General features: G+C 48.6%; 1 protein-coding gene across 1 annotated transcript; it reads left to right on the top strand.

The window, feature by feature from the left end:
* Nucleotides 1-16,292: 16,292 nt before the first annotated feature.
* HAP1 (huntingtin associated protein 1) lies at nucleotides 16,293-49,618 on the top strand (the record flags this gene model as incomplete). The annotated part of the gene is made up of 16 exons (XM_038754254.1): nucleotides 16,293-16,437; nucleotides 16,936-17,124; nucleotides 32,143-32,219; nucleotides 32,410-32,526; nucleotides 34,239-34,339; nucleotides 34,480-34,588; nucleotides 34,666-34,744; nucleotides 36,089-36,219; nucleotides 36,437-36,511; nucleotides 38,277-38,414; nucleotides 38,500-38,567; nucleotides 38,735-38,899; nucleotides 39,060-39,310; nucleotides 41,987-42,169; nucleotides 45,783-45,885; nucleotides 48,847-49,618. Coding segments are annotated over 16 exons (2,349 nt in total), but the record flags the coding sequence as incomplete, so codon positions are not given.
* Nucleotides 49,619-72,089: the final 22,471 nt, after the last annotated feature.

The following is a 72,089-nucleotide window of genomic DNA, read 5'->3' as shown; positions in this document are numbered from 1 at the left end:
ATGGCATTTTTTAAGTGCTTACTATGTGCAAAGCACGGTTTTAAGTGCTTAACAAATACAATAAAAAAGAGATAAATTGGCCCGCTGTCAAAACCTACCCCACTACAGCAACCCAATCCTTAATCACCTCTAAAACTCCTTGCAACCATTCAATTTCTAATTACCTTGTTTTAACCACATCACTTAGAACAGTGCTTGACACACGGTAGGTGCTTAACAAATAATCAAATTTATTGAGCATTTACTATGTGCAGAGCAGCGTGGCTCAGTGGAAAAAGCACGGGCTTTGGAGTTGGAGATCATGGGTTCAAATCCCGGCTCTGCCAACTGTCAGCTGTGTGACTTTGGGCAAGTCACTTCACTTCTCTGTGCCTCAGTTACCTCATCTGTGAAATGGGGATTAAAACTGTGAGCCCCCTGTGGGACAATTTCATCACCTTGTAACCTCCCCCAGCGCTTAGAACAGTGCTTTGCACATAGTAAGTGCTTAACAAATGCCATCATCATCATCATTGTACTAAGCACTTGGGAGAGTACAATTCAACAAAGTTGGTAGACACAGTCCTTGCTCACAGTCTAGAGGGGGAGATAGAGATTAATATAAATAAGTTAAGGGTATTTACATAAGGGCTGCGGGCTTGCAAGAGGAGTAAATAAAGGGAGCAAGTCAGGGTGATGCAGAAGGGAATGGAAAAAGAGGAAAGGGGGTCTTAGCTAGGGGAGGTCTCTTGGAGAAAATGTACCTTCAATAAGGCTTTGAAGAGGGGGGAGAGTAATTGTCTATTGGGAGGATGTTCCAGACCAGAGGTCAGTGGCGAGATAGATGAGTTCAAGGTGCAGTGAGTAGGTTGGCATTAGATAGGGAAGAGAGTGGGCTGGGTTGTAGTAGGAGAGCAGTGAGGTGAGGTAGGAGGGGGCAAGGTGATTGAGTGCTTTAAAGCCATGGTGAGGACTTCCTGTTTGATGCAGAGGTGGATGGGCAAACACTGGAGGTTCCTGAGGAGTGGAGAAACGTGGGCTGAATGTTTTTTGGAAAAGTGATCCAGGCAGCAGAGTGAAGTATGGACTGGAGTCGGGAGAGACAGGAGCAGGGAGGTCAACAAGGAGGCTGATAGAATAATCAAAGTGGAAGGGAATAAGTGCTTGGATTAACGTGGTAGCAGTTTGAATGGAGAGGAAAGGGTTGATTTTAGTGATGTTGTGAAGAGTGAATTGACAGGATTTAGTGATTTAGTGAATACGTGGGTTGAATGAGAGAGATGAGTCGAGGACAACACCAAGATTACAGAGTTGCGAGACAAGAAGGATTGCGGTGCTGCCTACAGTGATGGGACAATCAGGTGGAGGACAGGGTTTGGGTGGGAAGATAAGAGGAGTTCTGTTTTGGACATGTTAAATTTGAGGAGTCGGAGGGGCCTCCAAGTAGACATGTCTTGAAGGCAGGAGGAAATATGGGACTGCAGAGCGGGGGAGAGATCAGGGCTGGAGAGGTAGATTTAGAAATCGTCCACATAGAGGTGGTAGTTGAAGCCCTGGGAGTGAATGAGTTCTCCAAGGGAGTTGGGGTAGATGGAGAGTAGAAGTGAACCCAGAACTGAGCCTTGAGGGACTTCCACAGTTAGAGGATGGGAGGCAAAGGAGGAGCCAGCAAAAGAGACTTAGAATGAGCAGCCAGGCAGATAGGAGAACAAGGAGAGGACAGTGGGAGTGAAGCTGAGGATGGACAGTGTTTCCAGGAGAAAGGGGCGGTTGACAGTGTCGAAGGCAGCTGAGAGGTCAAAGAGGATTAGGATGGAGTAGAGGCAATTGGATTCGGCAAGAAGGAGATCATTTGTGACCTTTGAGAGGGTGGTTCCCGTGGAGCAAAGGGGAAGGAAGCCAGATTGGAGGGTGTCAAGGAGAGAATTGGAGGAGAGGAACTTGAGACAGGGGGTGTAAGCACATTATTCCCTCCCTGACTGCCATCTTCAGCTGCTCACTCTGTTGGCTCCTCCCCTCGGCCTTCAAACATGCCCACATCTCTCCTGTCTTAAAAAAAACAACAAAAAAAATCCCTTCTCTGGACCTCTCAGCACCATCCAGCTAGTAATCTTATTTTTGTTGTATTTGTCAGATATTTGCCAAGCACTGTTCTAATTGCTGGGGTAGATACAAATTAAACGTGTTGCACACTGTCCCTGTCCCACACGTGGCTTCCAGTCTGAGCTATTGGCCCATCTCCCTCCTTCCATTCCTGTCCAAACTCCCCTAGCTGCTTGGACTTTCTGCCTCTACTTTCCCTTCTCTAACTCTCTTCCTGGCTCTCTTCAGTCCAGTTTCCGCCCTCTTCACTCCACTGAGACCACTCTCTCCAAGGTCATTAATGACGTCCTGCTTTCCCGATGTAACAGACTCTATCTCAATCATCCTCAACCTCTTGGCTGCCTTCAACGTGCCCTCAATAATGATAATAATAGCAATGTGGCTTAGACGTAAGAACTGGCCTGGGAGGGGTCTTGGCTCTGCTACTTGCCTGCTATTTCAGCTTGGGCAAATCCCTTTTTTATGGTATTCGTTAAAAACTTACTATGTTCCAAGCATTCTACTAAGTGCTGGGGTACAAACTAACCAGGTTGGATACAGTCCCTGTCCCACATGGGGCTTGCGGTTTTAATCCCCAATTCAGAGAGAAGGTAACTGAGGCATTCCCCTCTCAGGATCGCAGCTGGAGAGTTTCTGGTACTCTACCAATCTCACCTAAGGGAGGGAGAGTCATCATCATCATCAATCATATTTATTGAGTGCTTACTGTGTGCAGAGCACTGTACTAAGCGCTTGGGAAGTACAAGTTGGCAACATATAGAGACAGTCCCTACCCAACAGTGGGCTCACAGTCTAAAAGGGGGAGACAGAGAACAAAACCAAACATACTAACAAAATAAAATAGAATAGATACGTACAAGTAAAATAAATAGAGTAACAAATATGTACAAGCATATATACATATATACAGGTCAAGTAGAGGCCTATCCATTCCATTCCTAGCTTGGGAAGTGGCTAGCGAGCTGAAGGCAATCTGCTACAAGTCGAAACTCAACTGTGCTGGGCAGCAGTGGAATGGGAAAGAGTCGAGGGCAGAGACTCAAGTTTACTGCGTATAAGAAGGCAGTGGTAAACCACTTTCATATTTTCATCAAGAAAACCCTTCGGATACACTACCAGAGCGACTGCAGATGGAGATGGGATGTTCTGGGAGAGATGTATCTATGGGTCGGAAATGACTCGACAGCGTAAGACAAGACAATTGAGGCACAGAGAAGTGATTTGTCGAAGGTCACACAGGTGCTTCATTTATCTGGGCTTCAGTTTCCTCACATGTCAAATGGCATTAGATATCTGTTCTACCTACCTTGTATCCTCTCCAGCGCTTAGAACAGTGCTTTGCACATAGTAAGTGCTTAACAAATGCCATTATATTATTATTATTATTACCTACCGTTTAGCCTTTTGAATGTCACATTTGCTTCAAGAGGTCTTCTTCAATGAAGCTTTCTTTTCCCAACTCCCTCTCCCTTCTGCGTTGTCTGTGCATTTGGATTCATTCATTCAATCATATTTATTGAGCGCTTACTGTGTGCAAAGCACTGTACTAAGTGCTTGGGAAGTACAATTCGGCAACAAATAGAGACGGTCCCTACCCAACAACGGGCTCGCGGTCCAGAAGGGGGAGATGGACAATGAAACAAAACAAGTAGGGACTGTCTCTATATGTTGCCAGTTTGTACTTCCCAAGCGCTTAGTACAGTGCTCTGCACATAGTAAGCGCTCAATAAATACGATTGATGATGATGATGATAAGTAGACAGATGCCCACAGTAGGTGCTCAACAACTATCATTGATTGATTAATTGACTTAGTCTGTGAGCCCCATGTGGGGCAGGGACTGTATCTGATCTGATTAACTTATATCCACCCCAAAAGTTTAGTACAGGGTTTGACACAAAGGATTTAACCGCAATTATGATTTCTTATTATGCTGTCAGCAGGACACTCTGATTAGTGACAATCCTCCATACTTTAGTTTGATAGGCAGTTGTCCCAAATGGGTTTCAGGAAAGTTTAGTTGCCAGCTAGTGAAAAGCACATTAAGCGCGTAGTACAGTGCTCTGCGCACAGTAAACGCTCAATAAATATGATTGATTGATTGATTTTTAATGCCCATTCAGTCTTGTGTCATTCAAAGACTCAGGAGAGGCACTTTGTATCTTTGCCCTTTTTGGACCCAGACCTTTACCCTGTGACCCTGCTCCTGGGGAATGAATCAGTGGTATTTATTGAGCGTTTACTATGTCCAGAACACTGAACTAGGCACTTGAGAAAGTACAACACAGTTGGTAAACAGTCCAAAGACGTGTAGAAACAGCGTGGTGTAATGGACGGGCCTGCAAGTCAGAAAGTCATGGGTTCCAGTCCCTGCTCTGCCGCTTGTCAGCTGTGTGATCTTGGGCAAGTCACTTAACTTCTCTGTGCCTCAGTTATCTCATCTGTTGAATGGGGATTGAGACTGTGAGCCCCATGTGGGACAAGGGACTGTGGCCAACCCGATTTGCTTACCACTTAGTACAGTGCCTGGCGCATAGTAAGTGCTTAACAAATACCATAGTTAATTAGTTAATTAGGGATGGACAGTCCTGAGTCTTTCTCCAGAACTTGAGGGAAGGGGGCTCTCTGCCTGCAGCCGGGTCTTAGAGAGATAATTGCGTCCTTAGTTTCCTAATGGTTCCCAGCTCTTGGCTGCTTCTTTTAGTAATGGGGTATTTAAGTGCTTACAATATCATCATCATCATCATCAATCGTATTTATTGAGCGCTTACTATGTGCAGAGCACTGTACTAAGCGCTTGGGAAGTACAAATTGGCAACATATAGACACAGTCCCTACCCAACAGTGGTCTTACAGTCTAAAAGGGGGAGACAGAGAACAAAACCAAACATACTAACAAAATAAAATAAATAGAATAGATATGTACAAGTAAAATAAATAAATAAATAAATAGGGTAATAAATATGTACAAACATATATACATATATGTATATATATATATACATATACTATATGCCAAGCACTGGGACAGATTCAAGTTAATCAGGTCTGACAAAGTCCCTATCCTTCACTGTGCTCTCAGTCTAAGTAGGAGGGAGAACACGTATTGAATTCCCATTTTCCATGTGAGGAAAATGTTAAATGACTTGCCCAAGGTCACACAGCAGACAAGTAGAGAAGCACTGTTCTAAGTGCTGGGGAGGTTACAAGGTGATCAGGTTGTCCCACGGGGGGCTCACAGTCTTAATCCCCATTTTCCAGATGAGGTAACTGAGGCCCAGAGAAGTTAAGTGGAGAAGCAGTGTGGCTCAGTGGAAAGAGCACGGGCTTTGGAGCCAGAGGTCATGGGTTCAAATCCCGGCTCTGCCAATTGTCAGCTGTGTGACTTTGGGCAAGTCACTTAACTTCCCTGTGCCGCAGTTACCTTATCTGTAAAATGGGGATGAAGACTGTGGGCCCCACGTGGGACAACCTGATTACCTTGTATCCCCCAGCGCTTAGAACAGTGCTTGGCACATAGTAAGGGCTTAACAAATACCATTATTGTTATTATTATTTAGGAGCCGGCCAGGCTGAAGGCCAGGGCTGTCCAGGCCAGACGGGGCTCAAGCGCTTAGTCCAGTGCTCTGCACACAGTAATAGCTCAATAAATACGATTGATTGATTGATTGATTGATTGAGTGAGGATGGCACACTGACCCCTCTGCCCTACTTTAGGCCCGGGCCTCCGGTCGTCGCCAATACGACTATGGGGCGCCAGTGCCTCCTGCTGGTGTCGTGGAGCATGACACCCTCCCGTCCTGGTGTTGGGGATACACCCCTCCCACCCCTCTCATTCATTCATTCATTCATTCATTCATTCATTCATTCATTCATTCATTCAATCGTATTTATTGAGCGCTTACTGTGTGCAGAGCACTGCACTAAGCGCTTGGGAAGTCCAAGTTGGCAACATATAGAGCCGGTCCCCACCCAACAGTGGGCTCACAGTCTAAAAGGGGGAGACGGAGAACAAAACCAAACATACTAACAAAATAAAATAGAATCGAATAGGTATGAGATGATGATGATGATGGCATTCGTTAAGCACTTACCATGTGCAAAGCACCGCTCTAAGCGCTGGGGCAGATACAGGGGGACCAGGTTGTCCCACAGGGGGCTTACGGTCTTCATCCCCATTTTACAGACGAGGTGGACATCCAAGCAGAGATGTCCTGAATCAATCAATCAATCGTATTTATTGAGCGCTTACTATGTGCAGAGCACTGTACTAAGCGCTTGGGAAGTACAAATTGGCAACACATAGAGACAGTACCTACCCAACAGTGGGCTCACAGTCTAAAAGGGGGAGACAGAGAACAAAACCAAACATACCAACAAAATAAAATAAATAGGATAGAAATGTACAAGTAAAATAAATAAATAGAGTAATAAATATGTACAACCATATATACATATATGCAGGTGCCGTGGGGAAGGGAAGGAGGTAAGATGGGGGGATGGAGAGGGGGACGAGGGGGAGAGGAAGGAAGGGGCTCAGTCTGGGAAGGCCTCCTGGAGGCAGGAGGATCCGCAAGACCGCAAAGAGGGAGGGAGATCAGGGCTGGATGCGTAGGTTTGGGTGGCATCAGCCTAGGGGGGATAGTTGAAGCTGTGGGAGTGAATGAATTTTCCAAGGGAGTGGGTGTAGACAGAGAAAAGAAGGGGACCCTTGAGGGACGCCCCCCCCCCCCCCACACTCTCGTTCTTTTTTTTTTTGATGGCATTTATTAAGCGCTTACTATGTGCAAAGCACTTTTCTAAGCACTGGGGGAGGTTACAGGGTGATCAGGTTGTCCCACAGGGGGCTCACAGTCTTCATCCCCATTTTACAGATGAGGGAACTGAGGCCCAGAGAAGTTAAGTGACTTGCCCAAAGTCACCCAGCTGACATTTGGTGGAGCCAGGGTTTGAACCCATGACCTCTGACTCCAAAGCCCGGGCTCTTTTCCACTGAGCCACGCTGCTTCTCATTTTTCCGGCCCCTCCTGTTCCCTGAGACCCCCCCACCCACTCGCCCTGCTCCCCACCCCTCGTTTCCTCACTCCTAGCTCCCCAGAGGCCCCAAATGGCGACCATTAGGCGCTTAGTACAGTGCTCTGCACACAGTGAGCGCTTAATAATAATAATAATAATAATAATGGCATTTATTAAGCACTTACTATGTGCAAAGCACTATTCTAAGCGCTGGGGAGGTTACAAGGTGATCAGGTTGCCCCATGTGGGGCTCACAGTCTTCCTCCCCATTTTACAGATGAGGTAACTGAGGCCCAGAGAAGTGAAGTGACTTGCCCAAAGTCACCCAGCTGACAATTGGCGGAGTCGGGATTTGAACCCATGACCTCTGACTCCACAGCTCTTTCCATTGAGCCACACTGCTTAATAAATACGATTAAACGAACAGTCTAGGCTAGACCACCACCCAAGGTGGCTGGGGGGTAGGGGGAGGAATGAGAGAAGCAGCGTGGCTTAGTGGAAAGAACACGGGCTTCGGAGGCAGAGGTTGTGGGTTCTAATCCCGACTCAGCTACTTGTCAGCTGTGTGACTTTGGGCAAGTCGCTTAACTTCTCTGTGCCTCAGTTTCCTCATCTGTAAAACTGGGATGAAGACTGTGAGCCCCACGTGGGACAACCTGATCACCTTGTATCTACCCCAGCGCTTAGAACAGTGCTTGCATTTAGCTTCAGTTCTATTTGTTCTGACCACTTGACATCTGTCCACATGTTTTGTTTTGTTGTCTGTCTCCCCCTTCTAGACTGTGAGCCCCTTGTTGGGTGGGGACCGTCTCTATATGTTGCCAACTTGGACTTCCCAAGTGCTTAGTACAGTGCTCTGCACACAGTAAGTGCTCAATAAATACGATTGAATGAATATAGCAAGTGCTTCACAAATGCCATAATAATAATAATAATAGTAATGAGGGTATTTGTTAAGTGCCCTACTATGTGCAAAGCACTGTTCTAAACGCTGGGGGGGGGGTACAAGGTGATCAGGTTGTCCAACGTGGGGCTCACAGTCTTAATCCCTATTTTACAGATGAGGGAACTGAGGCTCAGAGAAGTGAAGTGACTTGCCCAAAGTCACCCAGCTGACAAGTGGTGGAGCTGGGATTTGAACCCATGACCTCTGACTCCAAAGCCCGGGCTCTTATTATTGTCCATTTTGTGGGGGGGGGGACGGACCAGAAGCCCGAGCAGCAGAAGGACCCCCCCTCGTCCCCCTCTCCATCCTCCCCATCTTACCTCCTTCCCTTCCCCACAGCACCTGTATATATGCATAGATGTTTGTACATATTTATTACTCTATTTTATTTGTGCATATCTACTCTATTCATTTTATTTTGTTAGTATGTTTGGTTTTGTTCTCTGTCTCCCCCTTTTAGACTGTGAGCCCACTGTTGGGTAGGGACTGTCTCTATATGTTGCCAACTTGTACTTCCCAAGCGCTTAGTACAGTGTTCTGCACACAGTAAGGGCTCAATAAATACTATTGATTGATTGATTGACCACCTCCCCCCACCCCACGCTATAGAGTTGGGGTCCTAGAACGAACTCCGGTAAAATCTGCTTCGTGGGAGGGAGAATCACTTCACTTCTCTGGGCCTCAGTTGCCTCATCTGTAAAATGAGGATTAAGACTGTGAGCCCCAAATGGGACAGGGACTGTGTCCGACCTGATTATCTTGTATCTACCCCAGTGCTGGCACATAGTAAGCTCTTAACAGCACAATCTGAGCCCCCTCCTTCCTCTCCTCCTCCTCCCCCTCCCAATCCCCCCGCCTTACCTCCTTCCCCTCCCCACAACACCTGTATATATGTTTGTACATATTTATTACTCTATTTTACTTGTACATATTTATTCTATTTATTTTATTTTGTTAATATGTTTTGTTTTCTTCTCTGTCTCCCCCTTTTTGACTGTGAGCCCACTGTTGGGTAGGGACCGTCTCTATATGTTGCCAACTTGGACTTCCCAAGCGCTTAGGACAGTGCTCTGCACACAGTAAGCACTCAATAAATACGATTGATTGATTGATTGACCGTCTGTATATGTTGCCAACTTGTACATCCCAAGCGCTTAGAGAAGCGGCGTGGCTCAGTGGGAAGAGCCCGGGCTTTGGAGTCAGAGGTCATGGGTTCGAATCCCAGCTCGGCCAACTGTCAGCTGTGTGACTTTGGGCAAGTCACTTCACTTCTCTGGGCCTCAGTTACCTCATCTGTAAAATGGGGATTAAGACTGTGAGCCCCACGTGGGACAACCTGATCCCCTTGTATCCCCCCCAGCGCTTAGAACAGTTGCTTTGCACATAGTAAGCGCTCAATAAATACGATTGAATGAATGAATGAATGCTCTGCACACAGTAAGCGCTCAATAAATACGATTGATTGACCGATTGAGAAGGGAGGAGAGGTAAGGGAAGTAGGGGGGGCACAGGAGGGGTAAGAGAGGTGGTGGGAAGCTGGAGAGGGGGAAGAGGGGAAGGGAGAGAGTAAATTGGGGAGGGGGGTTGCAGTGGAGGGGTAAGAGTGGCAGTAACTCACCTGGTAGAGCGGAGGAGTGTAAATGGTGATGTAATGGTGGTGATCCTTAGGTTTCTGGCTCGAAGGAAGGGCTTTTTGTCTGTCTCCCCCTTTTAGACTGTGAGCCCACTGTTGGGTAGGGACTGTCTCTATATGTTGCCAATTTGTACTTCCCAAGCGCTTAGTACAGTGCTCTGCACATAGTAAGCGCTCAATAAATACGATTGATTGATTGATTGAGCGCTTACTGTGTGCAGAGCACTGTACTAAGCGCTTGGGAAGTACAAGTTGGCAACGTATAGAGACAGTCCCTACCCAACAGTGGGCTCACAGGCTGAAAGCGCTCAATAAATATGACTGATTGATTGATTGACAGTGGGAGGGAAGGGGGGCAGTGGGAGAGTCAGGCTGGGGAGGAGAGGGAGGTGCTGAGAGCCTGGTTCTACGCCCCGGGGTGCGGCGGGTTAATCATTGCGGGAGGGAGGGAGAGGGGAGGAGGGAAGGAAGGGGAGAGGGTACCAGGAGGGGAAGTCGAGTCCGGGCTTCCAGTCTGCGGTGGAGCCGGAGCAGAATCAGAGAGTGAGTCCCCCACCCCCCCCATCATCTTGTCCCCCACCTTCCAGGACCCCAAGTAACAGGGTCTGCCCTTCCCGGGCCTAGGGGAGGGGAAGGGGCGGCCCTATCCGGGCCTGGGAGGGTTAATGTACGCTGCAGGTTTGGGGGGGAGGGGGCAAGAAGGGGACACCGGTTTGGGGACCGGAATTCAGAGTCCCTGAGGAAGGATGCGACTTCTGTCCTGGAATGGGGGGGGATTCAGTCCAGCTGTTCGGTGGAGGAGAGGGGAGGGGCGAGGGAGAGTCCCTGAAGCCTGGACCACTCTGCGGGGGGGTTCTGCGGCCTGGGACCCTGTATTCATTCATTCAATCGTATTTGTTTTTATTTATTTTTTTTAAATAGCATTTATGAAGCGTTTACTATGTGCTAAGCACTTTTCTAATTTATTGAGCGCTTACTGTGTGCAGAGCACCGTACTAAGCGCTTGGTGAGTCCAAGTTGGCAACATATAGAGGCGGTCCCTACCCAACAGTGGGCTCACAGCCTGTAGGGTCTCTCCAGCTGGGTGGGGCATTGGCATGTCTTCCCCACTTGCCCACTCAGTTTACCTCCTGGGGGCCGGTCCCCAGGTATGTGGGCCGGGTCTTCTCTCAGAACTGCTCTGAGATAGGGCTGGGGGAGGGGAAAGGAGATGGTCACCCCGAAACCCCCCGTGCACCCCGATACCCTCCAGGCCCTGGATCACCATGAACCCCTGGCCTGCTGTAACCACCACCAACCCTGAGAAGATGGCTAGTTCTCTGAGTTCCCTCAACCCTATACCCCCAGGCCGCCCTATACCCCGTCAGTGGTTGGAGGGTCAAAGAGCCTCTAGACTGTGAGCCCACTGTTGGGTAGGGACTGTCTCTATATGTTGCCAACTTGGACTTCCCAAGCGCTTAGTACAGTGCTCTGCACACAGTAGCGCTCAATAAATATGATTGATTGATTGATTGAGTTAGGATTGCTCACTTCCAGGTGCCCAGATTGGATGCCTGCCGGGCACTGCCCTGTCCTCTGAAAGTACTTGCTGCTGTGCCCGGCCCGGCCCCTCCCACCTCTGCAGGGTGTGCCAGCCAGCTGGGGCCCGAAGCCCCAACTTCAGCCGTGCCCAAGGCCCTGGCCCATTCACTTCCTGCAGAGCTCGGGCAGCAGGGACGTTGTACCCCAGAGCCCAGGGCACAGCACTCTGCCCGCCCCAGCCTGCCCGGGCACGGCTCCTCCACCGCCGCTCTGCTCTCTCCAGCAACCACATGGTGGGTGGCAGCCCAGAACAGGGAGCGGCCCTTACCCCCCTCCTTCTCAACCCTGGCCCTAGGCCTGGGGCCCATCTCCTCCTCCTGTCCGCCCCATCCCTCCTGTTGGAGTCTGAGCTGGAAGGGGGAGGGCCAAAGTTGAGGCTGGGGTGCAGCACCCCTCTAACCCCTCTCTTGGCGGGTCTCACGGGTCTTCTGTTTGGCTCCCATGCCCGGTTCCCCACCGGCTGAGCCGAGGCTGCAGCCCAGAATCATCATCAATCGTATTTATTGAGCACTTACTGTGTGCAGAGCACTGTACTAAGCGCTTGGGATGTACAAGTTGGCAACATATAGAGACAGTCCCTACCCAACAGTGGGCTCACAGTCGAAAAGGGAATCCTGGGCAGGGAGCGGGTCTGAGTCGAGCTGGTCACCCGGCTGCCACACAGCGGGCTCTGTGGCTGGGATGGGAACGGTGTTGGGGGGTCCCAGCTGCAGGGCCCCCCAGAAGGAGAGGGAGTGGGATGGGTGGAGGGGTACGAGAGGTGAACGGTCCATAGCTATCCTGTGCCCAGCCATGGAAAGAGAAGCTGCACTGAAGAGCTGGGGGGCAGAGAGCGTGCCCTATTGGAAAGAAGATAGGCCTGGGAGTTAGAGGATCCTACTTTGACCACTTGTAATAATAACAATACTAATACTTGTTAAGTGCCTACTATGTGCCAAGCACTCTTCTAAACACTGGGGTAGATTCAAGTCAATCAGCTTGGACGCAGTCTGCTGTGCGACCTTGGGCAAGCCACTTAACTTCTCTGGGTCTCAGTTACCCATTATCGCCAGGACTTCCCCTGCCTCCTGGCAGAAGGAGAAAGTCCAAGCCCAATTTATTTTATTTTGTTAGTATGTTTGGTTTTGTTCTCTGTCTCCCCCTTTTAGACTGTGAGCCCACTGTTGGGTAGGGACTGTCTCTATATGTTGCCAATTTGTACTTCCCAAGCGCTTAGTACAGTGCTCTGCACACAGTAAGAGCTCAGTAAATACGATTGATGATGATGATGATGATCTGTAAAATGGGGATTAAGACTGTGAGCCCCCGTGGGACAACCTGATCACCTTCTAACCTCCCCAGCGCTTAGAACATGTGCTTTGCACATAGTAAGCGCGTAATAAATGCCATCATCATCATCATCACTTAATTTTTCTGGGTCCCAGTTACCTCGTCTGTAAAATGGGGATTAAGACTGTGACCCCCATGTGGGACATGGACTGTGTCCAACCTGATTAGCTTGTATCCACCCCAGCACTCAGGACAGTGCCTGGCACATAGTAAGTGTTTAACAAACACCACGGAAAAAAAAATGGGGGGTGGGTGGGCATCGGGAAGCCCGTCACCAGGTTCTGGGGAAGGGTGGGTAGCCCACCCTGGCCAGAAATGTAGCAAGTCCATGGATGCCTCTGTTCTCAGGCCTGGGGGTAGGTGGGAGACAGGGTGGGAGGTGAGGGGGGCCACCTCTCTAAAATGGGGATGAAGACTGCGAGCCCCCCGTGGGACAACCTGATCACCTTGTAACCTCCCCAGCGCTTAGAACAGTGCTTTGCACATAGTAAGCACTTAATAAATGCCATTATTATTATTATTAATAATAAAGAGAGGAGATTGACTGGGGGCCAGGTTTCCTACCCCTGCTCTCTCCCTCCCAGCCCCTTCTCCCCCCGCTTTCCCCACCCCACCCAGCTGCTGCTCCCCAAGCCCGGGTTCTGCCCCTCCGCCCAGCACCCCGAGGTGCCCTCCCGGACGGCTGGCTTTATGGGCACCTGTGATGGCAGGTGTACCCGGCAACACGGGAGTCCTGCAGCCGTCCGGCTGGTGGCCCGGCTTCGTGGTGCCCCTGCCCGACAGGCCTGGAGGGGCAAAGGTCAAGGAGGCCTGAGCAAGAGCAGGGTGCGGCCACTATACTCTTTCCCTGGCCGTGACCTGCTTCAGGTAGTCCCTTGGGGGATAGGCAGGATGGGGGGCGGTAGGGCGTGAGTTTGAAATGTAATTTCTTTATATTAAAGTCTGTCTCCCTCTCTGTATTGTAAGCTTGTTGCGGGCAGGGAAGTTGTCTGTTCATTGTTGTACTGTACTCTCCTAAATGCTCAGTACAGTGCTCTGCACACTGTAAGTGCTCAATAAATACATTTGACTGACTGCCTAGAACCAAGGCGTAGAGGAGTAGATAGGGGAATATTGGACTAACACTTTTCTTGTCTCTGGCCTGGACACAGGTGCCCTCTATCCTGGGCTACGGACATAATAGAGACTCCTTCCTTCCCTTCTTTCCCTTCCTTCCCTTCCCTTCCTTCCCTTCCCTTCCTTCCCTTCCTCCCTTCCTTCCCTTCCTCCCTTCCCTCTCTCCTTCCCTTCCCTCCCTCCTTCCCTTCCTCCCTTCCTCCCTATCTCCCTTCCTTCCCTCTCTGAAAGCCATGGGTTTTAATCCCGGCTCTGCCACTAGCCTGCTGTGTGACCTTAGGCAAGTCACTTCACTTCTCTGTGCCTCAGTTACCTCATCTGGAAAATGGGGATTGAGACTGTGAGCCCCATGTGGGACAGGGATTGTGTCTAATCCGGTTGGCTTGTACCCACCCCAGCGCTTAGTACAGTGCGTGGCGCATAGTAAGCGCTTAACAAATACCACAATTATTATTATTATTATTACTCATCTGCTGTGATCCTGGGCAAGTCACTTCACGTCTCTGTGTCTCAGTTACCTCGTCTGAAATATGGGGGACAGGGACAGTGTCCAACCTGATTATCTAAGCGCTTGGAAAGAACAATTCGACAACAGAGAGAGACAATTTCTACCCAACAACAGGCTTACAGTCTAGAAGGGGGAGACAGACAACAAAACAAAACAAGTAGATAGTCATAGTCCAGTTTTTAAAATGGCATCTGTTAAGCGCTTACTACGTGCCAGGGACTGTACTAAGCGCTGGGGTGGATCCGAGCTAATCAGGTTGTCCCACATAGGGCTCTCAGTCTTAATCCCCGTTTTGCAGATGAGGCCAGAGATGTGAAGCGACCAGCCCCAGGTCACACAGCGGGGAAGGGGCAGAGGTGGAATTAGAACTCGGGTCCTTCTGACTCCCGGGCCTGGGCTTGATCCACTAGGCCACGCTGTTTCCAATGGAAGTCAAATTTTTTTCTACTTGCAAAGCCCTCTAACCCTGAAGGGGCTCCGCAGCCTCTGCCTGCTTGCCAGTGACGGGGTTCCCCTGGCACCTCTCCTGTGGTTCTAGTTACCTTGAGTAGCTGAGATTCCCCCATCACCATGGGCACAGCCTGGCATTGCTCCCTGGTAGTCAATCAATCAATCAATTGTATTTATTGAGCGCTTACTGTGTGCAGAGCACTGTACTAAGCGCTTGGAAAGTACAAGTCGGCAACACATAGAGACAGTCCCTACCCAACAGCGGGCTCCTTCAGGTCCAAGGGCGCGAGTGGGGGCCACAGCTGGCTATCTCCTTGGTAGTGCCAATCAATCAATCCTATTTAACGATCCTCTCAGTGCCCCCGGCCGCCACCCAAGCTCACATCTCAGTTTCCCACCAGCCATCGGGTCCAGGAACCGGGGGCAGATAAAGCTAAATCCTTGATACTAGATAATCAGGTCAGACACAGTCCCCATTTCACCCGGAGCTCACAGTCTAAATAGGAGGGTGAACAGGTGCTTTTTTATGGTATTTGTTACGCGCTTACTATGTGCCAGGCACTGGACTAAGTTGTAGCCCCATTTCTGCCACTTGGGAAGCAGCACGGCGTAGTGGATAGAGCACGGGCCTGGGACTCTGAAAGCCATGGGTTTTAATCCCGGCTCTGCCACTAGCCCGCTGTGTGACCTTAGGCAAGTCACTTCACTTCTCTGTGCCTCAGTTACCTCATCTGGAAAGTGGGGATTGAGACTGTGAGCCCCACGTGGGACAGGGACTGTGTCTAATCTGGTTTGCTTGTACCCACCCCAGCGCTTAGTATAGTGCGTGGCGCATAGTAAGCACTTAACAAATACCACAATTATTATTATTATTATTATTATTACTCATCTGCTGTGATCCTGGGCAAGTCACTTCACTTCTCTGTGTCTCAGTTACCTCATCTGAAATATGGGGGACAGAGACTGTGTCCAACCTGATTATCTTATATCAACCCCAGCACTTAGAACAGTGTCTGACATATAGTAAGCACTTTAATAATAATAATAATTTTGGTATTTGTTAAGCGCTTACTATGTGCCAAGCACTGTTCTAAGTGCTGAATTACAAATACCACAGTCATCAACATCATCATCATCATCAGGGACAGATGGCATGATGACCCAGTGCTTAGAACAGTGCTTGGCACATAGTAAGCGCTTAACAGATACCATTATTATTATTTTTATCTGGTCCAGTCCCTCACCATCCTGGGCCAGTAGAGCGTGGCTCAGTGGAAAGAGCCCGGGCTTGGGAGTCAGAGGTCATGGGTTCTAATCCTGGCTCCGCCACTTGTCTGCTGTGTGACTTTGGGCAAGTCACTTAACTTCCCTGTGCCTGTTACCTCATCTGGAAAATGGGGATGAAGACTGTGAGCCCCACGTGGGACAACCTGATCACCTTGTATCCGCCTCAGCGCTTAGAACAGTGCTGTGCACATAGTAAGTGCTTAACAAATACCATCACCGTTATTATTATTATTATAGGACAGAGCCCTCGGGTTGCCCCTCTGCCCTCTACTCCTCTGGCCACAGGGAACAGAACCCCGGCACTTGCCAGCTTTGTGCCCGCCTTGGCACCGTGACCCTTCTCCACTCATGGCCACCAGCTGCAAACTCTGATCACAGCCACACTGGACTCTAAGAACCTCTGTGAGGGACGCTCCGGCCCGACCCTTGACATCCCGGCCTTGTCTGGAGCTGCTGCTTCTGCCCTCCAAGATGCCACCACCATCACGGGTGGGTGAAGCCGAAGGCTGGGCATGGGGAAGGCTTGGGACTGCGGTCGGGGAAAGGGGCAGGGGCTCGGGAACTGGGAGGGGAGATGGGGAAAGGAGCACCAGGAGAGAAGGGCAGTGGCTGGGGACTTGGGAAAGAGGGGAATTGTTGGGGCATTGGGAGGGAGAGAAAGGGGCAGAGGCAAGACACTGGAGTGGGAAAGTTTGGGACCGGTATCACTGGGGGAGAAGGGAAGGGGCCCAAACTGTGGGGAGAGGGAGAAGGGCAGGGGCCTGGGCACTGAGAGAGAGGGGCAGGGACTGGAGGGAGAGGGACATAGGGCTGGGCACTGAGAGAGATGGGCAGGATCTGGGGGATTGGAGGGAGAGGGGCCAGGGGGAAGCTGTGAAACAGCAGGAAGTGCTGGATGCCCCATGGGCTTCCCTCCCTCCCTGCCAGCATGGGCCCTCCCCTCCCCACCCCTGCCGGCCCGGGCCCACCCCTCCCCTGCCCCACCAGAGCTGTGCGCCAACCTGCCCGAGGTGGAGATCATCAGCCTGCTGGAAGAGCAGCTGCCCCGCTACACGCTGCGTGCGGACTCCGTCTTCGGCTACGGGCACGGGGACTGGCTGCAGACGCCCCTGCTCCCTGCCGGGGCTGCTGAGCGCCTGACGCCCATCCAGGTGCGGGAGACACTGCACTATTTCCGTGAGTGCCCAGGGATCTGGGCTGGGGCTGGGAGCGTGGGGTACTCTAGTCAGTCCCTCACCTGCCTGGCACCTTCTGGGCAGAGCCCTAGATGGGACATTGAGAGAAACTCCTTGTGGAGTCATGGACCTGGGACTCAGAAGAACCGGGGCTCTCATCCCAGCTCCACCACTTGTCTGCTGCATGATTTAGGGCATGGCACTTAATTTTTCCGTGTCTCAGTTACTTAATCTGGAAAATGGGGATTAAGGCTGTGAGCCCCATTTGGGAGATGTGTTCAATCTGATTAGTTTGTATCTACCCTTTGTATCTACGCTGCTTTGAGAAGCAGCGTGGCTCAGCGGAAAGAGCACAGGCTTTGGAGTCAGAGGTCATGGGTTCAAATGCCGGCTCTGCCACTTGTCAGCTGGGTGACTTTGGGCGAGTTGCTTGACTTCTCTGTGCCTCAGTTCCCTCATCTGTAAAATGGGGATTAAGTCTGTGAGCCCCATGTGGGACAACCTAATCACTTTGTATCCTCCCCAGTGCTTAGAACAGTGATTTGCACATAGTAAGTGCTTAATAAATGCCATCATTATTACCCCAGCGCACAGTACAGTGCCTAACAAATACTACCTCTCCATATTTATATATGCATAAAAGAATAGTGAGAGAAGGTGGAAAGTAAGAAGAGGATGAGGAGGAGAAGAGGAGGATACAAGGCCCCTGTCCTCAAGAAGCTGCCAGTCTGAAGGGTGGGCAGATTAGGGCAGATAAGATGCCCCAAGAACTGAGTCAGATACCATCAAAGAAGCCAGCAGAGGCAAGCACACGCACGCACACACGCACACACACACGCTGCAAAGAACTGGAGTGGCTGGAAACAAATGCGATCGATCACAATCAAATGTGAGAAGCAGTGTGACCTAGTGGGTAGAGAACAGGCCTGGTTCTAATCCTGGCTCTGCAACTTGTCTGCCGCGTGATGTTGAGCACTTCACTGCTCTGTGCTTCAATGATCTCATCTGTAAAATGGGGATTGACTGTGGGCCCATGTGAGACGTGGACCGTGTCCGACCGAATTAGCTTATGTCCTACCCCAGGCTTAGTACAGTGCTGGCTCATAGTAAGTACTTAACAAATCCCATTTTAAAAATCTGGGAAGGCTTCCTGGAGGGATGGGTTTCAATAGAGCTGTGGAGGGTCAAGATTTGATGAGAAAGAGGAAGAGCGTTGTAGGTGTGGGGATTGGCCTAGAGATAGACAGGTTGTGGACAGGGCCAGGGAGCGGTGAGGGTCAGGAGGCTATGAGGGTTTTGGGAAGGAAATGAAAGACTCCAAAGGCCATTGCAGGAATCCAGGAATGGAAACAGTTGAGCTGGGGCAGCAGAAAGGAATGTTCCTTTCTTTTCCTCCTCTCTCCATGGGCTAGTGAAACTACCCTGTGGGCTGGCAGAGTTCTAACCTTATTGGCAAAGCTTCTTCCTCCTGGACTCCCAGCCTTGTGACTGAGGACAAATATTCAACACCTTTTACCTTCCCCTTTCCATCCCTGACTCTCTGGGGAATCTTTGGCTAAACCCCTCTCTCGCCCCAGTTTGGGCTGCAGTAGCCAGGATTTCCTGACCTGACTGGCCACCTGAGATCTCAGGGTCCCCCGCCTCCCCAGTGGGGACTTTTCCTAGCTGAACCCCCTTAATTTGCTCACCTCAGTCACGATGCTGTCACCCTTCTCAGCCACAAAGCTGTCACTCACCCCAGCCACCATGCTGTCATTCACCCTAGTCACTGAAGCAGCATAGCATAGTAGATACAGCACAGGCTTGGGACTCAGAAGGTCATGGGTTCTAATCCCCGCTCTGCCACTTGTCTGCTGTGTGGCCTCGAGCAAGTCATTTCCCTTCTCTGTGCCTCAGTTCCCTCATCTGTAAAATAGGGATTGAAACTGTGAGCCCCATGTGGGACAGGGACTGTGTCCAGCCTAATACGCTTTTACCCCGATGCTTAGTACAGTGCCTGGTATATAGTAAGCACTTAACAAATACCATACTTACTATCAATCGTATTTATTGAGCGCTTACTGTGTGCAGAGCACTGCACTAAGCGCTTGGGAATTACAAGTTGGCAACATATAGAGACGGTCCCTACCCAACAGTGGGCTCTCAGTCTAGAAGGGGGAGACAGAGAACAAAACAAAACATATTAACAAAATAAAATAAATAGAATAGATATGGACAATTAAAATAAATAAATAGAGTAATAAATGCGTACAAACATATATACAGGTGCTGTGGGGAAGGGAAGGAGGTAAGGCGAGGGGATGGAGGGGGAGAGGAAGGAGGGGGCTCAGTCTGGGAAGGCCTCCTAAGGTTATTCTATTATAACCACCGGATTACCACTTAAGAAGGGTGAAGGATTATTTGGATTTTGCCATCAGGTTTTGCTGGCTGGGCTCCCTGCCCCACGCTGGCTATGCCCCTGCCCCGGGATGATGGCAGAAGTGGGCAGAAGGGGGATGGGGAGAGCTGAGGTCTGACCCTCCCTGATCATGAGTGCCTAGAGAGATGGATGAGTGGGCCGGGATGAAGTATACACACAGACTTTCCACTGCTTGTGGGGAAAAGATCAAACTGGATTCACTACTGCAAGAGAAACAGCACGGCATAGTGGATACAGCACAATCCTGGGAGTCATGGGTTCTAATCCTACCCGTGCCACTTTTCTGCTGAGTGCTTGGGCAAACCACTTCACTTCTCTGGGCCTTGGTTACCTCATCTGTAAAATGGGGATGGAGACTGTGAGCCCCACAGGGGACGGGGTCGGTGTCCAACTCAGTTTGCTTGTATCCACCCCAGCACTTGGTTCAGTGCCTGGCACATAGTAAGTGCTTAACAAACTTTATTATTATTATCGTTATTATTATGCTTGGGAGTCAGAGGCCGTGGGTCCTAATCCCGGCTCTGTCACTCTGCTGTGTGACTTTGGGCGGGTCACTTGGCTTCTCTGTGCCTCAGTTGCCTCATCTGCAAAATGGAGATTGAGACTGTGAGCCCCACGTGGGACAACTTGATTACCTTGTATCTACCCCAGCAGTTACAACAGTGCTTGGCACATAGTAAGCACTTAATACCATTACTATTATTATTTTTATGGCATCCCTTAAGCTCCCCATAGCACTGATATGAATGTTGGTTTGTTCATGTATTCGCTTCCTCTTTGCTTCTCCTGCCAGGAGTCATGTCTGTCTTCGTTCTTGTTCCCTCCGTATGTTTCCAGTACATTACTCTATTTATTTATTATTACTCTATTTATTTATCTATTACTCTATTTATTTTACTTGTACATATCTTTTCTATTTTATTCTGTTAATATGTTTTGTTTTGTTCTCTGTCTGCCCCTTCTAGACTGTGAGCCCACTGTTGGGTAGGGACCGTCTCTATATGTTGCCGAATTGTACTTCCCAAGCGCTTAGTACAGTGCTCTGCACACAGTAAGCGCTCAGTAAATATGAATGAATGAATGAATTAATTAAGGAAAAGGAGGCCCAGGAGTGACCAGACATGCACACAAAATTGCTGGAGCTCAAGCTACAGGGGAGGCCATTATGGCACCAGCACAAAGTCAAGGGGCATGAATCCCACCCAATCCCAAATGTCCCACCCCACTGCTCCCATGCCACTCTACCCATCTTCTGCAGGAACTGGAATCTGGTTCCTGCCTCTCCAAACAGCTCACCGGGGCTCTGGGGCTCCCAGGGCTGAGTTCTTGATGGTTCGCTGTCGGGGCAAAAGCCCACCCATCGCAGGGCATGGCCCCTCTCCTCCCTGGCCCAGCTAGTCCCATTGTCCGACCTTCCCGTCGGCCTGTCGGAGTGACCGCAGCGAGCAGGTCAGTGTGGCCCTGCGGCCCCTGAGCCGAAGATGTGGGAGCCAAACTGGGGAGCAGAAATCCTGGGGAATTAGGGGCAGGGCCTCTTCTCCAGTGTCCTTGGCCACTGCCCTCCGGCCGGCCCACCAAGGCCCCATCTCCTAATCCTCCCAACTACTGGCGCAGGCAACCGAAGCTCACTTGCATTGTATTTGCATCTCATTGCATCTATTGCATCTCTATATGCTTTTCCCGTGAAGGCTCCGATGGACAGAAACCTCCCCCCATTCCCGACCCTTCCTCCCCGTGTCTCCAACCTGCCCCTGAAAAGTGATTCCCTTGTCGGGCAGGGATTGTCTCTGTTGCTGAATTGTACTTTCCAAGTGCTCAGTGAGTGCTCAATAAATACGACTGAATGAATGAAAAGGCAGGTGTCTACGGGGGCGGGGGAGGATAGGGTGGCCGGGGTCCAGGACGGAGCCCCAAGTGGGCCAACCTGATAACCTTGTATCTATCCCAGCGCTTAGAACAGTGCTTGGCACATAGTAAGCACTTAACAGATACAAAAATTATTATTAAGTGGGCCAACCTGATTACCTTGTATCTATCCCAGCACTTAGAACAGTGCTTGGCACATAGTAAACGCTTAACAAATACCAAGATTATTATTAAGTGGGCCAACCTGATAACCTTGTATCTATCTCAGTGCTTGGACATAGTAAGCGCTTAACCAATACCAGGATTATTATTAAGTGGGCCAACCTGATAACCTTGTATCTATCTCAGTGCTTGGACATAGTAAGCGCTTAACCAATACCAGGATTATTATTAAGTGGGCCAACCTGATAACCTTGTATCTATCTCAGTGCTTGGCACATAGTAATGGCTTAACAAATACCAAGATTATTAAGTGGGCCAGCCTGATAACCTTATATCTATCTCAGGGCTTGGCACATAGTCATGGCTTAACAAATACCAAGATTATTATTAAGTGGGCCAACCTGATAACCTTGTATCTATCTCAGTGCTTGGACATAGTAAGTACTTAACAAATACCAAGCTTATTATTAAGTGGGCCAACCTGATAACCTTGTATCTATCTCAGTGCTTGGCACATAGTAAGCACTTAACAAATACCAAGATTATTAAGTGGGCCAACCTGATAACCTTATATCTATCTCAGTGCTTGGACATAGTAGGCGCTTAACAAATACCAAGATTATTAAGTGGGCCAACCTGATAACCTTATATCTATCTCAGTGCTTGGCACATAGTAAGCACTTAACACATACCAAGATTATTATTAAGTGGGCCAACATGATAACCTTACCTATCTCAGTGCTTGGCACATAGTAAGTGCTTAACAAATACCAAGAGTATTAAGTGGGCCAACCTGATAACCTTGCATCTATCTTAGTGCTTGGCACATAGTCATGGCTTAACAAATACCAAGATTATTATTAAGTGGGCCAACCTGATAACCTTGTATCTATCTCAGTGCTTGGCACATAGTAATGGCTTAACAAATATCAAGATTATTATTAAGTGGACCAACCTGATAACCTTGTATCTATGTCAGTGCTTGGCACATAGTAATGGCTTAACAAATACCAAGATTATTATTAAGTGAGCCATCCCGATAACCTTGTATCCATCCCAGTGTTTAGAACAGTGCTTGGCACATAGTAAGCGCTTGACAAATACCAAGATTATTATCAAGTGGGCCAACCTGATAACCTTGTACCTATCTCAGTGCTTGACACATAGTAAGTGCTTAACAAATACCAAGAGTATTAAGTGGCCCAACCTGATAACCTTGTATCTATCTTAGTGCTTGGCACATAGTCATAGCTTAACAAATATCAAGATTATTATTAAGTGGGCCAACCTGATAACCTTGTATCTATCTCAGTGCTTGGCACATAGTAAGCGCTTAACAAATACCAAGATTATTATTAAGTGGGCCAACCTGATAACCTTGTATCTATCTCAGTGCTTGGCACATAGTAAGCGCTTAACAAATACCAAGATTATTATTAAGTGGGCCAACGTGATAACCTTGTATCTATCTTAGTGCTTGGCACATAGTCATGGCTTAACAAATACCAAGATTACTATTAAGTGGGCCAACCTGATAACCTTGTATCTATCTCAGTGCTTGGCACATAGTAATGGCTTAACAAATACTAAGATTATTATTAAGTGGGCCAACCTGATAACCTTGTATCTATCTCAGTGCTTAGAACAGTGCTTGGCACATAGTAAGCGCTTAACAAATACCAAGATTATTATTAAGTGGCCAACCTGATAACCTTGTATCTATCTCACTGCTTGGCACATAGTAATGGCTTAACAAATATCAAGATTATTATTAAGTGGACCAACCTGATAACCTTGTATCTATCTCAGTGCTTGGCACATAGTAATGGCTTAACAAATACCAAGATTATTATTAAGTGGGCCATCCCGATAACCTTGTATCCATCCCAGTGTTTAGAACAGTGCTTGGCACATAGTAAGCGCTTAAAAAATACCAAGATTATTATCAAGTGGGCCAACCTGATAACCTTGTACCTATCTCAGTGCTTGGCACATAGTAAGTGCTTAACAAATACCAAGAGTATTAAGTGGGCCAACCTGATAACCTTGTATCTATCTCAGTGCTTGGCACATAGTCATGGCTTAACAAATACCAAGATTATTATTAAGTGGGCCAACGTGATAACCTTGTATCTACCTTAGTGCTTGGCACATAGTCATGGCTTAACAAATACCAAGATTATTATTAAGTGGGCCAACCTGATAACCTTGTATCTATGTCAGTGCTTGGCACATAGTAATGGTTTAACAAACACCAAGATTATTATTAAGTGGGCCAATCTGATAACCTTGTATCTATCCTAGCGCTTAGAACAGTGCTTGGCACATACTAAGCGCTTAACAAATACCAAGATTACTATTAAGTGGGCCAACCTGATAACCTTGTATCTATCCCAGTGCTTAGAACAGTGCTTGGCACATAGTAAGCGCTTAACAAATACCAAGATTACTATTAAGTGGGCCAACCTGGTAACCTTGTATCTAACCCAGCACTTAGAACAGTGCTTGGCACATAGTAAGTGCTTAACAAATACCAAGATTACTATTAAGTGGGCCAACCTGATAACCTTGTATCTATCTCAGTACTTGGCACATAGTAAGTGCTTAACAAATACCAAGATTATTATTAAGTGGGCCAACCTGATAACCTTGTATCTATCTCAGTGCTTGGCACATAGTAATGGCTTAACAAATACCAAGATTATTATTAAGTGGGCCAACCTGATAACCTTGTATCTATCTCAGTGTTTGGCACATAGTAATGGCTTAACAAATACCAAGATTATTATTAAGTGGGCCAACCTGATAACCTTGTATCTATCTCAGTGCTTGGCACAGAGTAAGCGCTTAACAAATACCAGGATTATTATTAAGTGGGCCAACCTGATAACCTTGCATCTATCCTAGTGCTTAGAACAGTGCTTGGCACATAGTAAGTGCTTAACAAATACTAAGATTATCATCAAGTGGGCCAACCTGATAACCTTGTATCTATCTCAGTGCTTGGCACATAGTGATGGCTTAACAAATACCAAGATTATTATTAAGTGGGCCAACGTGATAACCTTGTACCTATCTCAGTGCTTGGCACATAGTAAGTGCTTAACAAATACCAAGAGTATTAAGTGGGCCAACCTGATAACCTTGTATCTATCTCAGTGCTTGGACATAGTAAGTGCTTAACAAATACCAGGATTATTATTAAGTGGGCCAACCTGATAACTTTACATCTATCTCAGTGCTTGGCACATAGTAAGCGCTTAACAAATACCAAGATTAGTAAGTGGGCCAACCTGATAACCTTGTATCTATCTCTGTGCTTGGCACATAGTAAGCGCTTAACAAATACCAAGATTAGTAAGTGGAACAGCCTGATAACCGTATATCTATCTCAGTGCTTGGCACATAGTAATGGCTTAACAAATACCAAGATTATTAAGTGGGCCAGCCTGATAACCTTATATCTATCTCAGTGCTTGGCACATAGTAAGCGCTTAACAAATACCAAGATTATTATTAAGTGGGCCAACCTGATAACCTTGTATCTATCTCTGTGCTTGGCACATAGTAAGCGCTTAACAAATACCAAGATTAGTAAGTGGAACAGCCTGATAACCGTATATCTATCTCAGTGCTTGGCACATAGTAATGGCTTAACAAATACCAAGATTATTAAGTGGGCCAGCCTGATAACCTTATATCTATCTCAGTGCTTGGCACATAGTAAGCGCTTAACAAATACCAAGATTATTATTAAGTGGGCCAACCTGATAACCTTATATCTATCTCAATGCTTGGCACACAGTCATGGCTTAACAAATACCAAGATTATTAAGTGGGCCAGCCTGATAACCTTATATCTATCTCAGTGCTTGGCACATAGTAATGGCTTAACAAATACCAAGATTATTATTAAGTGGGCCAACCTGACAACCTTATATCTATCTCAGTGCTTGGCACGTAGTCATGGCTTAACAAATACCAAGATTATTAAGTGGAACAGCCTGATAACCTTATATCTATCTCAGTGCTTGGCACACAGTCATGGCTTAACAAATACCAAGATTATTATTAAGTGGGCCAACCTGATAACCTTATATCTATCTCAGTGCTTGGCACGTAGTCATGGCTTAACAAATACCAAGATTATTAAGTGGAACAGCCTGATAACCTTATATCTATCTCAGTGCTTGGCACACAGTCATGGCTTAACAAATACCAAGATTATTAAGTGGGCCGGCCTGATAACCTTATATCTATCTGAGTGCTTGGCACATAGTCATGGCTTAACAAATACCAAGATTATTAAGTGGAACAGCCTGATAACCTTACATCTATCTCAGTGCTTGGACATAGTAGGCGCTTAACAAATACCAAGATTATTAAGTGGGCCAACCTGATAACCTAGTATCTATCTCAGTGCTTGGCACATAGTCATGGCTTAACAAATACCAAGATTATTAAGTGGAACAGCCTGATAACCTTATATCTATCTCAGTGCTTGGCACACAGTCATGGCTTAACAAATACCAAGATTATTAAGTGGGCCGGCCTGATAACCTTATATCTATCTGAGTGCTTGGCACATAGTCATGGCTTAACAAATACCAAGATTATTAAGTGGAACAGCCTGATAACCTTACATCTATCTCAGTGCTTGGACATAGTAGGCGCTTAACAAATACCAAGATTATTAAGTGGAACAGCCTGATAACCTTATATCTATCTCAGTGCTTGGCACACAGTCATGGCTTAACAAATACCAAGATTATTAAGTGGGCCGGCCTGATAACCTTATATCTATCTCAGTGCTTGGCACATAGTCACGGCTTAACAAATACCAAGATTATTAAGTGGGCCAGCCTGATAACCTTATATCTATCTCAGTGCTTGGACATAGTAGGCGCTTAACAAATACCAAGATTATTAAGTGGGCCAACCTGATAACCTAGTATCGATCTCAGTGCTTGGCACATAGTCATGGCTTAACAAATACCAAGATTATTAAGTGGAACAGCCTGATAACCTTATATCTATCTCAGTGCTTGGCACATAGTAATGGCTTAACAAATACCAAGATTATTAAGTGGAACAGCCTGATAACCTTATATCTATCTCAGTGCTTGGACATAGTAGGCGCTTAACAAATACCAAGATTATTAAGTGGGCCAACCTGATAACCTAGTATCGATCTCAGTGCTTGGCACATAGTCATGGCTTAACAAATACCAAGATTATTAAGTGGAACAGCCTGATAACCTTATATCTATCTCAGTGCTTGGCACATAGTAATGGCTTAACAAATACCAAGATTATTAAGTGGAACAGCCTGATAACCTTATATCTATCTCAGTGCTTGGACATAGTAGGCGCTTAACAAATACCAAGATTATTAAGTGGGCCAACCTGATAACCTAGTATCGATCTCAGTGCTTGGCACATAGTCATGGCTTAACAAATACCAAGATAATATTAAGTGGAACAGCCTGATAACCTTATATCTATCTCAGTGCTTGGCCCATAGTCATGGCTTAACAAATACCAGGATTATTATTATTCTAAGGCAGGTGGGGAGGGGGCTGAGAGGGGTGCCCACAACCACCGACCACGTGCCTCGCTTTGGCCTGAACCACCCCGGGAAGGGGGGGGGGGGGAACCGACCCCTCTTTCAGCCTCTCGTCCCGCCCAGTGTGGGGGTCGGGGGTCCTGTCCAGTCCGAGGTTGTGTCCGGTGCTGACCCCGGTGCTGGGCTCAGGGGTCTCCTCGCCCCGGTCCTCAGGAGTTGCCACAATGCAGGGGTGGTCGCCTCCCCCCCCCCCCACCCCGCCTGTGGACGTGGCCAGCAGGTGCGGACGACAAGGCCGGCCTATAAATAAGGAGGGGGCTGCAGTGGACGGCTTGGGGGGTGGGTGAGCACTGCGCCAGAGGGTCGGGGCGTACTGGACGCCCTTCAGACACCATCCTCTAAGCTCGGGATGGACGGGCCGGTGGCTTTGGAGGTGTGGAGCAGCCCGGCTCCGTCCCCCGAAATGTCCAGGACCTCCGGACTGGCCAGCGCCGACGCCATCCTCAGCCGGGAGCTGGAGGAAGGTGCAGTTGCCCCGGGGGAGACGTCTTGGACGCCCCATCCCTGCCCCTCCTACCTCACTCGGGGCCGAGATGCTGCTGAATTATACCAACGATGGCATTTGTTAAGCGCTTACTATGTGCAAAGCACTGCTCTAAGCGCTGGGGTGGCCTGGAATGCCCCCAATCCCTCTGCCCATCCGCCGAGCTCGCTCTCTTCCTCCCTTCAAGGCCCTGCTGAGAGCTCACCTCCTCCAGGAGGCCTTCCCAGACTGAGCCCCTTCCTTCCTCTCCCCCTCGTCCCCATCTCACCTCCTTCCCTTCCCCACAGCACCTGTATATATGTGTATATGTTTGTACATATTTATTACTCTATTTATTTATTTTACTTGTACATATCTATTCTATTTATTTTATTTTGTTAGTATGCTTGGTTTTGTTCTCTGTCTCCCCCTTTTAGACTGTGAGCCCACTGCTGGGTAGGGACTGTCTCTATATGTTGCCAATTTGGACTTCCCAAGCGCTTAGTACAGTGCTCTGCACATGGTAAGCGCTCAATAAATACGATTGATTGATTGATTGATTACAAGGTGATCAGGTTGTCCCCCGGGGGGCTCACAGTCTTCATCCCCATTTTACAGATGGGGGAACTGAGGCCCAGAGAATAATGATGATGATGATGATGGTGTTTGTTAAACGCTTACTATGTGCAAAGCACTGCTCTAAGCAGTGGGGGGGATACAAGGTGATCAGGTTGGCCCCCGGGGAGCTCACAGTCTTCATCCCCATTTTACAGATGGGGGAACTGAGGCCCAGAGAATAATAATAATGATGATGATGGTATTTAAGCGCTTACTATGTGCAAATAATAATAATAATGACGGCATTTATTAAGCGCTTACTATGTGCAAAGCACTGCTCTAAGCGCCGGGGGGGGGGCTGCAAGGTGATCAGGTTGCCCCCCGGGGGGCTCACAGTCTTCATCCCCGTTTTACAGATGGGGGAACTGAGGCACAGAGAATAATAACAATGATGATGGTATTTGTTAAGTGCTTACTATGTGCAAAGCACTGCTCTAAGCGCTGGGGTGGCTGCAAGGTGATCAGGTTGCCCCCCGGGGGGCTCACAGTCTTCATCCCCATTTTACGGATGAGGGAACTGAGGCACAGAGAATAATAATAGTGATGATGGTATTTGTTAAGCGCTTACTATGTGCAAATAATAATAATAATGATGATGGCATTTATTAAGCGCTTACTATGTGCAAAGCACTGCTCTAAGCGCCGGGGGGCTGCAAGGTGATCAGGTTGCCCCCCGGGGGGCTCACAGTCTTCATCCCCATTTTACAGATGGGGGAACTGAGGCACAGAGAATAATAACAATGATGATGGTATTTGTTAAGCGCTTACTATGTGCAAAGCACTGCTCTAAGCGCTGCGGAGGCTACAAGGTGATCAGGTTGTCCCCCAGGGGCCTCACAGTCTTCATCCCCATTTTACAGATGAGGGAACTGAGGCACAGAGAATAATAACAATGATGATGGTATTTGTTAAGCGCTTACTATGTGCAAAGCACTGCTCTAAGCGCTGGGGAGGCTACCAGGTGATCAGGTTGTCCCCCGTGGGGCTCACAGTCTTCATCCCCATTTTATAGATGGGGGAACTGAGGCCCAGAGAATAATAATAATGATGGTATTTGTTAAGCACTTACTATGTGCAAAGCGCTGCTCTAAGCGCTGGGGTGGCTGCAAGGTGATCAGGTTGCCCCCCGGGGGGCTCACAGTCTTCATCCCCATTTTACAGATGAGGGAACTGAGGCACAGAGAATAATAATAGTGATGATGGTATTTGTTAAGCGCTTACTATGTGCAAATAATAATAATAATGATGATGGCATTTATTAAGCGCTTACTATGTGCAAAGCACTGCTCTAAGCGCTGGGGAGGCTACAAGGTGATCAGGTTGTCCCCCGGGGGGCTCACAGTCTTCATCCCCATTTTACAGATGAGGGAACTGAGGCACAGAGAATAATAATAATGATGGTAATTGTTAAGCGCTTACTATGTGCAAAGCACTGCTCTAAGCGCTGCGGAGGCTACAGGGTGATCAGGTTGTCCCACGGGGGCCTCACAGTCTTAATCCCCATTTTATAGATGAGGGAACTGAGGCACAGAGAATAGTAATAATGATGATGGTATTTGTTAAGCGCTTACTATGTGCAAAGCACTGCTCTAAGTGCTGTGGTGGCTACAAGGTGATCAGGTTGTCCCCCGGGGGGCTCACAGTCTTAATCCCCATTTTACAGATGAGGGAACTGAGGCCCAAAGAATAAAAATAATAATGATGGTATTTGTTAAGCGTTTACTATGTGCAAAGCACTGTTCTAAGCGCTGGGGAAGCTACAAAGTGATCAGGTTGTCCCCCGGGGGGCTCACAGTTTTAATCCCCATTTTACAGATGAGGTAACTGAGGCCCAGAGAAGTGAAGTGACTTGCCCAAAGTCACACAGCTGACAGTTGGCGGAGCTGGGATTTGAACCCATGACCTCTGATTCTCTTTCCACTGAGCCACGCTGCTTAAGGTTCCGGCCAGGCACTGATTTTGGGTGGGGGGCTGCTGGGATCCCGGGGATGGGGGAAGGTGACCAGAGTTGAATTTATGGAATTCCGGAGAGGATGAGACCAAGGATGGGAAAGAGCTGCTATGATACCGGGGAGGAGACGGGGGAATGTTTGGTTTTGTTGTCCATCTCTCCCTTCTAAACCGTTGTTGGGTAGGGACCGTCTCTATATGTTGCCAACTTGTACTTCCCAAGTGCTTAGCACAGTGCTCTGCATACAGTAAGCGCTCAATAAGTACGAATGAATGAATGGAGGGTGATCTAGGCCGGGAAAGGGCTCCTGTGAGCTGCAGAAAGGGGAGAGGGAGGAGAGGGATTAAGGCTGCTGTGGTTCCTGTTAGGAGCGTATTAGGGGGTGACGTGTGTGTGTTTTGGGGGGCTTCTGGGTCCCAGGGCTACTGTTGCCCAGATTTGCTTTGGGCACTGCTCGGATTCTGGTGGGGGGAGAAGGGGGCCGAGACGCGGTTGTCATCATCATCATCATCATCAATCGTATTTATTGAGCGCTTACTGTGTGCAGAGCACTGTACTAAGCGCTTGGGAAGTCCAAATTGGCAACATATAGAGACAGTCCCCACCCAACAGTGGGCTCACAGTCTGAAAGGGGGAGACAGAGCACAAAACCAAACATGCTAACAAAATAAAATAAATAGTAATAAATATGTACAAACATATATACAGGTTGTCATTTAGGTCAGAACTGCTGTCTCTGGTCAGAGGGTGGCCTCTGCCGCTGCGCCGTCTGCGGAGATGGGTCCGTCTTCCAGGCCGGATCTGATTCCGTTCCCTGACTGTCCCCAAACCTGCCCGGCCCCCAGCCCCTGGGGAGGGGGCTGCCTCACGAGGGTCCATCCCCTGGGAGAGAGGGCCGGAGGCCCAGCTCGCACTCCAATTACAGCAATTAGGGCCACAGAGCTGATGAGGGGAGCGACAGGCCTGGGTGGACGGGGAGAGCAGGGTTGGGGTGGCGGGGGGGGGCTACCAGGTGGACGTGCCAGACTGCACGCAGGCTAGAAGGCTCACGAGGTGGGAGGGGATGGGTTGGGGGGCTGCTCTCAAGAAACCACCCCTCCCACATGCCAGGAGCTTTCCACCCGCTGCCCAGCTTTGGGGGAATCTGGGGGGACGGATTAGACAAAGCCTCATCCTTTGCATTTACCAGCTTGGCCCAGGAAGCCTGCCCCCGCCCCTCCGCCTGGGGTTGATCAGTCAACGAGTGGTATTTATTGAGTGTTGGCGGTGGGCAGAGTACTGGGCTAAACACTCGGGACAGTACAGTATAACAGAGTTGGTTGTCCCTGGGAAATAGCCCCCCCACCCCAAGGCAATCAATCATATTTACTGAGCGCTTACTGTGTGCAGAGCACTGTACGAAGCGCTTGGGAAGTCCAAGTTGGCAACATATAGAGACAGTCCCTACCCAACAGTGGGTTCACAGTCTAAAAGGGGGAGGCAGAGAACAAAACCAAACATACTAACAAAATAAAATAGAATAGATATGTACAGGTAAAATAAATAGAGTAATAAATATGTACAAACATATAAGGCAGAGGAATATCCCCACCCCCGCAGCTCCGGAGAAATTGGGTCAAGTCAGTTTTCCATGGGGAGAGGGATGGGGGTCCTGAAAAGGACTCTAACTGGCATCGCTCTCCTTCGGGGGTGAGGGTCTTTGGAGGCCAGCCCCCTCCCTTCTCATCTCTGGGTCTGCGTGAGGCAGCTATATCAGAGGGCAGGACAAATAGGGCCCACCTTTCTTCCCACCCCCTTACCGTACCCCTCTGCGATCCGGACTTGAGGCTGCTTTTGCCGGGGGGGCGGGGGTGGTAATGCCATCCCCGGTGGGCATCCCTAACTGGCACCACCCTGCTCTGTCCTTCCGTGCAGTGCTCTGCTCCGAGAGGGTGGGCCGGATCACCCAGACCTATCGTGACATCGACGCCGTCACCAGCCTCTTAGAGGAGGTAGGTCCCCCCCCCCCCGCCCCACCCTCAACCCCCTTGGACAAATCTGGACATTGCTGGGTCCCAGACGGGGCTGCCTCTGCATGGGCCTGGAGGTGGGGTGGGGACAGGGGAATCCGCCCGGGTGGGAATTCTGGTTATCCCCAAACTCCGGGTGGTGACGCCTGAGCCCTATCCCATCAACCCCCAGAAAGAGCGGGACCTGGAGCTGGCGGCCTGCATCGGCCAGTCGCTGCTGAAGCAGAATTCCTCCCTGACTGAACGCAACGAACTTCTGGAGGAACAGCTGGAGCAGGCCAAGGAGGAGGTGGGGCCTGGGGCCAGCAGACAGAGGATCTCATCCGAGACAGGGGAAGGCTCAGGGGGAGGACTGGGGGCGAGGAGAGGGGAACAGTGGCTCCAGAGGGAGTGAGGGAGGCTAGGACAGCAGATTTGCTGCCGGCGGGGGCCCTTGGTAGTTCCCAGTGACACTCTGCTTTCCCCATCCTGTTTCCCTTCCTTTCCATCCAAACGGATCGACCACAAGGGTCTGGACCTGGGTTCTAATCCCAGCTTTGCCGCTTGTCCGCTGTGTGTCCTTGGGCAAGTCACTTAACTTCTCTGAGCCTTAGTTATCTGGTCAGAAAAATGGGGATTAAGACTGTGAGCCACATCTGGGTCACGGATTATGTCCAACCTGACTAGCTTCTATCAATCCCCTTGTTTAGTACAATGCCTAGCTTAACCGGTATCATAAACACCACCCTCAAAACATACTTGTCGCTGTGACTTGCGTTCTGAATTAACCTCCTTTCGGATCTCCCTGCGTCCAGTCTCTCCCTTCTCCAGACCTCACTTCACTCCCTTGCTTGCATCATCTTTCTAAAACAGCATTTTTGCACAAGTCTCCTCCCACGCCCAAAACCTCCAACGTTTATCCGTTCTCCTAGCTCCCGTTTTGTTGTCTGTCTTCCCCCTTGTAGATTGTGAGCCTGTTGATGGGTAACAGATCCTTCTAGACTGCAAGCCCACTGTTGGGTAGGGACCGTCTCTATATGTTGCCAACTTGTACTTCCCAAGCGCTTAGTAAAGTGCCCTGCACACAGTAAGCGCTCAATAAATATGATTAAATGAATGAATGAATTAGCTTTAAAGTATTCCATTAGCTCTCCATCTTGCCCACACTCTCTCGCTACACCCCAGCTCTTACTCTCCATATCCCCCAACTTCACCTTCTTGTCCTCGACTCTCCCGCCCCTGACTTCTTACTCACCCCCTTTCATTCATTCATTCAATCGTATTTATTGAGCGCTTACTGTGTGCAGAGCACTGTACTAAGCGCTTGGAAAGTACAATTCGGCAACAGAGACTATCCCTACCCAACAACGGGCTCAGAGTCTAGAAGGGGAGACAGACAATAAAACAAAACAAGTAGATAGGCGTCAATACCATCAAAATAGATAAATAGAATTATAGATATATGCACATTAATAAAATAGAGTAATAAATATGTACAAATATACGCAAGTACGGTGGGGGGCCAGAGGGAGGGAGTAGGGGAGTGGGGAGAGGGAGTGGGTTCAAATTCTAGCTCCGCCAATTGTCAGCTGTGTGACTTTGGGCATATCACTTAACTTCTCTGTGCCTCAGTGCCCTCATCTGTAAAATGGGGATTAAGACTGTGAGCCCCACGTGGGACAACCTGATCACCCTGTATCCCCCCAGCACTTAGAACAGTGCTTTGCACATAGTAAGTGCTTAACAAATACCACCATCATTATTATTCTCTGTGCCTCAGTTATCTCATCTGTAAAATGGGGACTAAGACTGCGAGCACCCCTGTGGGACAACCTGATCACCTTGTAACCTCCCCAGCGCTTTGAACAGTGCTTTGCACGTAGTAAGCGCTTAATAAATGCCATTATTATTATTATTATTTCCCAAGTGCTTAGTACAGTGCTCTGCACATAGTAAGTGCTCAGAAAATAAGAATGAATGAATATGAGCCACTGACTGACCGCTCTCCCTCACCCGCTGTAGATCGCCCAGTTGCGGCATGAGGTGGCCATGCGTGATGACCTCCTCCACCTGTACACCAACACCACGGAGGACAGCGAGCCTCCCAGCGCCACCGCCACCCCGTGAGTGTCCGGCCCAGCCGCACCCCCAGGGCAGCTCGTGGGCCTCTGGGAGCTCCCTCCGGGGCCCCCGGTGCCTCAGTTTCCTCAGAAATGGAGGGGAACCACCGCTGTCCTTCCGCCCCACCCTCTGTCCCCCGCAGGTTGCGGCGCAATGACTCGTCAGTGTCCCTCCAGCACAGTGTCCAGCTGGACGTGCTGCAGCAGAAGCTCAGGGGGCTGGAGGAGGAGAACCGGCAGCTGAGGCTTGAGGTGAGGTGCGAAGGGGAAGAGGGCTTCCCTGGGGTCCGAGTTCGAGGTCCGACATTGTCCCGCCTCCAACACCCTAGGCCACCAGCATCGCCACGGAGACCTCCCAGTACGAGGATCAGGAGCAGCAGCTGATGTTGGATTGCGTGGAGCAGTTCTGTATGTGGGCCAGCTTTTGGGATGGAGGGGACAAAGGGGGCTTGTTTTTGGGGGGAAGGAGGAGTTCGACGGGGAAGTCAAAAGGGCTTGGGAGTCACAGTGTGACTTCTAATCCCCGCTTCACCTTCACCAGATTACCTTCTGGGTGATCTTGGGCAAGTCACTTAATTTGCCTCAGTTCCCTTGTAGGCGAAATGGGGATTCAATATCTGTTCTCCCCTCTACTTCAAATGCGAGCCTCGTGTGGGACCTTATTAACTTGTGTCTACCCCAACACTTACCATCATCATCAATCGTATTTATTGAGCGCTTACTATGTGCAGAGCACTGTACTAAGCGCTTGGGAAGTACAAATTGGCAACATATAGAGACAGTCCCTGCCCAACAGTGGGCTCACAGTCTAAAAGACTTACTATGTATCAAGCACTGTGCTAAGTGCTTAACAAATACCGTCTTTATTATTGTTATTATCGGGGGGAGATGTCGAGGGGGATCTGGGAGAAGGGGTCGAAGGGCTTCTTGGGGGGGAATGAGAGTTTCAAGTGGGGAGGGGTGGAGGGCCTGGGGATTTTCGAAGGGGATCTGGAGGGAGGAAGTCGAGATCAGTGTGGCTTAGTGGATGGAGCCACTATATGTTGCCAACCTGTACTTCCCAAGCGCTTAGTACAGTGCTCTGCACACAGTAAGCGCTCAATAAATACGATTGATTGATTGGAGCACAGGCCTTGGAGTCAGAAGGACCTGGGTTCTACTCCTGGCTCCGCCACGTATCAGCTGTGTGATCTTGGGCAAGTCACTTCACTTCTCTGTGCCTCAGTTACCTCATCGGTAAAATGGAGATTGAGAATGTGAACCCCATGAGGGACAGGGACTGTGTCCAACCCGATTTGCTTGTATCCACCCCAGCGTTCAGTACAGTGACTGGCACGTAATATGTGCTTAATAAATGTCATTATTATTATCTACCCCAGTGCTTGGAACAGTGGCTGACACTTAGAGCAGCAGCGTGGCTCAGTGGAAAGAGCCCGGGCTTTGGAGTCAGAGGTCATGGGTTCAAATCCTAGCTCCGCCAATGGTCAGCTGTGTGACTTTGGGCAACTTCTGTGTGCCTCAGTTACCTCATCTGTAAAATGGGGATGAGGACTGTGAGCCCCCCATGGGGCAACCTGATCACCTTGTAACCGCCTCAGCGCTTAGAACAGTGCTTTGCACATAATAAGCGTTTAGTAAATGCCATCATTATTGTTACTTAACGAATACAAAAAAAAGAGGCTCCCAGTGGTGAGGGGAGTTTGGGATGGGGAACGTATGGGGGGGGTTATGTGACTGTGGTGTCCACCCCAGCTGAGGCGAGCCACCAGGTGACAGTGCTGTCGGAAGAGCTGTCACGCAGGGTGGAGGAGCAGGCACGGCAGCAGGAAGAGATCAGTCAGCTCCTGGGTCAGATCGTGGGGCTGCAGAGCCGCTGCCGGGCGGTGAGCGAACCCCCCTACCAATGCCCACTCCCCAGGCCACCCCCCGGGGGAGGCCCCGGATGGGTTACGTGGATGGGCAAAATGTGAGATCGCTGGAGGGCAGTGGGTAACGTGGGCAGGGCGGTGTCCCGGGGAGGCGAGGGGTCTCGTGGGCCGGTGGGAGGTGGGATCCCGGGGGGCCGCGGTGGGTAACCTGGGCCGGCGGGGGTCTCTGCAGTTTGGGACAGAGAGGGACGAACTGCAGCAGCACCTGGCGGCATCACGAGAAGTCCAGCAGCAGCTCCGCACCGAGGTCCGTCCCATCCCTCCCTGGTTCAGTCAGTCAGTCGTATTTATCGAGTGCCTGCTGTGTGCAGAGCACTGAATTAAGCATTTGGCAGAGTACAATATAAAAATAGAGCAGCCTGGCCTAGAGTCAGAAGGATCTGGGTTCTAATTTGATTCCGCCACTTAGCAGCCGCCAAGCTAGCTCTCTTCTTCCCTTCAAGGCCTTACTGAGAGCTCATCTCCTCCAGGAGGCCTTCCCAGACTGAGCCCCTTCCTTCCTCGCCCCCTCGTCCCCCTCTCCATCCCCCGCATCTTACCTCCTTCCCTTCCCCACAGCACCTGTATATATGTATATATGTTTGTACATATTTATTACTCTATTTATTTTACTTGTACATATCTATTCTATTTATTTGATTTTGTTAGTATGTTTGGTTTTGTTCTCTGTCTCCCCCTTCTAGACTGTGAGCCCACTGTTGGGTAGGGACTGTCTCTATATGTTGCCAGCTTGTACTTCCCAAGCGCTTAGTACAGTGCTCTGCACACAGTAAGCGCTCAATAAATATGATTGATTGATTGATTGTGACCTTGGGCAGGGCACTTCACTTGTCTGGGCCTCAGTTCCCTCACCTGTAAAATGAGGATTAAGATTTTGAGCCCCATGATAAACAGGGACCGTGTTCAACCTGATTATCTTGTATTTACCCCGGCACGTAGACCAGTGCTTGGCACATAATAGCAGTAATAATAATGGCATTTATTAAGCGCTTACTATGTGCAAAAGCACTGTTCTAAGCTCTGGGGAGGTTATAAGGTGATCAGGTTGTCCCACGGGGGGCTCACAGTCTTAATTCACATTTTCTAGATGAGGTAACTGAGGCACAGAGAAGTTAAATGACTTGCCCAAAGTCACATAGCTGACAATTGGCAGAGCCAGGGTATGAACCCATGATCTCTGACTCCAAAGCCCATGCTGCTTCTCGTATTCATTCATTCATTGTCATATTTATTGAGCGCTTACTGTGTGCAGAGCACTGTACTAAGTGCTTGGGAAGTACAAGTCGGCAACATCTAGAGACGGTCCCTACCCAACAGCGGGCTCACAGTCTAGAAGGGGGAGACAGACAACAAAACAAAACATGTAGACAGGTGTCATGTCCTCAGAACAAATAGAATTAAAGCTAAATGCACATCATTAACAAAATAAATAGAATAGTAAATATGTACAAGTAAAAGAAATAGAGTAATAAATCTGTAAATATATACAAGTGCTGTGGGGAGGGGAAGGAGGTTGGGGGGATGGGGAGGAGGAGAGGAAAAAGGGGGCTTAGTATATAGTATGTGCTTAACAAATACCATCAGCAGCAGCATTCCCTGCCCACAAGGCGCTTACAGTCTAGAGAAGCAGCATGGCTCAGTGGAAAGAGCACAGGCTTTGGAGTCAGAGGTCATGGGTTCAAATCCTGGCTCCACCACTTAGCTGTGTGACTTGGGGCAAGTCACCTCACTTCTCTGTGCCTCAGTTACCTCATCTGTAAAATGGGGATTAAGACTGTGAGCCCCACGTGAGACAACCTGTTCACCTTGTAATCTCCCCAGCGCTTAGAACAGTGCTTTGCACATAGTAAGCGCTTAATAAATGCCATTTTTATTATTATTATTAGAGAAGGAGGCACTTTCCCATCCCCACACCAGAGAGCAACCCTGGAGATTCAGGGTTGGTCCCGGGCCGGGAGGAGGGGTTGTCTGAAGGTGCCCATCTGAGGGTTCCTGGCCGGTGTTGCCCGTAGCTTCAGGATCTGCAGGAGAAGTATGCCGAATGCCGGGCCATGCTGAGCGAGGCTCGGGAGGAGCTGAGAAACCAGCGGAACCGTGACCTCCCCAGCAGCACGGTCAGCCACTACAGCAATCTGCACGCTCTGCCCCTGGTGAGCCTTGGACCCCCTCCCCGTTGCCTCTGGGACCTGCCCCCATCCCCTCGGTCTCTCTGACCCCCCATTCTCCTACTTCCAGGACTCTCTGGCGGCGGAGATCAAGGGGACAATGAGGAAACGTTCTGGAAGCCAGCTGTCCGAGCATGGGTGAGGAGCAGGGGCTCGGTTCGGGTAAGGCGGGACGGGGGGTGCAGGTGGGAATGCATTTGTTCTCCACTGCTCCCTGTCCCTGCTCTGTGTCTTGTTCTGGTCTTGGGGGGCTCACGCCTGCAGCCACTGGTTTGACTGCCCTTCTCTTCTCTCTTGGCTGCCAGTACCTTGCGCCGGGCCTTCGAGACCGTCAAGGCCGTGAACCAGGGCAGACGAGCCAGCTCAGTCCCCGGGACCCCCCAGCACCTCCCTGGCTCCCTGCAACGCAGCCAGCCCGGGACCCCGCACTCCGTGTTGGACCCCGTTAGCGATGCCTCTGGGGAACCCCCGTGAGTCGAAGGAGGGGGGCTGTTTGGGTGATAGACGCGGAGTGGGTGGGTGCATCGCGAGGGGCTGCCCAAATCCTGCAAACCCACCCTGACCCAATTGGAGCCATGGGTGGGGGGAGTTGGGCACCAAGGACTCAAAAGCTCCCTCCCCACTTTTCAGGAATGAAACATCCCCCGAGGAGGAGGTGGCGGGCGTCCCTGGTGACGAGGCCTTGGAGCAGGTGCTGCGGCAGCTGGAGGCCTGGCAGGTGACCCAGGGGACAGAGCGGGTACCGAGGATGCCCAACAGGGATGGAGACGGCTTCACTGGGCTCCCCGGGAACGACTGCTACGAGCTCCCAGGCTCTGGGCTGTCCCTAGGCTCGCTGGTCTACCTGCCTGAGAAACTGCAGATTGTGAAGCCCCTGGAAGGTAGGGGGTATTGGTCATCTGGAAGGGGCATCACCCATAGGGTGGGGCACCAATTAGGCAACAGTATTGAGGGCCTGCTGATGTCCTGGCACTGTACCGTGTGAAGGCTTGGGAGAGTTCAGTAGGAGGAAGACACCCGTCTTCTGCCCTCAAGGAGTTGACACTTCAGTAGGGGAGAGACAGACAAATTATTTCCAAATAGAGCAGGAGGAAGAACAAGGACCAGACAGATAGTTGGGTAAGTGGGTTGGGATGAAATAACTGAATAGTACACACATGCATGCAGCATATTCGCTATATTATTCATTCATTCATTCAATCGTATTTGTTGAGCGCTTACTGTGTGCAGAGCACTGCACTAAGCACTTGGGAAGTACAAGTTGGCAACATATAGAGACAGTCCCTACCCAACAGTGGGCTCACAGTCTAGAAGGGGGAGGCAGAACAAAACAAGACATATTAACAAAATAAAATAAATAGAATAAATATGTACAAATAAAATAGAGTAATAACTACGTACAAACATATATACATATATACAGGTGCTGTTGGGAGGGGAAGGAGGTAAGGCGGGGGGATGGGAAAGGGGAGGAGGGGGAGTGACTATAAGCAGTGACTATAAGCTCACTGTGGGCAGGGAATGTGTCTGTTATATGCACCTATATATATGTTTGTACAGATTTATTACTCTATTTTACTTGTACATATTTACTATTCTATTTATTTTATTTTGTTAATATGTTTTGTTGTCTGTCTCCCCCTTCTAGACTGTGAGCCCGTTGTTGGGTAGGGACCGTCTCTATATGTTGCCAACTTGTACTTCCCAAGCTCTTAGTACAGTGCTCTGCACACAGTAAGCGCTCAATAAATACAATTGAATGAATGACTGAATGTTGTACTCTCACAAGCCCTTTGCACACAGTAAGCGCTCAATACGAATGAATGAAGCAAGTGCTAAGGATGGGTGTAAATACATATGGGTTAAGGGTAGCTATTGTGAATTAATCAGGGAAGGCTTCAGGGAGAAGGTGGGATTTCAGAAATGGTTTGATGGAGAGACCAGAGATATGCCAGATGTGAATGGGAATGGAGTTTTAGGTAGGTGGGGGAGAAATGATTGAAGCTGATGATGGTAAGGAGTTTCTGTTTGATGCAGAGAGGACTAGGCAACCATTGAAGGGGATTTGAAGAGTGGAGAGGCATACAGAATGATTTTTTAGAAAAATGATCTGGGCAGCACAGCGAAATATGAACTGGACAGGATAGAGTGTGGAGGCAGGGAAGTCAGTGAGGAGACTGATTAATTTATTCGATCACTTATTAAGTGCTTACTATTTGCAGAGCACTTTACTAAGCGCTTGGGAGAGTAAAATAGAACAATAAACAGGCACGTTCCCTGCCCATAATGAGCTGATAATCTAGAGGATTTAGTTGTCAAGTTGGGATGTGACAAGTTCTTACCCCAGAGCAGTGGCAGTTTGGTTGGAGAGGAAGGGCTGGATTCTGAAGAAAGAACTAGCAAGGTTTGGTGAGTGACCTAATATGGGGATTGAAGGAAAGAGGGGAGTCAAGGATAGTGCTGTGGTTGGGGATTTGGAAGGCAGGATGAATGTTAGTGTTGTCATCAAAGTTGGAATAGTTAAAGCTTTCTTCGATGAAATTTTAATATAGACTAGTTATTTGAATGTATCATAAGGTGGAGGACAGAGGGATTTGGGAGGGAAGATAAGTAGTTCATTTTTGGAGTGATTGAGCTTGAAATGCTGCTGAGAATCTGTGCAGAGGTGTCCTGGATGCAGGAGGAGATGCCTGACTGCAGTAGAGGGAAGCGGTCAGGAGAGAGGATGGCAGAAAGGGGAGAGGAAGATATGGGAGTTATTCACATAGAGGTAATAATAATAATAATGATGATGGCATTTATTAAGCTCTTACTATGTGCAAAGCATTGTTCTAAGTGCTAGGGAGGTAACAAGGTAATCAGGTTGTCCCACAGGGGGGCTCTCAGTCTTAATCCCCATTTTATAGATGAGGTAACTGGGGCACAGAGAAGTTTAGTGACTTGCCCAAAGTCACACAGCTGACAGTTGGCGGAGCCGGGATTTGAACCCATGACCTCTGACTCCAAAGCCCGTGCTCTTTCACTGAGCCACGCTGCTTCTCATATGTAAGATGGGAGTAGCTGGTGGGAGAGCCACAAAACCAAATGGGACATGCTTCTGCTTGCTGTGGTGGGAAGTGGGCCAACATTGGTAAGCGCTCAATAAATGCCATCAGTTGAACTGAAGAGAGGGAAGATGTTCGCAAGCAATGTTGCAGGAAGGTGATCCAGGCAGAAGTGTTGTGAATCAACCCTAGGAGGAGAAGGAGACAGGGAGGCCAGTGAGGAGGCCAATGCTGAGCTCTAGCCAGGATGTGATGAATGCCCAAACTCGAGTGCAGGAGAGGACAGGGAGTGGGTAGATCTGAAAAATATGGTGAGGGAGAACCCTGGGTGGGGGGGGGGGGGGTCCTGGGGTTGGTCAGTGTCCAGGAGGGCTGACCTTGGGGTTCTCCCCAAAAACTTCTCCAAGGGACTCTGTCCTCTACCCCTATGGGGGTGGGCAGGGGCGGCTGGTTGGAGGGCAGGGGGGTCTCATGTTTAGGCGGTGGCCTCAGATACCTCCCCCTTTCACACAGGTTCTGTGACCCTGCATCACTGGCAGCAGCTGGCACAGCCCCACCTGGCTGGCATCCTGGACCCACGGCCTGGCGTCCTGACCAAGGACTTCCGGAGGCTGGAGGTGGATGCAGAGGAGGTTTACAACCTGCAGGACCTGGAGGAGGATGAGGTGGATGCTGTGGTCAAGGGCCGTTCCCCAGGTGAGCCCACCCAGGTCTGGGGTGTAGAAAGAGGGGTCACTGAGGAGGTATGTTCTACTCTTCCATCACAGCTCCACCTCCACTCTGCTTTTCTGCCCATCTCTGGTCAGGTGTCAAGAAGCCTTCCTCCGGCTCCTCCTCTGGCACACACTGTCTGGCCCTTCCTCTGTCTGCTGGTCTCCCCAACCCTCCCCAACCCCAGGCCTTCCTCTGCCTGTTCCCTTCCTTCCCCAACCACCCCCAGCCTCTTCTTCTGCTTGCCTGACCTCTCCTCATCCCCCGGTTGGCCCCTCCTCCCTTTTTGACAGAAGGATAGACAGTCATATTTCTTGAACACCTCCTATTTGTAGAACATTGTACTGACTACTTGGGAGAGTACAATAGAGTTAGGAGATATGATCCCTGCCTTCAAAGAGCTTACAGGGGAGGCAGACACAAAATAATACAGTGCTAGGTGGAAGAAAGAGGTTGGAAAGATGGTAAGAGACAGGATCTGAGCAGTGGAGTACGTAAGTTGATGCATACAAAGTGCGGCAGATGGCTGAAGTGCTGAAAGTTGTAGAAGGGAGCTTATGATCTTGGGGTGAAGAAAATTAGGGAAGGCCTCTTGGTGGAGGCAGGGTTTCAAGAGGCCTTGAAGATGGGGAGGGCTGGGTCCTGGCTGATTTGAAGGGGGAGAGAGTTCCAGGCCGAAGGTAGGGCATGAGCGAAACGGTGGAGGTGGGAATGTCAAGAATGAGGTACGAGAGTAGGTTAGCTTGAATGGAAGGAAGAGTGGGAGCCAGAGTGTAGTGAGAGGCAAGAATGGCTAGGTAAGAGGGAGTGAACTGATGGAGTGTCTGGAAGCTTGGGGTTAGGAGTCTTTGAGGAATGGGTAAGGAAAGGAATTGGTAATTATCGGAGGCTTTAAAGGAGTGGAGAGAAAGATGAGCTGGGCAGCAGACTGAAGTATGGACTAGGGAGGAGGGGGATTACCCGATAGAGTACCAGTGAGGAGCCTCATGTAATAGATAAGCTAGGATATAACCAGTGTCCAGACCAGGATGGTGGCCATTTGGATAGAGCGGAAGGGGCGGATCCAGAGAATGTTGTGGAGGAAAAGCTGATAGGATTTAATGACCTACTCAGTGTGAGAGTTGAGAGAGAGAGGGAAGAATTGAGGATAATGCCAAGATTTGTGGGCTTGTGAGACAGAAGTGGCGGTGGTAACTTTGATGGGAAAATTGTGAGGAGAGGGTTTGGGAGAGAAGATGAGTTCAGTTTTCTATATGTTGAGCTTGAGGTAGCTGTGGGACATCTGTGAGGAGATGTCCCGGAGATAAGAGGAAGGAGGAGAGAGGTTGGGGTGAGTGAGATAGATCTGGGAGTTATCAAAGGAGAAGGTTAAGGGACCCAGAGCCAAGCTTTGAGGAACACCTACAGATAAGGGGTAAGAGGCAGAAGAAAATAATAATAATAATAATAATTATGGCATTTGTTAAGCGCTTACTATGTGCAGAGCACTGTTCTAAGCGCTGGGGGGGATTACAAGGTGAACAAGTTGTCCCACATGGGGCTCACAGTCTTTATCCCCATTTTACAGCCAGTAAGAGGCAGAGAGGGAGAGATCAGGGTGGTAGAAAAATTAGGAGAGAATTTGTGACAACACCACCACCAATGTTAGAGAACGTTTCCAAGGGAAATATTTACTCCAGGGGAAATTACTTACACTCATATCTGTCTCTCCTTCTAGACTGTAAGCTTGTTATGGGCAGGGAACATATCAGCTAATTCTGTTGCTTTCTGCCAAGTGCTTAGTACAGTGCTCTGCAAATAATAAGTGCTCACTAAATACCATTAATTGAGTGGTCCACAGTGTCTAAGACAGCCAAGAATTTGAAGAGAATTAGGCTGCAATTGAGTCCATTAGACTTGGCAAGGAGGAGGAGAGCATAACTTTGGAGAGACCAGTCTATGTGGAGCGTAGAGGGTGGAAACCAGATTGGAGTAGCTTAAGAGTTGGAGGAAAGTGGAGGTAATAGGGGTTTAAGAGCTGTCTGAGGAGTTTGGATAGGAATGGGAGGAGAGATGTGAGGCAATAGCAGGGGTAGCCAGAGGAGGTTATTTTTAGGATAAGGGATTCATTTATTTATAATAATATCTACCCTCCCTCCAGTCCCTGTCCCCCTCCTGCCCCCGCCCAGGCTGTAAGCCCCAGACTGCAAGCTCATGGTGGGCAGGGAATGTGTCTATCAACTTAGTTATACTGTACTCTTCCATGAACTTAGTACAGTGCTCTGCACACAGTAAGCGCTCAATAAATATGATTGATTGATAGATAGGGGAGATATGGGCATGTTTGAAGGGAGAGGGAAAGGAGTTGTCAGAGAGAGCAGTTGAAGATGGTGGTTGGAGAGGGTAATAGAGTGAGTGTCCTTCTTGAATGAAAGTTTGTTGCGGGCAGGGAACATGCCTACCAACTCTGTTGTACTTTCCCAAGTGCTTAGTACAGTGCTCTGCACACAGTAATCGCTCAGTAAATACCATTGACTGAGTGTCACTGTTTATTAGGTGAGAGGAATGGGGGTAAAGATGGGGTAGAATTTGAAAGCTGGAAAGGAGCACCCCTTGAGAGATACCAGGGAAGGATAAGAGATTGGATGTAAGGGTGGGTGGGAGTTAGAAAAAGTGAAGGGAAGATTTTTGGGGAGCTCACACCTGATGACTTTAGTTTTGTCAACAAAATATTGGCCAGGTCATCAGGGGCAAGAGTAGGTAGGTGGGAGCACTGTCAGGGGTGGGTGGGGGTTCATCATCAATGGTATTTATTGAGCGCTTACTCTGTGTAATGCACTATATTAAGTATTTGGGAAAGGACAGTACAACAAAGTTGGTAGAGACTTTCCTGCCCCACAGAAGCAAGTTAGAGGTATGAAATAATTGCTGGGGTTTGGGGGTAATGGGCATGGGAATCGATGAGGGAGAAGTAGTAGTAATAATAATTGTACTTCCCAAGTGCTTAGTATAGTGCTCTGCACACAGTAAGTGCTCAATAAATACGATTGAATTGTGGTATTTATTCAAGTGTTTACTATGTGCCAAGCAGTAGGATAGTTACAAGATAATCAGATTGTAGTCCCTGTCCCACATGGGGCTCATAGTCTAGCGGGGAGGGAGAACAGGTAATTAGTTCCCATTTTAATCAATCAATCGGAGTTACTGACTGCTTACTATGTGCAGAGCACTGTACCAAGTGCTTGAGAGAGTACAATGTAACAAAGTTGAAAGACGTGTTCCCTGTCGAAAAGGAGCTTTCAGACTAGAGCACATTTTACAGATGAGGAAACTGAGGCTCTGAGAAATTAAGTGACTTACCAAGATCACCGGCCAAGGATATGAAGAAGAGATCCAGAGGTCTGTCCTTCTGGATCTTATCTCCTTTCTTCTCCTCTCCCTGCATCTCCCGGTGCATGGCCTTCAGCCTGGTCCTCGGTTGTTTGCTCCTGGTCATGCCTCCTCCTCTCCTTCCATCCCATCCCGCTCCCCGCTGCTTGCCCTTCCCTCCCATGATGGTGTCCTCCCCCCCATGATGGTGTCCTCCCCCTTTAACCTCGTGTTTCCTGTCCCGTTCCAGTGTTGCACCCTAACAATCTCCCCCAGACCCCGGCTACCCACACCATTACCACCTGCCGCCTTGCCCGCCCCACTTCCTCCGACGTCACCTCAGTCACCCACAGGTAAGGTGTCGTGACCCCCACCCTCCACCCCAACCTTCCTTCTCTTCCGCAGCCTGGCAGCGTGGCTCAGTGGAAAGAGCGTGGGCTTTGGAGCCAGAGGTCAAGGGTTCAAACCCCGGCTCTGCTAATTGTCAGCTGTGTGACATTGGGCAAGTTACTTCTCTGTGCCTCAGTTACCTCATCTGTAAAATGGGGATTAAGACTGTGAACCCCCCCCATGGGACAACCTGATCACCTTGTAACCTCCCCAGCGCTTAGAACAGTGCTTTGCACATAGTAAGTGCTTAATAAATGCCATCATTATTATTATATTGAGCCACCTCTTCCCTGCCCAGCACCCTGGGGCTCAGCGGCGTTGGCGGGGCCTCCGGCACAAGCAGGTGGAAAGCGGGCTGGGCATGGAGGGGAAGGGGCGTGCCAGGGGTTTCCCTGGTTCTTGGGAGGCAGGGGTGTGTGTTCCCCTCCTGCCCCTCCTTCTAAGGCTAAGGGAGAGGGAACAAAGGTCATAATAATAATAATGATATTTGTTAAGCACTTACTATGTGCCAAGTACTGTTCTAAGCGCTAGGGTAGATACAAGGTAATCAGGTTGTCCCACTTGAGGCTCACAGCCTTAATCCCCATTTTTACAGATGAGGTCACTGAGGCATGGAGAAGTTCAGTGACTTGCCCAAAGCCACACAGCTGACGAGTTGCGGAGCTGGGATTAGAACCCAAGACCTCTGACTCCCAAGCTCATTCTCTTTCCACTAAGCCACGCTGCTTCTCTGCTGTGGGCAGCTTTGCCTCAACCAGGGTTTAGGGGGTGGAAGAGAGGGGGCCTTGGGCCCTTCCAGCCCCTCCATGTCCTGCCAGGGTTGGCACCAAGTCACTGAGGCTCTGACGACACCCCTTCCCAGCAGATTCCAGGAGATTTAGCCCTTATGTCAGTCAGTAAATTGGATTTATTGTACGCTTACTATGTGCAGAGCACTGTAAGCGCTTAGAGTACAATATAACAGACACATTCCCTGCCCACAACAAGCTTACAGGCTAGAGGGGGAGGCAGACATTAATGGATTGGGGGGAGGATGGGAGACAGGGATGTTATGACGTGGTAGTTGAGGCGTTACTACTTTGTCCATTTGAATATCTTATCATTCGTTGGACCCCTAACCCTGGAAGGAAGCTTAAGAAGGATCCTATGATCCAGCCCCCTCCCTCCAGGCAGGTGCCAACTGAACCCTCTTTGGTCAATCAATCAATCGTATTTATTGAGCGCTTACTGTGTGCAGAGCACTGTACTAAGCGCTTGGGAAGTACAAGTTGGCAACATATAGAGACGGTCCCTACCCAACAGTGGGCTCACAGTCTAAAAGGGGGAGACAGAGAACAAAACCAAGCATACTAACAAAATAAAATAAATAGAATAGATACGTACAAGTAAAATAAATAAATAAATATGCAAAAATAGTAATAAAATTTGGTGGGTTGATAGGGTTTGACATGGAGGGAGGGGTCAGTTGTCCCGAGCTGGTTGTAGTGTAGTGAACAGAGCACAGGCCTGAGAGTCAGAAGTTGTGGATTCTAATTCCGGCACCGCCATTTGTCTGCTGTGTGACCTTGGGCAAGTCGTTTCACTTCTCTGGGCCTCAGTTACCTCACCTGTAAAATGGGGACTGAGACTGTGAGCCCTACATGGGACCAACCTGATTTGTTTGTATTCCCCTCAGTGCTTCTTAGTCCAGTGCCTGCACATAGTAAGCGCTTAACAAATATCACAGTTATTATTATTTTTATTATTATTACTTTCCCAAGCACTTAGTACACACTGTAAGCACCAATAAATATGACTGAGTAAATGAACTGGACACTACCCTGCTTTCAGAGTCTTGTCCTGGGGCTCCACCTCCCCAGAACTAGCCTGGCAGGAGAGGAGGCACTGAGGAGGGGGACTGGTGGGGAGGTGGAGGGGATGGAGGATGCTGTGTAGGATACAGACCGGGGCCTGGCATTGTTGTCCTGGTGTCTGCCGAGTGTAGGGTATGGTACTAAGTGCTTAGGAGAGTCCTCTGGACTGTGAGCTCGTTGTGGGCGGGAACGTGTCTGTTTTTTTGTTGTATTGTTCTCTCCCAAGCATTTAGTACAGTGCTTTGCACACAGTAAGTGCTCAGTAAATGATTGAACAAATGAATGAATGAAGAGAGCATAACAAAAGCCAAACCTATTGTTCCCTATCCTCATGGGGCCTACACTCTAATGGGGGAGAGACAGAAAATATTTTCTTACAGTGGGGGCAGAAGGAAGAATAAGGATGCCCCTGGGAGTAGTAAACGTGGAAAGCTGAAAGAGGTGAGTAAATAGGGCACGTAGATAGATAAATGGAAGTATTTATTTCAATAAGTAGATAAAATTGGGTACAGAGATTGATCTCTAGAGTTGGCCCGTCAATTGATAGGAACATAGGTGCTGAGGAAGTGGATAGGAGTGCTACGATCTGGGAGTGGTGGGAGATCATCGGGGAAGGCTTCCTGGAGGAGGTGGGGCTTTAGGAGAGTTGTGAAGATAGGGAGAGCAGTAGTCTACCCCTCCAGTCTCCTCCTGGAATATTAATAATTGTCTTTTTAGCTAAACACTTACTGTGTGACAAGCATTATACTGAGCATTGAAGTAAATACAAGATAACTTGGTTGGACATAGTCTCTGTCCCTCAAGGTGCTCATAAAGAAGGTTTTGAACCCCCATTTTGCATATACAAAAGCAGGTTTAGAGAAATAGCCACCTGCCCAAGGTCACCGGGCAGCTGGGATTCGAAGCTCTGGGAGCTGCTACGGTCCATCCGGAGCCCTGAGGATCTTGGGGTCGATGTGCCATCCGGGGCCTTGGGTTTCACCTCTGCCGTGGACCGGTTAGGGCAGAAGGTCCCTGGGCAACACCCATCTCCACCAGCCCCTCACCAGCTCCGTCCCCTCTCTCTTTCAGCCTTTGCCATACCGTCGTTCCCTGCTGTGGCCCCTCAGAGAAGCTGAACCACGTCCCCACGTCGACCCCCTCCCTGCTGCTGCCGCCCCCGACGCTGCCCCCTCCTTCGTGCCTGGCTGAGCCTGCCAGCCCCGCCTTCTGCCACCTGCTCCCTATCCTGACTCAGCGTGGCATCTCGGCGGCCACCCCCCCGGACCCTCCGGCCCCAGCCTGGACCGTTCGCCCGACGGGCAGCTTTGGCCTCGCCCAGGCCCTGCTGAGAGACGTGAGGGACACCGGCGAGGGGCACGGAGACCCCCGCGGCTTCAGTCTCAATCTGGTGCGGAAACTGAGGCAGCTGGGGCTGGATCGGGTGGTGGCGCGGGGGACCGGGGTGGGGCAAGGGGAGACTCCGGAGCCCCCTGGGACCGGGCCCTGACCCCAGGGGTGGGAAGACCAGGGAAGCGGGGGGCTTCAGGGGCCTAGTTCCCTCCTCTCCTACCACCTGCCCAACCTGGGCCCTCTGGACCGACCTGTTGACCCTCAGCCCAGCCTGCGACATGCACTTTAACCCCTGTTTCACTTCCCTGTCCCCCACCCCCCTCATCTCCCTCAGGGCTGGTGGAGCGCGGGGTTGGGAAGGGAGAAGGAGAAGCCCCCAGCCCTCCCAACCACCAGGACTTAGTTGGTCTCGTCTGTAAATAAGAGGTTAATATATTTGCTAATGCACCCCCGCCTCAGCCTCCACCTCGCAGCCCTGGATGGTTTTTAATAAACCAGCGTTTTCGGAGTGGATTTTCTTTTTAATTGTTCATCTTCTCTACCTGGGGGGTGCCCAGGGCCTCTGCATCTCTCCCCAACGTGCCCCCTCACCGCCTCCTTCCCTCTCCTCCATCCTCCCCCTACCATTCATTCAATCGTATTTATTGAGCGCTTACTGTGTGCAGAGCACTGTACTAAGCACTTGGGAAGTACAAGTTGGCAACATATAGAGACGGTCCCTACCCAACAGTGGGCTCACAGTCTAGAAGGGGGAGACAGAGAACAAAACAAAACATATTATATAGAGAAGCAGTGTGGCTCAGTGGAAAGAGCCCGGCCTTGGGAGTCTTGGGAGTCTGAGGTCATGGGTTCAAAACCCAGCTCTGCCAGTTGTCAGCTGTGTGACTTTGGGCAAGTCACTTCACTTCTCTGTGCCTCAGTTCCCTCATCTGTAAAATGGGGATTAAGATTGTGAGCCCCATGTGGGACAACCTGCTCACCTTGTATCCTCCCCAGCGCTTAGAACAGTGCTTTGCACATAGTTAGCGCTTAACAAATGCCATTATTATTATTATTATTATTATTATATTAACAAAATAAAATAGAATAAATATGCACGGGGCCCCAGGCCTGCTGTGATGTCAGTAGAACCTTCACTTCTTGGTAAAGTTCAGCGCTTATGGGGATGATGGGGGAGTAGGGAGTAGCTTGGCTTAGTGGAAAGAGTACGGGCTTGGGAGTTAGAAGGTATGGGTTCTAATCCTGGCTCTGCCACCTGTCTTACTGTGTGACCCTGGGCAAGCCACTTAACTTCTCTGGGCCTCAGTTACCTCATCTGTAAAATGGGGATTAAGACTGTGAGCCCCACATGGGACAACCTGCTTACCTTGTATCTACCCCAGTGCTTAGAGCGGTGCTTGGCACATAGTAAGCACTTAACAAATACCATAATAATAATAATTATTACCTTCATTTTATCTGCGAGTTACTGAATCAATCAGTCGTGTTTGTTCCTGTCTTATGCTTTCGAGTCATGTCCGACCCATAGCAACGCCATAGACACATCTCCCCCAGAACGCCCCACTTCCATCTGCAGTCGTCCTGGTAGCGTATCCATAGAGCTTTCTTGTTAAAAATATGGAAGTGGTTTACCATTGCCGGTGCAACCTTAAGAGGGGTGTATTTATTTATCCTCCTTGAATACCGCATCTGCTACTCGCTGACCTCCCAGCCTCCTGTCTCTCCCCACTCCAATCCGTACTTAACTTTTCTGCATGAACTGTTTATCAGCAGCAATGTTCAGTTCAAATGTCCCCACTTCTCAAGAACCTCCGATGGCTGCCCTTCCACCTCTGCATCAAACAGAAACTCCTTACAGTTGGCTTTAAAGCACTCACTCAGCTCCCCTCATCCTACCTCACCTCACTAATCTCCACTCCCGCACATTTCACTCCTCTAGCGCCAGTTTACTCACTGTGTCTTGATCTCATCTATCTCACCGCCGACTCCTTTTCCACGTCCTCCCCCTCCATAGATGCCAATCCACCCCTCTCCCCACCTTCAAAACATTAATTAGTAAGGTCACACCTCCTCCAAAAGGCCTTCCCCGATTTAAGCCCCCATTTCCCTCGCTCGCTCTCCCTTCTGCTTCTCTATGCACTTCAATCTGTGACCTCTGGACATTTGATATTCACCCCACTCCCACGCACTTTTGTCTTATGCTGTCGAGTCGTCTCTGACCCATAGCAATGCCATGGACACATCTCTCCCTCCATCTGCAATTATTCTGGTAGTGGATCCATAGGGATTTCTTGGTAAAAATATGGAAGTGGTTTATTTCGGCGCAGTCAACTTGAGTCTCCGCCCTTGGCTCTCTCCCATGCTGCTGCTGCCCAGCAGGGATTTTTGATTTGTAGCAGATTGCCTTCCAGTCACTAGCCAGTGCCCAAGCTAGGAATGGAATGGAAGATATAGATTTGGGGATTGTATCGTCTATTCATTCAATCGTATTTATTTATTGAGCACTTACTGTGTGTAGAGCACTGTACTAAGTGATTGGGAATAGGATAGTATATAGTACAGTATAGAGAAGCAATGTGGTTCAGTGGCAAGAGCCCGGGCTTTGGAGTCAGAGGTCAGGGGTTCAAATCCCGGCTCCACCGCTTGTCAGCTGTGTGACCTTGGGCAAGTCACTTCACTTCTCTGGGCCTCAGTTCCATCTGTAAAATGGGGATGAAGACTGTGAGCCCCGCGCGGGGGCAACCTGATCACCTTGTAACGCCCCAGCGCTTAGAACAGTGCTTCATTCATTCATTCTGTCGTATTTATTGAGTGCTTACTGTGTGCAGAGCACTGTACTAAGCGCTTGGGAAGTAGGGAAGCAGCGTGGCTCAGCGGAAAGAGCCCAGGCTTTGAAGTCAGAGGTCATCGGTTCAAATCCCGGCTCTGCCACTTGTCAGCTGTGTGACTTTGGGCGAGTCATTTCACTTCTCTGGGCCTCAGTTACCTCCTCTGTAAAATGGGGATTAAGACCGTGAGCCCCACGTGGGACAACCTGATCACCTTGTAAATTCCCCAGCACTTAGAACAGTGCTTTGCACATAGTAGAAGCCCCATGTGGGACAATGTGATCACCTTGTATCCTCCCCAGTGCTTAGAACAATGCTTTGCACATAGCGCTTAACAAATGCCATTATTATTATTATTAGTAGTAGTAAGTGCTTAACAAATGCCATCATTATTAAATGCCCCAAATGCACTGTGGGCAAGGGGATGTGACTACCACCTCTGTTATACTGATCACCTTGTAACCTCCCCAGTGCTTAGAACAGTGCTTTGCACATAGTAAGTGCTTAATAAATGCCATTATTATTATTATTATCATTACTCTCCCTGATCTGCACACAGTAAGCGCTCAATAAATGATTGACTGACTGAAATGGTACAGATCCAAGTGCAAAGGTGATGCAGAAGATAGGGGGTGGTTGTAGTAGCCGATAGTAGTAGTGGGAATAGTATGTATTAAGTCCTTGTTATGGTGCTGAGCACTGCTCTAAGTGCTGGGAAAGAGTCCCTGGGTGAGAATTAGACACAGTCCCTGGTCAGCAAGGAATGAGCAACCGAAGTATAAAAGTGGCAGAGGAGATTGGGAACACAGACCCATAAGGGGAGATGAAAAGATAAAAACAGCTTAAAACATACTCACCCCAGCCCCAGAGTACCTATGTGTATATCCTTCTGCTTTAACTGTTAGGCTCTAACCTTAATCTGTCACCCACTCTAATTTTATAAACTTTGTGGCTGAGGATTGCATCTACCCACTCAATTAATTGTACTGTACTTTAGTGCTTAGTGCATTTTTCTGTACAAGGTAAGCGTTCAATAAATACCACTGATTGAAAAGACGAGGACAAAAGCACAAAGCCAAAACAGCCGGCAGGGCCTGTTCTCTCTCTTTTTTTATGGTATTTTTTACGGGCTCACTATATGTCAAACACCATTCTCAGTTTTGGGAGAGGTACAAGTTAATTAGGTCAAGCAGTCCCTGTTCCACATGGGACTCTTAATCTAAGTAGGAGGGAGAACAGGCATATTTAATCCCCATTTTACCGGTAAGGAAACTGTAGGAGAAGTTATGTGACTTACCCAAGGTCAAACAGCGAGCCGTTGGCAGAGCCAGGATTAGAACCCAGGTCCTCGGACTCTCAGGCCCATGCTCTTTCCACTAGGCCGTGCTGCTTCTTAAATTGCACGCTCTTTGTAGGGCAGGGATTGTGTCCAATTTGATCATCTTGCATCTATCCCATCATCATCATCATCAATCGTATTTATTGAGTGCTTACTATGTGCAGAGCACTGTACTAAGCACTTGGGAAGTACAAATTGGCAACATATAGAGACAGTCCCTACCCAACAGTGGGCTCACAGTGTAAAAGGAACAGAATAAGGTCCCACCGAGATTTGAACTCGGATTGCTGGATTCAGAGTCCAGAGTGCTGGCCTATAGTAAGTGGGTACTCTGGGAAGCGGCATGGTCTAGTGGATAGAGCACTGCCCTGGAAGGACCTGAGTTCTAATCCTGGCTTTACCACTTGCTGCTGTGTGACCTTGGGCAAGTCATTTTTACCTTCTCTGGGCCTCAGTCACCTCGTTGGTAAAGTGGGGATTAAGACTGTGAGCCCCACATGGGACAACCTGATCACCATGTATCCCCCCAGCGCTCACAGTCTTAATCCCCACTTTACCGATGAGGTAACTGAGGCCCAGATAAGTTAAAAATGACTTGCCCAAGGTCACACAGCAGCAAGTGGCAGAGCCAGGATAGGGACTGTGTCCAACCTGATTAGCTTGTATCTGTTTCAGAGCCTAGAACAGTGCCTTCACTGTTACTATTCAGCCTGTCACCAAATCATTCATTCATTCAATCGTATTTATTGTGTGCTAAGCACTGTACTAAGCGCTTGGGAGAGTAAAATATAACAACAAACAAATCCTTTCAGTTCTACCTGCACAGCTGCAGAATTCACCCCTTCCTCTCCATCCAAACAGCCACCGCACCAATCCAAGCACTTGTCATATTCCGCTTCAACTACTGCATCAGCTTCTTCGCTGATCTCCCCGCCTCCTGTCTCTTCCCACTCCAGTCCATACTTCATCATCAATCGTATTTATTGAGCGCTTACTGTGTGCAGAGCACTGTACTAAGCACTTGGGAAGTACAAGTTGGCAACATATAGAGACAGTCCCTACCCAACAGTGGGCTCACAGTCTAAAAGGGGGAGACAGAGAACAAAACCAAACATACTAACAAAATAAAATCAATAGAATAGATGCGTACAAGTAAAATAAATAAATAAATAAATAAATAGAGTAACAAATATGTACAAACATATATACATATATACAGGTGCTGTGGGGAAGGGAAGGAGGTAAGATTGAGGGGGATGGAGAGGGGGACGAGGGGGAGAGGAAGGAAGGGGCTCCGTCTGGGAAGGCCTCCTGGAGGAGGTGAGCTCTCAGTAGGGCCTTGAAGGGAGGAAGAGAGCTAACTTGGCGGATGGGCAGAGGGAGGGCATTCCAGGCCCGGGGGATGACGTGGGCCGGGGGTCGATGGAGGGACAGGCGAGAATGAGGTACAGTGAGGAGATTAGCGGCAGAGGAGTGGAGGGTGCGGGGTGGGCTTCACTTTGCTGCCCAGATCATTTTTCTCAAAAAACTGCAACCCATTTCTCCCCACTCCTTAAAGACTGCCAAAGATTGTCCATCCACCTCTGCATCAAAAAGAAGCTCCTTACCGTCGGCTTTAAGGCACTTAATCAGCATTTCCTCTCCTACCTCACCTCCTTACTCTCCTACTATAACTTAGCCGGCATACTTCGTTCCTCCAATGTTAACCTACTCACTGTTCTTTGATCTCACCTGTCTTGCCGCTGATTCCTTGCCCACATCCTCCCTCTGGCCTCCCCCCTAATATTTAACAGACACCATGCTACCACTCTCTCCATCTTCAAAAACTTACTGAAATCACATCTCCTCCAAGAAGCCTTCCCTGACTAACCCCTCGTTTCTCCACCCTATTCACTCTCCCCACAACGTCACCTATAATAATAATAATAATAATGTTGGCATTTGTTAAGCGCTTACTATGTGCAAAGCACTGTTCTAAGCGCTTGGGGGGATACAAAGTGATCAGGTTGTCCCACGTGGGGCTCACGGTCTTAATCCCCATTTTACAGATGAGGTAACTGAGGCTCAGAGAAGTTAAGTGACTTGCCCAAGGTTACACAGCAGACGTGTGGCGGAGCCGGAATTCGAACCCTTGACCTCTGACTCCAAAGCCTGTGCGCTTTCCACTGAGCCACGCTGCTTCTCTATCCACGTGGGTCTGTACCCTTAAGCACTTCGATACTCACGCTATTTATGTGCATATTCTTAGACTATGCCATTTTCCCCATATCTAATTTATTTTAATATCTGGCTCCCCCTTTACCCTGTAAGCTCCTTGAGGGCAGGGAATGTGCATCCACTTCTGTTGTGTTGTATTGTGTATATTGTACACCTCGTATTCATTCATTCATTCATTCATTCAATCGTATTTATTGAGCGCTTACTGTGTGCAGAGCACTGTACTAAGCACTTGGGAAGTACAAGTTGGCAACATATAGAGATGGTCCCTACCCAACAACGGGCTCACAGTCTAGAAGGGGGAGACAGACATCAAAACAAAACATGTGGACAGGTGTCAAGTCATCAGAATAAATAGAAATAAAGCTAGATTCAAGGCCCTACTGAGAGCTCACCTCCTCCAGGAGGCCTTCCCAGACTGAGCCCCCTCCTTCCTCTCCCCCTCTTCCCCCTCTCCATCCCACCCACCTTACCTCCTTCCCTTCCCCACAGCACCTGTATATATGTTTGTACATATTTATTGCTCTATTTATTTTACTTGTACATATCTATTCTATTTATTTTATTCTGTTAATATGTTTTGTTTTGTTCTCTGTCTCCCCCTTCTAGACTGTGAGCCCACTGTTGGGTAGGGACCGTCTCTATATGTTGCCAACTTGTACTTCCCAAGTGCTTAGTACAGTGCTCTGCACACAGTAAGCGCTCAATAAATATGATTGATTGATTGATCATTAACAAAATGAATAGAATAGTAAATATGTACAAGTAAAATAAATAGAGTAAAAAATCTGTACGAACATATAGGCAGGTGCTGTGGGGATTGTATAGGGCTTAGTTCAGTGTTCTGCACACAGTAGGCGTTCAATGAATACCACTGATTGAGTTTTTTATGGTATTTGCTAAGCTCTTACTAGATGCCAGGCACTGTGGTAAGTGCTACGGTAGATACAAGCTAATCATCATCATCAATCGTATTTATTGAGCGCTTACTATGTGCAGAGCACTGTACTAAGCGCTTGGGAAGTACAAATTGGCAACATATGGAGACAGTCCCTACCCAACAGTGGGCTCACAGTCTACAAGCTAATCAGGTGGGACACAGTCCATGTCCCCACACGGGCCTCACAAGTCTTAATCCCCATTTTACAGATGAGGGAACTGAGGCCCAGAGAAGTGAAGTGACTTGCCCAAGGTCACAGAGCACACAAGTGGCAGAGCCAGCAGTTGTAAAATGCTGCTCACAAGCCAATCGGTCAGTGTTATTTATTGACCTCCTACTGTGTGCAGAGCACTGTACTAATCCATTAGCATAGCCTAGTGGAAAGAGTACTGGCCCGGAAAGCAAGAGACCTGGGTTCTAATCCCGGCTCCCTTACTTGCCTGCTGATTGACCTAGGGCAAGTCACTTGACTTCCCTAGAGAAGCAGCGTGGCTCTGTGGAAAGAGCACGGGCTTTGGAGTCAGAGGTCGTGGGTTTAAATCCTGGCTCTGCCAGTTGTCAGCTGTGTGACTTTGGGTAAGTCACTTAACTTCTCTGGGCCTCAGGTACCTCATCTGTAAAATGGGGATTAAGACTGTGAGCCCCCTGTCGGACAAATTGATCACCTTGTAACCTCCCCAGCACTTAGAACAGTGCTTTGCACTGAGAACTGCTGAGAAGCAGCGTGGCTCAGTGGAAAGAGCATGGGCTTTGGAGTCAGAGGTCATGGGTTCAAATCCCGCCTCTGCCAATTGTCAGCTGTGTGACTTTGGGCAAGTCACTTAACTTCTCTGGGCCTCAGTTACCTCATCTGTAAAATGGGGATTAAGACCGTGAGCCCCTCGTGGGACAACCAGTTCACTTTGTAACCTCCCCAGTGCTTAGAACAGTGCTTTGCACATAGTAAGTGCTTAATAAATGCCATTATTATTGTTATTTGCACATAGTAAGTGCTTAATAAATGCCTTTATTATTATTATTCCCTGTGCTTCAGTTTCTTAACCTGCAAAATAGGGATTAAATATCAATTCTCCCTCCCCTTTAGACCGTAAACCCGTATTGGATGAGACTGTATTGGGTCTGGTCTTACTATACTTGCCCCAGCATTTAGTAATAATAATAATAATAATTGTGGTAATTGTTAAGCGCTTACTATGTGCCAGCCACTGTACTAAGCACTGGGGTGGCTGCAAGCAAATAAGCTAATCAGGTTGGCAGTCCCTTGTCCAACGTGGGGCTCATAGTCTCAATCCCCATTTGACAGATGAGGGAACTGAGGCATAGAGAAGTGAAGTGACTTTCCCGAGGTCACACAGCAGTCATGTAGCCAAGCAGGGATTAGAACACATGACCTTCTGACTCCCAGCCTCGTACTCTATCCACTATTCCACGCTGCTTCTCAATGCCAAGCACATGGCAAAGTGTGAAGAAATCCTACCAGTATTATTATTGTTATTATCGATCAGGACTATTTATTGAATATTTGCGGTATGCAGAGCACTGTACTAATCAATCAGGACTATTTACTCAGCACCTTAAGAGTGTGGGATAGTAAAGCAGAGTAAGTGAACACAATCCTGCCCTTTAGGAACTTCAGTGCAGCGTGGGAGACAGTAAAATAAATTACAGGTAGGGGGAAGAATGAAAAAAGAGATCGGTACTTGAGTTGGTGCTTAAGTAATGGGGTAAGTAACATATGTTTTAGACTGTGAGCCCAATGTTGGGTAGGGACTGTCTCTATATGTTGCCAACTTGTACTTCCCAAGCGCTTAGTACAGTGCTCTGCACATGGTAAGCGCTCAATAAATATGATTGATTGATTGATTGATATGTGCATAAGTGCTACCAGAGGTTGAGAGTATTTAAATGATAAGGTGGTACGGAAAGGATGCAGTGTCATGGGGCACACAGAGATTAAGCCCCTCTTATTTCCCTCCCATTCCTCTTTTGCTCAGATGGCAGAACACAGGAGACGCACGTTCCCTGCCCTTGAGGAGCTTACAATCTAATGGGAGAGTCATTCAGACAGAAATTATTTATTGGAAGCAGCTTGGCTTAGTGGAAAGAGCACGGGTTTGGGAGTCGGCGGTCGTGGGTTCTCCACCACTTGTCAGCTGTGTGACTTTGGGCAAGTCACTTAATGTCTCTGTGCCTCAGTTACCTCATCTATCAAATGGGGAATAAGACTGAGAGCCCCACGTGGGACAACCCGATTACCTTGTATCTACCCTAGTGCTTAGAACAGCACTTAGTAAGCGCTTAACAAATGAGCCCACTTTTTAGACTGTGAGCCCACTGTTGGGTAGGGACTGTCTCTATATGTTGCCAATTTGTACTTCCCAAGCGCTTAGTACAGTGCTCTGCACATAGTAAGCGCTCAATAAATACGATTGATGATGATGACGATGATGACGATATTATTATTATTGTTATTTACCGAGAGTGGAAGCAGGAGAAAGAACACGCTGTGTGGCCTACTGGAAAGAACACAGGCCTGGGAATCAGAGGACTTGTGTTCTAATCCCGGATCTACCACATGTCTGCCGTGTAACCTTGGGCAAATCACTTAACTTTTCTGTGCCTCAGTTACCTCATCTGTAAAGTGGAATTCAATCCTACTTAGACTGTGAGCCCTGTGTGGGACAGGGACTGTGTCCAAATGGATTGATTTGTATCTACTGTATCTACTGCTTAGAGCAGTGGTTGAGACATAATAAGGGTCTAACAAATACCATTAAAAAAGTATAACAGGAAGTGGTGCATATGTATCATTCAGGGTGAAATGTCAGTATGAATCACTGGAGAGTCAAAAAAACTCCCCATCCTAATTAAAGTACACATATACGCATAAGTGCTGAGGAGGAGAATAAAATAAAATTCATAAGAATTAAGGGCAGTTGCCAGATTGACCAGATTGAAACAGGTTGAATTAATCAGGGAAGGCTTTCTGGAGAAGGTGCTTTTTTGTTGGTGGGTTTTTGTTTTTTGTGTGTGTGTGTGCTAAAGTCTCATATGTTGGGGTGGTGGCAGTTTCAGGCTGAGGAACTGTGTAAATGAGGGGTTGGAAATGGACTTTGCCCCCTCGTTACTCTCCTATTACAACCCAGCCTGCACACTTTGCTCCTCTAATGGTAACTTTCTCACTGTACCTTGCTCTCATCCATCTCGCTGCCGACCTCTTGCCCACATCCTGCCTCTGGCCTGGGACACCCTCCCTCCTCAAATCCGACAGACAATGACTCTCCCCTCCTTCAAAGCTTTACTGAAGGCACATCTCCCCCAAAAGGCCTTCCCTGACTAAGCCCTCCCCTTCTCCCACTCCCTTCTGCATTGCCCTGACTTGCTCCCTTTATTCATCCCTCCTCCAAGCCCAGCAGCACTTGTGTATTCGTTCATTCAATCGTATTTATTGAGCACTTACTGTGTGCAGAGCACCGTACTAAGCGCTTGGGAAGTACAAATCGGCAACATATAGAGATGATCCCTACCCAACAACTTATGTACATATCTGTAATTTATTTATATTAATGTCTTTTCCCCCCCTAGACTGCAAGCTCATTGTGGGCAGCCAATGTATCTATTTGTTGTTGTATTGTACTCTCCCAAGCACTTAGTACAGTGCTCTGCACACAGTAAGTGCTCTCAGCTGCCTTTAACAGCTGAAGCCTTCTCAGACTAAGTGCCCCTTTTCCTCCGCTTCCCCTCCCCTCCGCATTGCCCCAACTCACTCCCTTTGCTCTTCCCCCTCTCCCCGCCCCACAGCACTTGTGTATATATATACATATCTTTAATTCTATTTATTTATATTAATGCCTATTTACTTGTTTTGATTTCTGTCTCCCCCGCTTCTAGACTGTAAGCCCAGTGCGGGCAGGGATTATCTCTCTTTATTGCTGAATTATACTTTCCAAACGCTCAGTACTGAGCTCTGCACACAGTAAGCGCTCAGTAAACACGATTGAATGAATAAATAAGACTGCCCAACTGACTGATTGAGAGTTGAGGGTGAAGGTGTAATTAGAAGATGAGCTTGAGCAGAGTGAAGAGTGTCAGCTGGGGAATTGCAGGGTAAGAGAGTTGAAAAGAGGAAGCTTGCAAGTCAGTGGGCAGGACCTTCTCCTTGACCATAAAATGGGGATCCTCTTCTTTTGTAGCCAAACCCTCCCCTGATCCCTGTCGCAGGAATGTTCCAGAAGGAATTGGTGCGCCCTGACAGCTAAGTGAAAGTTGCAGACTTTATTCATTCATATTTATTCGTTCAATTGTATTTACTGAGTGCTTACTGTTTGCAAAGGACTGTACTAAACACTTGGGAGAGTACAATATAACAAGAAACTGACATTCCTGCCCACAATAGGCTCATTGAGTGCTTACTGCATGTGGAGCACTGTATTAAGCACTTGGGAGAGTACAATATAAGAAAGAGACACATTCCCTGCCCATAATGAGCTTACAGTCTAGAGGAGGAGACAGACATTATTCATTCACTCATCCAATCGTACTTATTGAGCGCTTACTGTGTGCAGAGCACTGGACTAAGCGCTTGGGAAGTACAAGTTGGCAACATATAGAGACGGTCCCTGCCCGACAGCGGGCTCACAGTCTAGAAGGGGGAGACAGACAACAAAACATATTAACTAAATAGAATAAATATGTACAAGTTAAATAGAGTAATAAATATGTACAAACATATATACAGGTGCAGTGGGGAGGGGAAGGAGGTAAGTTGGGGGATGGGGAGGGGGAGAGGAAGGAGGGGGCTCAGTCTGGAAAGGTCTAAGACATTAGTATAAATAAATAAATTATAAATATGTACTTAAGTGTTGTGGGGCTGGGAGGGGGTGTGTGAATAAAGGGAGCAAGTCAGGGTGATGCAGAAGGGAGTGGGAGAAGAGGAAAGCGGGCACTTAGTTAGGGAAGGCCTCTTGGAGGAGATGTGCCTTCCATAAGGCCTGGGTTCTAATCCCCGCTCTGCCACTTGTCTGCTGTGTGACCCTGGGCAAGTCCCTTCACTTCTCTGGGCCTCAGTTACCTCATTTGTAAAATGGGGATTGAGAGTGTGAGCCCTATGTGGGAAAGGGACTGTGTCCTGGCTACCTTGTATCTATCCCAGTGCTTAGAACAGTTCTTGGCATATAGTAAGCACTTAACAAGTACCATAGTTATTATTATTATTATCTGGATTCTCCTCCTGGGGTGTTAGACCAGGCAAACCCAGATCAGTATTGCCAATTTGGTAGGAATGAAGAGTTGCCCTGTGCACCCTGGGACAGCTCCTTGCCCTCTTGTCCGGCCCAAGACTGTCTCCATCAGTGGCACCGGCACATTTGGAAGAACCCAGTCCTAGTTGCCCTCCCAGACACCCACTCTTAGGGTTATAGATGCACCCAAAGACTGTAGATGGAGAAGCAGCATTGTGTAGTGGGAGTCAGAAGGTCATGGGTTCTAATCCTGGCTCCACCACATGTCTGCTAGTGACCTTGATCAAGTCATTTCACTTCTCTGGGCCTCAGTTACCTCATTTGTAAAATGGAGATTTGAGACTGAGCCCCACATAGGATAGGGACTGTGTCCAACCCAATTTGCTTGTATCCACCCCAGCGCTTAGTACATTACTTGGGATATAGTAAGGGCTTAACAAATACCACAATTATTATTATTACTATTTTTACAGAGCACTCAACACCCCCCTATCTCCTGCCCACTTTTGACTCCTCACAGTGCTCCAGCATGGACCACCCACCACCCCTAATTCTCCTCTCTCCAGAATAATAACATTAATGGCATTTATTAAGCGCTCACTATGTGCAAAGCACTGTTCTAAGAGCTGGGGAGGTTACAAGGTGATCAGGTTGTCCCAAGGGGGGCTCACAGTCTTAATCCCCCTTTTACAGATGAGGTAACTGAGGCACAGAGAAGTGAAGTGACTTGCCCAAAGTCACACAGCTGACAATTGGCGGAGCCGAGATTTGAAGCCACGACCTCTGACTCCAATGTCCGTGCTCTTTCTATCTCACCCATCTCACCTCCTTCTCTTCCTCACAGCACTTGTATATATGTATATATGTTTGTACATATTTATTACTCTATTTATTTATTTTACTTGTACATATCTATTCTATTTATTTTATTTTGTTAGTATGTTTGGTTTTGTTCTCTGTCTCCCCCTTTTAGACTGTGAGCCCACTGTTGGGTAGGGAATGTCTCTATATGTTGCCAACTTGTACTTCCCAAGCGCTTAGTACAGTGCTCTGCACACAGTAAGCGCTCAATAAATACGATTGATGACATATGTTTGTGCATATTTATTACTCTATTTATTTTACTTGTACATATCTATTCTATTTATTTTATTTTGTTAGTGTGTTTGGTTTTGTCCTCTGTCTCCCCCTTTTAGACTGTGAGCCCACTGTTGGGTAGGGAGGGACTGTCTCTATATGTTGCCAACTTGTACTTCCCAAGCGCTTAGTACAGTGCTCTGCACACAGTAAGCGCTCAATAAATACGATAGATTGATTTCTACTGAGCCACGCTGCTTCTCTACTTCTCCATCTCTGACTCTCCCCCAAAGATCCAGCACGGACCACCTAATGCCCTGACTCCCAGCCAGTGCCCAAGGAAGGACCCTGGATTCGTCCAAACCCCTAGAACCTCCAGAGATTTTCCCATAAGAGCAGATTCTCCATGCACCCCCTCCCACTGGAAACTATTTCCTCCTTTTTCCCTGATCACTGCCCTGCTCCAGCTCCAGCAACCAGGAATGGGATCGGGGAATGGCTATTCCAGTTTCACCTTGCCCCTAGTCCGGTCTCTAACCTTCATGCCTGCTCTGCTGAGTTAGCGATGGGACAGATGGTCGCTGAAGATAATGAGACCCTATTGACTTTATCAAACCATGACAGAGAGCTTTAATCTTGGCAGGGAGAATGGGAGAAGAATATAACCCTTGCCCCCCACCCTCCCCTGCTGTACCCGCCGTTGCCCGGTGCTGCCTCAGTGGGGGTGGTTGGGTGGAAACCCCCATCTAGTTCATGGGTTCTAATCCCAGCCTCTCCACCTGTCTGCTGTGTGACTTTGGGCCAGCCACTTAACTTCTCTGGGCCTCAGTTACCTCATCTCTGCAAAATGGGGATTAAGACGGTGAGCCCAATTTGGGACAGGGACTGTGTCCAACCCGATTAAGTTGTATCTACCCCAGCGCTCAGAACAGTGCTCGGCACACAGTAAGAACTTGACAAGTACCATAATTATTATTATTATTATTATCTGGTTGTGTCCAGCAGCGAGCCTGGAGCCAGGCTCCCGTGAGCTAACCAGGCAGGAGCAAATGGTGGTGCCTGGCGGAGCGGGAAAGGGGAGCAGTGGGAGCGATATTCCAGTCCCCACATAAGGCATCGCCCAAAGCCGGGCCTGGAAAATCTGTGTGAACCCATTCTGGGGATGAGCTCAGCCAGTGAGGGGGTGGTCCCTAGCCATTCTGGCGAGTGTGGCTCAGACTCCAGAGGTTCAGCCCCTTCCTTCCTCTCCCCCTCGTCCCCCTCTCCATCCCCCCAGCTTACCTCCTTCCCTTCCCCACAGAACCTGTATATATGTATATATGGTTGTACATATTTATTACTCTATTTATTTATTTATTTTACTTGTACATTTCTTTCCTATTTATTTTATTTTGTTGGTATGTTTGGTTCTGTTCTCTGTCTCCCCCTTTTAGACTGTGAGCCCACTGTTGCGTAGGGACTGTCTCTATGTGTTGCCAATTTGTACTTCCCAAGCGCTTAGTACAGTGCTCTGCACATAGTAAGCGCTCAATAAATACAATTGATTGATTGATTGATTGATTGATTCAAAACGGTGAGAAATATGCCACCACCAGCAGGACATGGCCTGGAATTGTTTCTGCACACACTGACAAAAACACCCACACCCACAAGCAGACATACATAAGCAGAAATGCACACTAACATCTGCAATAATGATAATAATAATAATAATCATTGTGGTATTTATTAAATACTACGTGCCTGGCACTATACTAAGCACTGGGGTAGGTACAAGGAAATCTTGTTAGACACAGTCCCTGTCCTGCGTAGGACTCACAGTCTTAACCCCCATTTTACAGATGAGGTAACTGAGGCCCAGAGAAGTCTTGCCCAAGGCCACACAACAGACAAACAGCAGAGCTGGGATTAGAACGCAGGACCTTCTGCTTCCCATGGCCGTGCTCTATCAATCAATCAATCAATCATATTTATCGAGCGCTTCCTGTGTGCAGAGCACTGTACTAAGCGCTTGGGAAGTACAAGTTGGCAACATATAGAGACAGTGGGCTCACTGCTTCCCATATACAGCGTAGACAAATATACACAGAAAATGCGGGCACGCCCAGACACACAAGCTGATTCACGCACACTGTATGCATATGTATGCATTGGCTAGCTGACATGCATACACACGCGTACTGCAATAATGATGTGTTCACATCAATCAGTAATGTTCATTAACTGCATTCTGTGTGCAAAGTATGTCTTAAACACTTAGAAGAGTAGAATAGCTTTAGAAGACCTAATTCCTTTATTTTTTTGATGGTATTTGTAAGTGCTTACTACGTGCAAGGCCCTGGGGTAGATATAAGCTAATTAGGTTAGACACAGTCCATATCCCACGTGGGGTTCATAATCTTAACCCTCATTTTACAGGTGAGGCAACTGAGACCCAGAGAAGTTGAGTGACTTGCCCAAGGTCACACAGCAGACAAGTGACAGAGCGAGAATTAGAACCTGTGTCCTCTAACTCTGGCTCTTTTGAACAAGTCTCGCTGCTGCCACCAAGGAGCTTACAATCTAGCAGGGGGGGAGACGGACAAAATGAATTGTTGATAGGAAGAAAGAGGAGAATGGAAAGATGGGCATCATCATCAATCGTATTTATTGAGCGCTTACTGTGTGCAGAGCACTGTACTAAGCGCTTGGGAAGTCCAAGTTGGCAACATATAGAGACAGTCCCTACCCAACAGTGGGCTCACAGTCTAAGGGCACGTGAATAAGTTAAGTGCTTAGATAGTACTAGACCGTAAATACTCTAGTCCGTAAGCTCGTTGTGGGCAGGGAATGTGTCTACCCACTCTGTTGGTAGACAGAGTATGCTCCCAAACACTTAGTATGGTACTCTGCACACAGTAAGCGCTTAGTAAATACCACTGATGATGATAATACTTCCCCAAGCAGCGTGACTCAGTGGAAAGAGCCTGGGCTTTGGAGTCAGAGGTCATGGGTTCAAATCCTTGGCTCCTCCAACTGTCAGCTGTGTGACTTTGGGCAAGTCACTTAACTTCTCTGTGCCTCAGTTACCTCATCTGGAAAATGGGGATTAAGACTGTGAGCCCCCCGTGGGACAACCTGATCACCTTGTAACCTCCCCAGTGCTTAGAACAGTGCTTTGCACATAGTAAGCACTTAACAAATACCATTATTATTATTATTATCTAAACACAGTGCTTAATAAATACCATTGATTTATTGACTGGGGGAGGGATCAGGAATCTGGGAACTGTGGAGGAAAACCCAGCAAGTTTTAGTAACAAACTGTAAGAGTCAAGAGATGGAAGAATAATATTGCTGGCTTTGGAGACGGGGGGATGACTGTGATGGGGAAGTGAGGTGGTGGAGAGGGTTTGGGAGGGAAGACGAGGAGTTCAGTTTTGGACATGTTGAGGTAGAGGTGCTAGTGGGAGAACTGCCAAGGTTACATTTCGAGCTCTCCTGGAGGCAGGAGGAGATGCGTGATTGCAGAGAAGGGGAGAGGGCAGGGCTAGCGAGGTAGATAGGACTTGAGTTCTAATCCCAGCTCTGCCACTTGTCTGCTGTGTGACCTTGGGTAAGTCACTTAACTTCTCTGTCCCTCAGGTCTCTCATCTGTAAAATGGGGATTAAGACGGTGAGCCCTGTGTGGGGCACACAGTCCGACCTAATTACCTTGTATCTACTCCAGCTCCCAGAACAGTGCCTGGCACATAGTAAGCACTTAACAAATACCACAATTATTATTAATTACTATTAGATATTGAGAACTTCCCCAATGTCATGGTTGGAGCACAGGGGAGGTTCTGGAGTCAAGTCTGGACTTATACAGTGCTCTGCACAATGTAAATGCTCAATAAATACCATTGATTGATTGAAGAGCAGTGTTGCTTAGTGGATAGAGCACGGAGCTGGGAGTCAGAAGGACCTGGGTTCTGATCCCGGCTCGGCCACGTGTCTGTTGTGTGACCTTGGGCAAGTCACTTAACTTCTCTGGTCCTCAGTTACCTCACCTGTAAAATGGGGATTGAGACTGTGAACCCCATGTGGGACAGGGACTGTGTCCAACCTGATTAACTTGTATCTACCCCAGTGCTTAGAACAGTGCTGGCATATAGTAAGCGCTTAATAAGTACCATAATTATTATTATTATTATTATTATCGTTGTTGTTATTATTGATCCCTAAGGTCGAAAGGTAAGCCCTAGCCAGAGACAGGGGACAGGACCAGTTGGCTGTTCTGCAGAGAAGCAGTGTGGCTCAGTGGAAAGAGCCCGGGCTTGGGAGTCAGAGGTCATAGGTTCTAACCCTGGCTCTGCCACTTGTTAGCTGTGTGACTTTGGGCAAGTCACTTAGCTTCTCTGTGCCTCAGTTATTTCATTTGTAAAATGAGGATTAATAATAATAATAATAATAATGGTGGCATTTGTTAAGCGCTTACTTTGTGCAAAGCACTGTTCTAAGCACTGGGGAGGGTACAAGGTGATCAGGTTGCCCACGTGGGGCTCACAGTCTTCATCCCCATTTTACGGATGAGGGAACTGAGGCCCAGAGAAGTTAAGTGACTTGCCCAGAGTCACTCAGCTGACTAGGGGCGGAGGCGGGATTAGAACCCATGACCTCTGACTCCCAAGCCCGGGCTCTTTCCACTGAGCCACGCCCCACGTGGGACAACCTGATCACCTTGCATCCTCCCCAGCTCTTCGAACAATCAATCAATCAATCAATCGTATTTATTGAGCGCTTACTGTGGGCAGAGCACTGTACTAAGCGCTTGGGAAGCCCAAGTTGGCAACAAATAGAGACAGTCCCTACCCAACAGTGGGCTCACAGTCTAAAAGGGGGCTCACAGTCTAAAAGTCTAACAGTGCTTCGCACATAGTAAGCGCTTAACAAATGTAATAATTATTATTATTATTATTATTTTATTATTATTATTACTACAGCCTCTGTATAGTGCAGAACAGATGAGATGTTGCGCCCTCTAGTGTCCTCAAGGAAAACTGCCAACTTTTTTGTTAAATGTTATTTGTTTAAACGCTTACTATGTGCCAAGCACTGTACTAAACCCTTGGGTAATCAAGTTGGACACAGTCCCTGTCCCACATGGGACTCACTGTCTTAATCCCCATTTTGCAGATGAGGTCACTGAGGCACAGAGACGTGAAGTGATTTGCCCAAGGTCACGCAGCAGACAAAGGGCGGAGCTGGGATTAGACTCGGGTCCTTCTGACTCCCGGGCCTGTGCTCTATAATAATAATAATGGCATTTATTAAGCGCTTACTATGTGCAAAGCACTGTTCTAAGCGCTGGGGAGGTTACAAGGTGATCAGGTTGTCCCACGGGGGGCTCACAGTCTCAATCCCCATTTTACAGATGAGGTGACTGAGGCCCAGAGAAGTGAAGTGACTTGCCCAAAGTCACACAGCCGACAGTTGGCAGAGCCGGGATTTGAACCCATGACCTCTGACTCCAAAGCCCGGGCTCTTTCCGTTGAGCCACGCTGCTTCTCCACTAGTGCTCCATCCACTAGGCCATATCGCTTCACAGCCTCCTTCTCCAGCAGTTGCCCCCTGGAGGTGGTATTTTATTATTATTATTATTAATAATAATAATAATTTGTTGAGTGCTTACTATGTGCCAGGCACTGTTCTAAGCGCTGGGGTAGATACAAGGTAGGTTGTCCCACAGGGGGCTCACAGTCTTAATCCCCATTTTACAGACGAGGGAGCTGAGGCCCAGAGAAGTGAAGTGACTTGCCCAAGGTCACACAGCAGACAAGTGGCGGAGCTGGGATTAGAACCCAGGACCTTCTGAATCCCAGGCCCTTGCTCTGTCCTCTATGCCAAGCAGTTTCCCGAGCTGAGGAGATGGGATCCCCTTTCCCACCCTCCAAATCATCAAGCCAGGCTGGACACCCAGTTAGCCACTTGCTAGACACCTGTGGGGAAAAAAAAGGCTTGTGCCCATGTCTCCACTCACTGCCAGGCCTTGCCATCCTTCCCTAGTGCCAGAGCCTGGCTGAGTGGTGGGTGGCACTGGGAGAGGGTGGTCCTAGATCAGGGGGAACCAAAGCGTTGCCAAGGGTAACCTTGGCCCTCATCACTGGAGCTCTAACTGATTCTTGGTGCCACTTAGCCAGGCTGCCCACGGAAGAGCTCTCACCCAGGCCCTGGCAACACCTCCCCGGCTGGCGGCATTAGAACAACCACACCGCTCTTGTGGTTCCGAGTCAACAACTCCGTCGATTGTACCATCACGGGCCCCGCATGTCCGGAATTGGGAGGGAATTTGGCCCACAAGTGTCCCCTCTCAGTGCCTGGCTTGCAGAGATGTTGCACTGTGGAATGGGGCACCTGTTTGTGCCCACTTTTGGAGAGGGGCTTCTACATGTCTCGCCCCATTTCTTGGGGCGACATAAGGCGGAATCAGCCCCTCCCGGATCCTGCCCTCAGTCTGGCCCCGTCCGAGACGCTCTGAAAGGAAGGTGCCAGTCCTGGGTCAGGTCGGATTGGGTTTCAACTGTACCCTCCCAAGCGCTTAGTACAGTGCTCTGCGCACTGTTAATGCTTGATGCATATGCTTGACTGACTGACCAACTGAGGGAAGCAGCATGCCATAGTGGATAGAGCCTAGGCTTGAGAGTCAGAAGGTCATGGGCTCTGCTACTTGTCTGCTGTGTGACCTTGGGCAAGTTACTTCACTTCGCTCTGCCTCAGTGACCTCATCCCTACTCTGCCACGTGTATGCTGTGTGACCTTGGGCAAGTCACTTAACTTCTCTGAGCCTCAGTTACCTCATCTGTAAAATGGGGATTAAGTCTGCGAGCCTCAGGTGGGACAACCTGATCACCTTGTATCCCCCCAGTGCTTAGAACAGTGCTTTGCACATAGTAAGCACTTAACAAATGCCATCATCATCATCCGAAAAATGGGGATTGAGACTGTGAGTCCCATGTGGGACAGGATGATGTCCAACCTGGTTATCTTGTATCTACCCCAGTGCTTAGTACGGTGCCTGGCACATAGTAAGCACTTAACAAATACCATAATTATTATTATTACTGAGGTAGACTCTGAGACGACGGTCAGGGCCTGTTTTGGTCGGGCCAGAAGTGACAGGCGGCAGGCCGGAGGGGAAGGGAACCGGAGTCAGCCCTGCTCTGACGGGCTCGGCTGGGCTGGGGGCGGGGGGTAAGGAGGGCAGAGGGTGGGCAACCTCCAGCTCGGACAGGGTCCATACTGGGGGAGAGTCTCGTCATGGCAGATAATAATAATAATTGGTTATTTGTAAAGAGCTTACTATGTGCCAAGCACTGTACTAAACGTTGGGGTGGATACAAACAAGTGGCAGAGTCGGGATTAGAACCCATGACATTCTGACTCCTAGGCTGGTGCTCTACCTTCTAATAATAGTAATAATGATAGCATTTATTAAGTGTTTACTGTGTGCAAAGCACTGTTCTAAGCGCTGGGGAGCTCACAAGGTGATCAGGTTGTCCCACGGGGGGCTCACAGTCTTTACCCCTATTTTACAGATGAGGGAACTGAGGCCCAGAGAAGTGAAGGGGCTTGCCCAAAGTCACACAGCTGGCAACTGGCAGAGCCGGGATTTGAACCCATGACCTCGGACTCCAAAGCCCGGGCTCTTTCCACTGAGCCACACTGATTCTCTACTACATCATGCTGCTTTCTTGGCAGGGAGCGGCTGCCCAGCAAAAGCCTAAATTGTGGGCAAGGGAGCAGGAGGGCACAGGCCTGGGCAAGTCTCTTTCAAAATATGGGGCCCTCCTAGCCCACCCCCTGGTAGGGGCACAGGCTCGCCAAGAGTTTGGCATTTCAGGCAACAGGGCTGGCTCTAGTGCCCTTCTGGTGGGGTGAATTCTAGCCCAGCTTCTTGGTCAGAAGATTAAAGGTGGCAGATTCATTCACTGAATCATATTTACAGAGCACTTACTGTGTGCAGAGCCCTGTATTAAGTGCTTGGGAGAGTACACTAGAACGATAAACAGATAACATTCCCTGCCCGTAATGAGCTTACATCTAGAGTGGGAGACAGACATTATATAAAGAAATAAATTACAGCTATGTACTTAAGTGCTGTGGGGCTGGGAGAGGGGCTGAATGAAGGGGTGACACAGAAGGGAGTGGGGAAAGAGGAAGGAGGGCTTGGTCAGGGAATAATAATAATAATAATAATAATAATGTTGGCATTTGTTAAGCGCTTACTATGTGCAAAGCACTATTCTAAGCGCTGGGGGGGATACAAAGTGATCAGGTTGTCCGACGTGGGGCTCACAGTCTTAATCCCATTTTACAGATGAGGTAACTGAGGCTCAGAGAAGTTAAATGACTTGCCCAAGGTCACACAGCAGACAGGCTGCCGCTCTTGATTGTAAGACACTTGTGGGCAGGGATCATGTTTACCAACTGTTATATTGTACTCTTCCAAGCGCTTAGCATAGTGGTCTGCATACAGTAAGCACTCAATAAGTATGATTGATTGCTGCCTCGCTAACTTCTTACTACAACCCGCTTGACTCCTCTGTTGGGTAGGGACCGTCTCTATATGCTGCCAACTTGTACTTCCCAAGCGCTTAGTACAGTGCTCTGCACACAGTAAGCGCTCAATAAATACGATTGAATGAATGAATAATGCCAATCTACTCACCGTACCTCGATCTCATCTCTTTTGCCGCTGACCCCTTGCCCATGACTTCCCTCTGGCCTGGACCTCCCTCCCCCTTCATAGCTGACAGACCACCACTCTTCCCACCTCCAAAACCTAATTAAAATCACATTTCCTCCAAGAGGGCTTCCCGACTAGGCCCTCAGCTCCTTTAGTCCCTCTCCCTTCTGCATCCCACTGGCATTTGGATTTGTATCCTGTCAGCACTTTGATACTCACCCCACCCTCAGTTCCACAGCACTTATGTTCATATCTACATAATAATATGTACATAATATAATAATATGTACATATGCTTTCCTGGCACTTAATGCAGTGCTCTGTACACAATAAACCATTATCAATACTACTACTACTAGTCATTCACATGCCTGCCGTGATGTCATTAGAGAAGAAGGTCCTCTCTGTCCCATAACCAGTGATCCTGGTTTCTGGGGTTCTGAAACCGATAGCAATACGCAGCTAAAATTTCCAGAAACGTTTGCTGGGAACCACAGAGATAGAGATAGCACGATCTCTCCCTGCCGTACTCCCCACTCCAAGAAATATCCCAGATTCCAGCTGGTCCACGGCTCTCAACTCCCCTGTTGTACCCTCTAAACCGTAAGCTCACTGTGGACAGGGAATATGTCGG

Source organism: Tachyglossus aculeatus, chromosome 11, assembly GCF_015852505.1.
Source record: "Tachyglossus aculeatus isolate mTacAcu1 chromosome 11, mTacAcu1.pri, whole genome shotgun sequence".
Lineage (NCBI taxonomy): Eukaryota > Metazoa > Chordata > Mammalia > Monotremata > Tachyglossidae > Tachyglossus > Tachyglossus aculeatus.
This window is presented reverse-complemented; position numbering and strand designations above follow the sequence as displayed.